This window comes from Oncorhynchus tshawytscha, linkage group LG02 (genome assembly GCF_018296145.1).
Source record: "Oncorhynchus tshawytscha isolate Ot180627B linkage group LG02, Otsh_v2.0, whole genome shotgun sequence".
Classification (NCBI taxonomy): domain Eukaryota; kingdom Metazoa; phylum Chordata; class Actinopteri; order Salmoniformes; family Salmonidae; genus Oncorhynchus; species Oncorhynchus tshawytscha.
Genome location: NC_056430.1, coordinates 14,225,371 through 14,297,459, shown reverse-complemented (window position 1 = coordinate 14,297,459; position 72,089 = coordinate 14,225,371). Strand labels below are relative to the sequence as shown.

General features: G+C 43.4%; 1 protein-coding gene across 4 annotated transcripts; it reads left to right on the top strand.

The window, feature by feature from the left end:
* The first annotated feature begins 33,049 nt into the window (after nt 1–33,049).
* LOC112221184 (monocarboxylate transporter 1) lies at nt 33,050–65,223 on the top strand. 4 transcript variants are annotated; one of them, XM_024383358.2, is made up of 5 exons: nt 33,050–34,095; nt 49,910–50,183; nt 60,139–60,282; nt 60,628–61,413; nt 61,558–65,223. In XM_024383358.2, the coding sequence occupies exons 2-5, from the start codon at nt 49,967–49,969 to the stop codon at nt 61,815–61,817; spliced, it is 1,407 nt and encodes a 468-aa protein (XP_024239126.1). In that variant the 5' UTR covers nt 33,050–34,095; nt 49,910–49,966; the 3' UTR covers nt 61,818–65,223. The 4 variants fall into 4 exon arrangements, with proteins under 4 accessions (XP_024239126.1, XP_042186771.1, XP_024239112.1 ...); XM_024383344.2 differs by lacking the exon at nt 33,050–34,095 and adding an exon at nt 44,922–45,959; XM_024383364.2 differs by lacking the exon at nt 33,050–34,095 and adding an exon at nt 48,278–49,186.
* The last annotated feature ends 6,866 nt before the right edge of the window (nt 65,224–72,089 follow it).

Genomic DNA, 72,089 nt, shown 5'->3' with positions numbered 1-72,089 from the left:
ACTGGCAGCCCAAGATGCTCTCTTTAAAACGGCATACACCGTAACAATCGATTCAGGACCATGGACAGAAGGCTATCGCCAGTCAACAAGATGAAAGGATAACTTTAGATGAGCTGCCAATTTCAGCACAGCGAAGTAGACAGCCAGGACACCTCACCACAGGGCTCACCTCAAAGCACAACCAATAGGCTACATTGGTCCCTATACTCATAAAATAATGCAAAGCTTTATATCTATCAATAGCAATTAGACCCACAAATGCAAGCAATGGCATTAAGAATGGTTGATAAATGTAACATGCGTTGCAGTAAAAAGCAAAGGCCTAAAGTAACTATACATTACACCCCAAAAAATCAGCCAAACAACCAGGTTTACAATGCATTCATAATTCTTGCACGGCGGACAGGGCCATAAAGGTTGTAGCTTACCATTTAGAAGAGCTGAAGCCTCCTCGATGATGTGTTGAACCTCATGAGAAGTTTCTGATTCCATTCTCCTTCCTGGCGAAATGTACTTGTCGGGTCCCTGTCAAATGCCAGCTGGAAAAGCTAGTCTTTTAGTTGATGCATCTGTGTTCACCGAATACGTTCTTCAGGGTGGAGAAGGAATTTACTGCTGTAGATGCCCCAAATGTTAGTCCGTATCAGTGGCAACAGCACAGTCGGTATTGCTGACAAAGACCCACCGTATCTTTGAAGAACACTGAGTGGGGTCCATTTGTTGTTGCTGGCTGTGGTTGTGATTTGACTTTGTAAGAATGTACCAGCCACAATAAACTCTTCCTCCACCAGTTTTGGTTCAATCCAACAATCACAGTTTTTCACCGCACCCTACGTACAGCAGACAAGTTTGACAGTAATAAGTTTGCCAGACAAGTTTGGCAGTAACTTGTTAAGAGGTCGAGGAGCCCCAGGATTTGTTGAGTCATGTTAGCAATAAACTTATTGCTAACTTATTGCCCCGCCCCATTCACTGACCCTCTAGCGCCTTAGTTTTATCACCTCTTCTCCCCTCTTTATCACCTCCATCCAGAGCAGAGCCCTGCAGGCATGTCCATCCAGAGCCCTGTACAGCATATGGGTTTGGGTCCATTCAGATAATCCCTCCCTTGTCTTTCACGCAGTGGCTAGTGCCTGTGGTGCTAGTTCTGGCTAATGTTTTGGGCTGTTGGCATGACAATACTGACATGGCTTATAGGGCTGGGAATTGCCAAGTACCTAACAAACCCAGCAGCATACCACCCTGCATCCCACTGCTGGCTTGCCTCTGAAGCTGAATAGGGTTGGTCCTGGTCGGTCACTGAATGGGCGACCAGATGCTGTTTGAAGTGTTGTTGGAGGGCCAGTAGGAGGCACTCTTTTCTCTGGTCTAAAATGAGATATCCCAGGGCAGTGATTGGGGACGTCACGCTGTGTAGGACGTCGTCTTTCAGATGGGACGTTAAATGGCTGTCCTGACTCTCTGTGGTCAATAAAGATCCCGTGGCACTTATTGTAAGAGTAGGGGTGTTAACCCCGGTGTCCTGGCCATATATCTAATCTGGCCACCTAATCATCCACAGCTTCCAGTTGGCTCATTTGTCCTCCCCCCTGTAACTATTCCCCAGGTCGTTGCTGTAAATGAGAATGTGTTCTCAGTCAACTTACCTGGTAAATTGGGGGTTAAATGAAATATTATATTATTACGATACTTAGGTGTCGATATGTACTATGATTCAATACTGTGATTTTATTGCAATTCAATGTTCCAAACGTATTGCTCAGCATATGTCTGCTACAGAGGGACAAGAGAGAGCCATGAGAAAAAAGAGTTTTGATCAGTCATGGAAATAAAAGTGCTGAAAAGTTTTGGTGCAGATGTAGCCAGCTGGCGCAAAAATAATATACCACTCACTGGAGTTACCCACCCACTGGAGACACCCACTCACTGGAGACACCCACTCACTGGAGTTACCCACTCACTGGAGTTACCCACTCACTGGAGATACCCACCCACTGGAGATACTCACCCACTGGAGTTACCCACTCACTGGAGATACCCACTCACTGGAGATACCCACCCACTGGAGATACCCACTCACTGGAGATATTCACCCACTGGAGTTACCCACTCACTGGAGATACCCACTCACTGGAGATACCCACTCACTGGAGATACCCACTCACTGGAGTTACCCACCCACTGGAGATACCCACCCACTGGAGATACCCACTCACTGGAGTTACCCACCCACTGGAGTTACTCTGACTTCAAGTGTTTAGGAGCTCTCCCATGGCCCCTGTGTAGTTTAATTTCAACATACCTCCGCCCCCACCCCACCTCATCTTCCTCCGCTCTCTCATCCCTTCATCCTCTGGGGGGCATTATGAGGCATGAGAGCAGCTCCTCTCAAACCATTTGACCTCCTGGGGAGGCATGCTGTGTTTTTACAAGTGGGGAGGATTTGTTGTTATTGTGTTTTTCGTTCCATCTAAATCCTGGAGGGTATAACCATTCATCTCTGCTGATGAATATTGTATGGAGCTGCAACTTGACTGGTCAGTCAGCAGCAGCCTGAGTGTTTAATAGAATCAGTGTGAAATGCTGGGGTAAATGACACCAAACCTGTGCTGCCACCAATTAATAATTCATTAGGAGCTGTTCGGGCTACACCTATATAAATACCTTTTCTGAATTACCATTTAAAGAATGCTCTGCAGGTAACAAAAAAACAAACAAATGACAAGTCCTTGAAACAGATATACAGTAAGATATGTAAATGGTATTGTGATCCACTGTGATTGTGATTCCTCTTCCTGGAACTCTCTCTCCTAATAACTCTCTCTCCCTCTCCTATTAACTCTCTCTCCTACTAACTCTCTCTCTCTCTACTACTAACCTCCTCTCTCTCTCCTACTAACCTCCTCTCTCTCTCCTATTAACTCTCTCTCCTACTAACTCTCTCTCTCTCCTACTAACCTCCTCTCTCTCTCCTACTAACTCTCTCTCCCTCTCCTATTAACTCTCTCTCCTACTAACACTCTCTCTCTCCTACTAACCTTCTCTCTCTCTCCTACTAACTCTCTCTCTCTCCTACTAACTCTCTCTCTATCTCCTACTAACTCTCTCTCTCGCTCGCTCTTATGATGTAAGGTACTGTACATGGGTAATGTATGTGAAAATATTCCCATATGTAATGTTTATTTTGTTTGAAATGATGGCCTCGTTCCCTTGGAAGAATTGACTAGATTCTGTATGTTGGCGCAGGTCTACCTTAACACGGATGTCATAAAACACATAGTATTCTACCTAACAAATCCTTGTTTGACGCTTCAATAATTCACATTTTCACAGTCCATTAATGACATTGTAGTTGGTATTTGCAGGGACTCCTGTGCTATGAGTTGGATCCAAGGATTTATGTCATGGAAAGAGCAGGTGTTCCTAATGTTTTGTACACTATGTGTATATACTGTATATAGACTAGATGACTGAAGCTACTGCACCTCCATTTTAGTACTCCCCCACCATTTTTGGATTTATTAATACAATTCGTTTTTGCCACATGTATTCTATTGCAGAAAACCCAACTTTAACATTATATTATATGAGCTAAACACACACACAAACACAAAAATAGATAAATACAAATTTTCCTTCATGTACATTTTTTTGAGAGTACTGATGTTACTGTCCCCACTACAGCAAAACATACCGTAGTTAAATATATGTAATTTTGTGAAAAATCTTGAAAAATTTCATCGAAATACTGTAGAATTCCATTCATTCCTATAGACAGACGGGTTAGCTAACAATGTCACTAAAATGATGTGCACTCTTCAATGGGACAGAAGTCCATGTGCTGTTGTGATTCTGGATTGGGCAGATAGCTAGCAACAATGACAGGAAGCTGCCATGTGGGGAATCGTCGGTGGCTCGTTTCAGCTCGTTTTATCTTGTCCTTGATACCATGTCTTGTTTTGATGTGTTTTGACTGATGTCAAGCTAGCTAACCAACAACTGTAATGATGTATTTAAGACAAGAAGTGCTCATTGTGCACATTTATTTATCTTTTCATTAAACATTTGGAGACTAAATATAGTTGACATGTTATCTACAATCTAAGTCAGCCTTGTCTGTTTTGCCATATAGTTGCGCATGCTTCGGTTTTGTTGCTAAACAACCAACCCGTCTATGGAGGAGGGCTTCTTCTGAGGAGTACCAATATGGCTGACCGGGGGCTTCAAAGCTCCTCGTTGGCCAATACATAGCATCAGCAATCTCCTGTTTTAAGGCTATACATTATTGGTTGGAACGTTGTTGAAAATCATACCTGTGCCACACTTTGACGACACCAGCTCCCAACCATATAAATGTAAATTGCAACCACTTTGCATGGAGCAATTCTAAGTCAATTTCCCCTAGTTCCTCATGTGGAAAATGAGGACTGTGTGAGATAGGATATGCATGAACATCACAGACTGCATAGAATATCTACTTTATGAGGACATGTCACAATGTAGAATCCCTGTGTTGCTGTGGCATAAGACGTAGCTTAACTCACTTCACATAACACATTCTCCCATACGAGCTCCCGGGTAATGCTCCCTGCTGCTTGCTCAATCAATCCATAACACAGAGTCCATGCATTCTAGTGCTTTTACTGGTCATTAACCCAGTCTGCTCTGCAAGGAGGGATATCCCTATAAAGTTATGAATGAATGGATCAAAAGGGTTTGCTAGCCTGAGAAGATGCATTTAGCTCCAGATATAATGCTGGACATGATGCATGGCCATAGATGGCAGGAACAGATTGCCAGGGAGGCCAAGTCATCACAGAGGATGAAGACTATACAAAAATGTTTATGTTTGTGCAAGTATGTGGTCTTATGGTGGAACGCTACAGACACCAGGAAATCAAGGATGTTGGAATAGTGTAGTAAATCCATTGCTCTCGTGCCTAGTGGTTAGAGCGTTGGACTAGTAGCCGGAAGGTTGCAAGTTCAAACCCCCGAGCAGACAAGGTACAAATCTGTCGTTCTGCCCCTGAACAGGCAGTTAACCCACTGTTCCTAGGCCGTCATTGAAAATAAGAATTTGTTCTTAACTGACTTGCCTAGTTGAATAAAGGTTAAATAAAAATGTTGTGTTCTGTTGATGCCATGTTCATGTTGTCATGGTGTGTTCTGTTTGATGCCGTTGTCATGTTGTGTTCTGTTTGAGGCCATGTTCATGTTGTCATGTTGTGTTCTGTTTGATACCATGTTCATGTTGTCATGGTGTGTTCTGTTTGATGCCATGTCTATGTTGTCATGTTGTGTTCTGTTTGATACCATGTTCATGTTGTCATGTTGTGTTCTGTTTGATACCATGTTCATGTTGTCATGTTGTGTTCTGTTTGATACCGTTGTCATGTTGTGTTCTGTTTGATACCATGTTCATGTTGTCATGTTGTGTTCTGTTTGAGACCATGTTCATGTTGTCATGGTGTGTTCTGTTTGATACCATGTTCATGTTGTCATGGTGTGTTCTGTTTGAGGCCATGTTCATGTTGTCATGGTGTGTTCTGTTTGATGCCATGTCTATGTTGTCATGGTGTGTTCTGTTGATGCCGTTGTCATGTTGTCATGTTGTGTTCTGTTTGAGGCCATGTTCATGTTGTCATGGTGTGTTCTGTTTGATGCCATGTCTATGTTGTCATGGTGTGTTCTGTTGATGCCGTTGTCATGTTGTCATGTTGTGTTCTGTTTGATACCATGTTTCCTGTTGTCATGGTGTGTTCTGTTTGAGGCCATGTTCATGTTGTCATGGTGTGTTCTGTTTGAGACCATGTTCATGTTGTCATGGTGTGTTCTGTTTGAGACCATGTTCATGTTGTCATGGTGTGTTCTGTTTGAGGCCATGTTCATGTTGTCATGGTGTGTTCTGTTTGATACCATGTTCATGTTGTCATGGTGTGTTCTGTTTGAGGCCATGTTCATGTTGTGTTCTGTTTGAGACCATGTTCATGTTGTCATGTTGTGTTCTGTTTGATACCATGTTCATGTTGTCATGTTGTGTTCTGTTTGATACCATGTTCATGTTGTCATGTTGTGTTCTGTTTGATGCCGTTGTCATGTTGTGTTCTGTTTGATACCATGTTCATGTTGTCATGTTGTGTTCTGTTTGATACCATGTTCATGTAGTCATGGTGTGTTCTGCTGATGCCGTTGTCATGTTGTCATGTTGTGTTCTGTTTGAGGCCATGTTCATGTTGTCATGGTGTGTTCTGTTTGATGCCATGTCTATGTTGTCATGGTGTGTTCTGTTGATGCCGTTGTCATGTTGTCATGTTGTGTTCTGTTTGAGGCCATGTTCATGTTGTCATGGTGTGTTCTGTTTGATGCCATGTCTATGTTGTCATGGTGTGTTCTGTTGATGCCGTTGTCATGTTGTCATGTTGTGTTCTGTTTGAGGCCATGTTCATGTTGTCATGGTGTTTTCTGTTTGATGCCATGTCTATGTTGTCATGGTGTGTTCTGTTGATGCCGTTGTCATGTTGTCATGTTGTGTTCTGTTTGATACCATGTTTCCTGTTGTCATGGTGTGTTCTGTTTGAGGCCATGTTCATGTTGTCATGGTGTGTTCTGTTTGAGACCATGTTCATGTTGTGTTCTGTTTGAGACCATGTTCATGTTGTCATGGTGTGTTCTGTTTGAGGCCATGTTCATGTTGTCATGGTGTGTTCTGTTTGAGACCATGTTCATGTTGTCATGGTGTGTTCTGTTTGAGGCCATGTTCATGTTGTCATGTTGTGTTCTGTTTGAGACCATGTTCATGTTGTCATGTTGTGTTCTGTTTGAGACCATGTTCATGTTGTCATGTTGTGTTCTGTTTGAGACCATGTTCATGTTGTCATGTTGTGTTCTGTTTGAGACCATGTTCATGTTGTCATGTTGTGTTCTGTTGATACCATGTTCATGTTGTCATGGTGTGTTCTGTTGAGGCCATGTTCATGTTGTCATGGTGTGTTCTGTTTGATGCCGTTGTCATGTTGTGTTCTGTTTGAGACCATGTTCATGTTGTCATGGTGTGTTCTGTTTGAGACCATGTTCATGTTGTCATGGTGTGTTCTGTTTGAGGCCATGTTCATGTTGTCATGGTGTGTTCTGTTTGAGACCATGTTCATGTTGTCATGTTGTGTTCTGTTTGATACCATGTTCATGTTGTCATGTTGTGTTCTGTTTGAGACCATGTTCATGTTGTCATGTTGTGTTCTGTTTGATACCATGTTCATGTTGTCATGGTGTGTTCTGTTTGATGCCATGTCTATGTTGTCATGGTGTGTTCTGTTGATGCCGTTGTCATGTTGTCATGTTGTGTTCTGTTTGAGGCCATGTTCATGTTGTCATGTTGTGTTCTGTTTGATACCATGTTCATGTTGTCATGGTGTGTTCTGTTTGATGCCATGTTCATGTTGTCATGATGTGTTCTGTTGATGCCGTTGTCATGTTGTCATGTTGTGTTCTGTTTGAGGCCATGTTCATGTTGTCATGGTGTGTTCTGTTTGAGACCATGTTCATGTTGTGTTCTGTTTGAGACCATGTTCATGTTGTCATGGTGTGTTCTGTTTGAGGCCATGTTCATGTTGTCATGTTGTGTTCTGTTTGATACCATGTTCATGTTGTCATGTTGTGTTCTGTTTGAGGCCATGTTCATGTTGTCATGGTGTGTTCTGTTTGAGACCATGTTCATGTTGTCATGGTGTGTTCTGTTTGAGACCATGTTCATGTTGTCATGGTGTGTTCTGTTTGAGGCCATGTTCATGTTGTCATGGTGTGTTCTGTTTGAGACCATGTTCATGTTGTCATGTTGTGTTCTGTTTGAGGCCATGTTCATGTTGTCATGTTGTGTTCTGTTTGATACCATGTTCATGTTGTCATGTTGTGTTCTGTTTGATACCATGTTCATGTTGTCATGTTGTGTTCTGTTTGATGCCATGTCTATGTTGTCATGGTGTGTTCTGTTGATGCCGTTGTCATGTTGTCATGTTGTGTTCTGTTTGAGGCCATGTTCATGTTGTCATGTTGTGTTCTGTTTGATACCATGTTCATGTTGTCATGGTGTGTTCTGTTTGATGCCATGTTCATGTTGTCATGGTGTGTTCTGTTGATGCCGTTGTCATGTTGTCATGTTGTGTTCTGTTTGAGGCCATGTTCATGTTGTCATGGTGTGTTCTGTTTGAGGCCATGTTCATGTTGTGTTCTGTTTGATACCATGTTCATGTTGTCATGGTGTGTTCTGTTTGATACCATGTTCATGTTGTGTTCTGTTTGATACCATGTTCATGTTGTCATGTTGTGTTCTGTTTGAGGCCATGTTCATGTTGTCATGGTGTGTTCTGTTTGAGGCCATGTTCATGTTGTCATGGTGTGTTCTGTTTGATACCATGTTCATGTTGTCATGTTGTGTTCTGTTTGAGGCCATGTTCATGTTGTCATGTTGTGTTCTGTTTGATACCATGTTCATGTTGTCATGGTGTGTTCTGTTTGAGGCCATGTTCATGTTGTGTTCTGTTTGAGACCATGTTCATGTTGTCATGTTGTGTTCTGTTTGATACCATGTTCATGTTGTCATGGTGTGTTCTGTTTGAGGCCATGTTCATGTTGTCATGGTGTGTTCTGTTTGAGACCATGTTCATATTGTCATGGTGTGTTCTGTTTGAGACCATGTTCATGTTGTCATGGTGTGTTCTGTTTGAGACCATGTTCATGTTGTCATGGTGTGTTCTGTTTGATACCATGTTCATGTTGTCATGGTGTGTTCTGTTTGAGGCCATGTTCATGTTGTCATGGTGTGTTCTGTTTGATGCCGTTGTCATGTTGTGTTCTGTTTGAGACCATGTTCATGTTGTCATGGTGTGTTCTGTTTGAGACCATGTTCATGTTGTCATGGTGTGTTCTGTTTGAGGCCATGTTCATGTTGTCATGGTGTGTTCTGTTTGAGACCATGTTCATGTTGTCATGTTGTGTTCTGTTTGATACCATGTTCATGTTGTCATGTTGTGTTCTGTTTGAGACCATGTTCATGTTGTCATGTTGTGTTCTGTTTGATACCATGTTCATGTTGTCATGGTGTGTTCTGTTTGATGCCATGTCTATGTTGTCATGGTGTGTTCTGTTGATGCCGTTGTCATGTTGTCATGTTGTGTTCTGTTTGAGGCCATGTTCATGTTGTCATGGTGTGTTCTGTTTGAGGCCATGTTCATGTTGTCATGGTGTGTTCTGTTTGAGACCATGTTCATGTTGTCATGGTGTGTTCTGTTTGAGGCCATGTTCATGTTGTCATGTTGTGTTCTGTTTGAGACCATGTTCATGTTGTCATGTTGTGTTCTGTTTGAGGCCATGTTCATGTTGTCATGGTGTGTTCTGTTTGAGGCCATGTTCATGTTGTCATGGTGTGTTCTGTTTGAGACCATGTTCATGTTGTCATGTTGTGTTCTGTTTGAGGCCATGTTCATGTTGTCATGGTGTGTTCTTTTTGATACCATGTTCATGTTGTCATGGTGTGTTCTGTTTGAGGCCATGTTCATGTTGTGTTCTGTTTGAGACCATGTTCATGTTGTCATGGTGTGTTCTGTTTGAGGCCATGTTCATGTTGTGTTCTGTTTGAGGCCATGTTCATGTTGTCATGGTGTGTTCTGTTTGAGACCATGTTCATGTTGTCATGGTGTGTTCTGTTTGAGGCCATGTTCATGTTGTCATGGTGGGTTCTGTTTGAGGCCATGTTCATGTTGTCATGTTGTGTTCTGTTTGATATCATGTTCATGGTGTGTTCTGTTTGAGGCCATGTTCATGTTGTCATGTTGTGTTCTGTTTGAGGCCATGTTCATGTTGTGTTCTGTTTGAGGCCATGTTCATGTTGTCATGTTGTGTTCTGTTTGAGACCATGTTCATGTTGTCATGGTGTGTTCTGTTTGAGGCCATGTTCATGTTGTCATGGTGTGTTCTGTTTGAGGCCATGTTCATGTTGTCATGGTGTGTTCTGTTTGAGGCCATGTTCATGTTGTGTTCTGTTTGAGACCATGTTCATGTTGTGTTCTGTTTGAGGCCATGTTCATGTTGTGTTCTGTTTGAGACCATGTTCATGTTGTCATGTTGTGTTCTGTTTGATACCATGTTCATGTTGTCATGTTGTGTTCTGTTTGATGCCATGTTCATGTTGTCATGTTGTGTTCTGTTTGATACCATGTTCATGTTGTCATGTTGTGTTCTGTTTGATACCATGTTCATGTTGTCATGGTGTGTTCTGTTTGATACCATGTTCATGTTGTCATGTTGTGTTCTGTTTGATACCATGTTCATGTTGTCATGTTGTGTTCTGTTTGAGGCCATGTTCATGTTGTCATGGTGTGTTCTGTTTGATACCATGTTCATGTTGTCATGGTGTGTTCTGTTTGATGCCATGTTCATGTTGTCATGGTGTGTTCTGTTTGATACCATGTTCATGTTGTCATGGTGTGTTCTGTTTGATACCATGTTCATGTTGTCATGGTGTGTTCTGTTTGATACCATGTTCATGTTGTCATGGTGTGTTCTGTTTGATACCATGTTCATGTTGTCATGGTGTGTTCTGTTTGATACCATGTTCATGTTGTCATGTTGTGTTCTGTTTGATACCATGTTCATGTTGTCATGGTGTGTTCTGTTTGATACCATGTTCATGTTGTCATGGTGTGTTCTGTTTGAGACCATGTTCATGTTGTCATGTTGTGTTCTGTTTGATACCATGTTCATGTTGTCATGGTGTGTTCTGTTTGAGGCCATGTTCATGTTGTGTTCTGTTTGAGACCATGTTCATGTTGTCATGTTGTGTTCTGTTTGATACCATGTTCATGTTGTCATGGTGTGTTCTGTTTGAGGCCATGTTCATGTTGTCATGGTGTGTTCTGTTTGAGGCCATGTTCATGTTGTGTTCTGTTTGATACCATGTTCATGTTGTCATGGTGTGTTCTGTTTGAGGCCATGTTCATGTTGTGTTCTGTTTGAGGCCATGTTCATGTTGTCATGTTGTGTTCTGTTTGAGGCCATGTTCATGTTGTGTTCTGTTTGAGGCCATGTTCATGTTGTCATGTTGTGTTCTGTTTGATACCATGTTCATGTTGTCATGTTGTGTTCTGTTTGATACCATGTTCATGTTGTCATGTTGTGTTCTGTTTGATACCATGTTCATGTTGTCATGTTGTGTTCTGTTTGATACCATGTTCATGTTGTCATGTTGTGTTCTGTTTGATACCATGTTCATGTTGTCATGTTGTGTTCTGTTTGATACCATGTTCATGTTGTCATGTTGTGTTCTGTTTGAGGCCATGTTCATGTTGTCATGGTGTGTTCTGTTTGATACCATGTTCATGTTGTCATGGTGTGTTCTGTTGATGCCATGTTCATGTTGTCATGGTGTGTTCTGTTTGAGGCCATGTTCATGTTGTCATGGTGTGTTCTGTTTGATACCATGTTCATGTTGTCATGGTGTGTTCTGTTTGATACCATGTTCATGTTGTCATGTTGTGTTCTGTTTGATACCATGTTCATGTTGTCATGGTGTGTTCTGTTTGAGACCATGTTCATGTTGTCATGTTGTGTTCTGTTTGATACCATGTTCATGTTGTCATGTTGTGTTCTGTTTGATACCATGTTCATGTTGTCATGGTGTGTTCTGTTTGATACCATGTTCATGTTGTCATGTTGTGTTCTGTTTGATACCATGTTCATGTTGTCATGGTGTGTTCTGTTTGAGACCATGTTCATGTTGTCATGGTGTGTTCTGTTTGTTACCATGTTCATGTTGTCATGGTGTGTTCTGTTTGATACCATGTTCATGTTGTGTTCTGTTTGAGACCATGTTCATGTTGTCATGGTGTGTTCTGTTTGATACCATGTTCATGTTGTCATGGTGTGTTCTGTTTGATACCATGTTCATGTTGTCATGGTGTGTTCTGTTTGAGGCCATGTTCATGTTGTGTTCTGTTTGAGACCATGTTCATGTTGTCATGTTGTGTTCTGTTTGAGGCCATGTTCATGTTGTGTTCTGTTTGAGGCCATGTTCATGTTGTCATGGTGTGTTCTGTTTGAGGCCATGTTCATGTTGTCATGTTGTGTTCTGTTTGAGGCCATGTTCATGTTGTGTTCTGTTTGAGACCATGTTCATGTTGTCATGTTGTGTTCTGTTTGATACCATGTTCATGTTGTCATGGTGTGTTCTGTTTGAGGCCATGTTCATGTTGTCATGTTGTGTTCTGTTTGATACCATGTTCATGTTGTCATGGTGTGTTCTGTTTGATATGGTGTGTTCTGTTTGATACCATGTTCATGTTGTCATGGTGTGTTCTGTTTGAGGCCATGTTCATGTTGTCATGGTATGTTCTGTTTGAGGCCATGTTCATGTTGTCATGTTGTGTTCTGTTTGAGGCCATGTTCATGTTGTGTTCTGTTTGAGGCCATGTTCATGTTGTCATGTTGTGTTCTGTTTGAGACCATGTTCATGTTGTCATGGTGTGTTCTGTTTGAGGCCATGTTCATGTTGTCATGGTGTGTTCTGTTTGAGACCATGTTCATGTTGTCATGGTGTGTTCTGTTTGAGGCCATGTTCATGTTGTGTTCTGTTTGAGACCATGTTCATGTTGTGTTCTGTTTGAGACCATGTTCATGTTGTGTTCTGTTTGAGACCATGTTCATGTTGTGTTCTGTTTGAGACCATGTTCATGTTGTGTTCTGTTTGAGGCCATGTTCATGTTGTCATGTTGTGTTCTGTTTGATACCATGTTCATGTTGTCATGTTGTGTTCTGTTTGATACCATGTTCATGTTGTCATGTTGTGTTCTGTTTGAGACCATGTTCATGTTGTCATGTTGTGTTCTGTTTGATACCATGTTCATGTTGTCATGTTGTGTTCTGTTTGAGGCCATGTTCATGTTGTCATGGTGTGTTCTGTTTGATGCCATGTTCATGTTGTCATGTTGTGTTCTGTTTGAGGCCATGTTCATGTTGTCATGTTGTGTTCTGTTTGATACCATGTTCATGTTGTCATGGTGTGTTCTGTTTGATACCATGTTCATGTTGTCATGGTGTGTTCTGTTTGATACCATGTTCATGTTGTCATGGTGTGTTCTGTTTGATACCATGTTCATGTTGTCATGGTGTGTTCTGTTTGATACCATGTTCATGTTGTCATGGTGTGTTCTGTTTGATACCATGTTCATGTTGTCATGTTGTGTTCTGTTTGATACCATGTTCATGTTGTCATGGTGTGTTCTGTTTGAGACCATGTTCATGTTGTCATGTTGTGTTCTGTTTGATACCATGTTCATGTTGTCATGTTGTGTTCTGTTTGATACCATGTTCATGTTGTCATGGTGTGTTCTGTTTGATACCATGTTCATGTTGTCATGGTGTGTTCTGTTTGATGCCATGTTCATGTTGTCATGTTGTGTTTTGTTTGATGCCATGTTCATGTTGTCATGTTGTGTTCTGTTTGATGCCATGTTCATGTTGTGTTCTGTTTGAGACCATGTTCATGTTGTCATGTTGTGTTCTGTTTGAGACCATGTTCATGTTGTCGTGTTGTGTTCTGTTTGAGGCCATGTTCATGTTGTGTTCTGTTTGAGACCATGTTCATGTTGTCATGTTGTGTTCTGTTTGATACCATGTTCATGTTGTCATGTTGTGTTCTGTTTGATACCATGTTCATGTTGTCATGGTGTGTTCTGTTGATGCCATGTTCATGTTGTCATGGTGTGTTCTGTTGATGCCATGTTCATGTTGTCATGTTGTGTTCTCTTTGAGGCCATGTTTATGTTGTCATGTTGTGTTGTGTTTGAGGCCATGTTCAGTGTTACTTATAGTAGATGCACTGTTAGAATCCTTTCCTCAAGGTTGAATTCGTAGGTGGCTGAATAGTCCAATAGTCCACAACCTTTCCTCACACATTAATCGGCGCAGGTCCTAATTCAGGCACTTGTCATCTCTGGTCTGGACTACTACAACTCTCTGTTAGCTGGGCTCCCCATTTGTGCAACTTGTCCAGAATGCCGCATCCTGCCTGGTGTTCAACCTTCAAAAATGGTCCCATGTCACTCCGCTCCTCTGCACATTCCACTGGCTTCCAGTCGAAGCTCGCATTATCTTCAAAACCCTGGTGCTTGCCTACGGAGCAGCAAGGGTAACTGCCCCCCCTTACCTTCAGGCTCAAACCCTACATCCCAGGCCTGGCACGCCATTCCACTACCTCTGGTCTCTTGGCCCTCCCACTCTTACAGAGAGGGCAGCTCTCGCTCAGCCCAATCAAAGCTCTTCTCTGTCCTGACACCCCAATGGTGGAACAAGCTTCCCCCTAAAGTTAGGACAGTGTTATCCCCTCCCATCTTTTTCGAATCATCTAAAACCCTACCTCTTTGAATAGCATCTTAATGAACTCTCACGGCTCCTCCGAACCCCCCTCCCCCTAAAAAGTAGATCTAGTGGAAAAAGTGTGCAATATTTATTTTGTCCACAGGTGGTTACTACTAAATAATACATGAAAGTTCAAACGACGTCACTGAAGGATTGCTTTTTTGGTTCCAAATTCCAAATTGTATGGAGCTTCAGTATTGAGACATATTGCATGCCTCAAAACAATGAGTGGTCTCATTGACCGGACTGTAATTTCATCCTTTAAAGATGTCCAGTTTATTTTCAGCTGACAAGTGGTGGCATGAACTCATACTGAACTCATCGCCTGAATACCAATGGTCACGTTTCATTGCTAGAATTTTTCAGGGTCACATTCTGGACGTTGCATAGAAATGTCATGTATAGAGCTAACATAATTCTTTACTCTAAATGGCAAAGACACATGTTTGTTCTACACAATACATTTCTATGTGACCTTTCCATAACATTGTGCCTTACTGTCAAGTGGGAAGTGCTGGGAAGTGCTGGGAAGTTACACCATGAAGGGGACAGTCAATGCCATGGTGGAGCTTGTTTTGTATGTGGCCAATAGCCATTACCTCCTACACTAGACTACAGATGTAGGGTCTTAATATGAGCCAGTTTGTTACAGCAGGAAAATAATCCCGCAGCAACAGGAAATGTCAATTATTTATGTGGATTATAATGAATTACGTTTTTGTAGGGGTTAATACATTTTTCGTTAGAGCAAATCAAGTCTGACATTTTAAAGTGGAAATTACAAACCTTTTACAAACCTTTTAAAACCTTGAAGCAAAATCAAATCAAATCAAATTGTATTTGCACACGCGTCGAATACAACAGTGAAATGCTTACTTACTAGCCCTTAACCAACAATGCTTTAAGAAGTTAAGAAGAAATAAGAATAACAAATAATTAAACAGCAACAGTAAAATAACAATAGCGAGTGCATACCAGTACAGAGTCAATGTGCAGGGGCACCGGTTAGTCGAGGTAATTGAGGTAATATGTAAATGTAGGTAGATTTAAAGTGACCATGCAGAGATAATAAACAGAGAATAGCAGCAGCATAAAAGTGCACGAATACACTACAAGTTTGCATTTCCTGCCGTGCAGAAAATCTCTCTGCAACAAAAGAGTGATCAAATTACGATCGTACATCTGTAGACTGAGTGTTTGGGCTTCAGCCAACAGTCTGTGGTGGTGGAACACTGCTCTTGTCTTGCAGATTCTGTTACTCAATAGGCCAGCCATCTGGCCTGTCTCAGAGGTGCAGTGAGACTCTGAGAACCAAAGCAGAAGCAGTAGTAGAAAAGGTCACGCAGCCGGGAAGAAAGGCTATTCATTTGAAATCATTAAATGTTTAGCCAGCGCAATAACTGCAAAAGAGCAACATTGAAAGGCGATGTGATGCTACGTTTTAGTCTGTTCATCCAAAATATTTTTGGGTGCATAAATGCTGTTTAATTTGCTTAGAAAATTGAGTGTGTGTCTGTTGTCTGTTGTATTCATCAATGTGGGTATTCATACGTTCCATTGACATACATGGGCAACATCATCTGTATGCTATGGTTCATAACACGTTTAATTTCCTTGATGCTCAAAATGATTGAACCGGTCATTGTGATGGAGCCTCCTTAAAACACGTGTTCTGAACTGAAACCAAAAGCTGATGATACAGGGGCGTCAGGTAGCCTAGAGGTCAGAGGGCGGCAGGTAGCCTAGAGGTCAGAGGGCGGCAGGTAGCCTAGAGGTCAGAGGGCGGCAGGTAGCCTAGAGGTCAGAGGGCGGCAGGTAGCCTAGAGGTCAGAGGGCGGTAGGTAGCCTGGTGGTCAGAGGGCGGCAGGTAGCCTAGAGGTCAGAGGGCGGTAGGTAGCCTGGTGATCAGAGGGCTGCAGGTAGCCTGGTGGTCAGAGGGCTGCAGGTAACCTGGTGGTCAGAGGGCTGCAGGTAGCCTGGTGGTCAGAGGGCTGCAGGTAACCTGGTAGTCAGAGGGCTGCAGGTAGCCTGGTGGTCAGGGGGCTTCAGGTAGCCTGGTGGTCAGGGGGCGTCAGGTAACCTAGTGGTCAGAGGGCGGCAGGTAGCCTAGTGGTCAGAGGGCGGCAGGTAGCCTGGCGGGTAGAGGGTTGGGCCAGTCACCGAACGGTTGCTGGATCGAATCCCCATTCTGACAAGGAAAAAATCTGTCGTTTTCCCCCTGAACAATGCAGTTAACCCCTGTTCCCACGTAGGCTGTCATTGTAAATAACTCCTATAGCTCCACAAACTCCTCTAGCTCCACATTGAAATAGGGTGCAGGCCAGGCAGCAGGCTGTTAGCCAGCCTGCCAGCTTAGTGGAGTCTGCCACTAGCACAGTCAGTGTAGTCAGCTCAGCTGTCCCCATTGAGACCGTGTCTGTGCCTCGACCTAGGTTGGGCAAAACTAAACATGGCGGTGTTCGCCTTAGCAATCTCGCTAGAATAAAGGCCTCCTCCATTCCTGCCATTATTGAAAGAGATTGTGATACCTCACATCTCAAAATAGGGCTTACTTAATGTTAGATCCCTCACTTCAAAGGCAGTTATAGTGAACTAATCACTGATCATAATCTTGATGTGATTGGCCTGACTGAAACATGGCTTAAGCCTGATGAATTTACTGTGTTAAATGAGGCCTCACCTCCTGGTTACACTAGTGACCATATCCCCTGTGCATCCTGCAAAGGCGGAGGTGTTGCTAACATTTACGATAGCAAATATAAATGTACAAAAAAGGGAAAAAAACGTGTTCGTCTTTTGAACTTCTCGTCATGAAATCTATGCAGCCATCACTTTGTATAGCTACTGTTTACAGGCCTCCGGGGCCATATACAGCGTTCCTCACTGAGTTCCCTGAATTCCTATCGGACCTTGTCGTCTGTTGCTGTGGATCTTAATGTTTTTCCTCATAATCCTGGACTATCAGACCACCATTTTATTATGTTTGCAATCGCAACAAATAATCTGCTCAGACCCCAACCAAGGAGCATCAAAAGTCATGCTATAAATTCTCAGACAACCCAAAGATTCCTTGATGCCCTTCCAGACTCCCTCTGGCTACCCAAGGACATCAGAGGACAAAAATCAGTTAACCACCTAACTCAGGAACTCAATTTAACCTTGCACAATACCCTAGAGGCAGTTGCACCCCTAAAAACTAAAAACATTTGTTAAAAGAAACTAGCTCCCTGGTACACAGAAAATACCCAAGCTCTGAAGCAAGCTTCCAGAAAATTGGAACGGAAATGGCGCCACACCAAACTGGAAGACAGTACCGTGCAGTATCGAAGAGCCCTCACTGCTGCTCGTCCTATTTTTCCAACTTAATTGAGGAAAATAAGAACAATCCGAAATTTATTTTTGATACTGTCGCAAAGCTAACTAAAAAGCAGCATTCTGAAAGAGCTGCTTCCTGTGCTTGACCCTCCTATGTTGAACATAATAAACGGCTCTCTATCCACCGGATGTGTACCAAACTCACTAAAAGTGGCAGTAATAAAGCCTCTTTTGAAAAAGCCAAACCTTGACCCAGAAAATATAAAAAACTATTGGCCTATATTGAATCTTCGATTCCTCTCAAAAAGAAAATGAAAAAGCTGTTGCGTGGCAACTCACTGCCTTTCTGAAGACAAACAATGTATACGAAATGCTTCAGTCTGGTTTTAATCCCCATCATAACACTGAGACTGCACTTGTGAAGGTGGTAAATGACCTTTTAATGGTGTCAGACCGAGGCTCTGCATCTGTCCTCGTGCTCCTATACTTTAGTGCTGCTTTTGATACCATCGATCACCACATTCTTTGGGAGAGATTGGAAACCCAAATTGGTCTACACTGACAAGTTCTGGCCTGGTTTAGATCTTATCTGTCGGAAAGATATCAGTTTGTCTCTGTGAATGGTTTGTCCACTCACTATATATTTTACCTCTTGGGGATCTCATTCGAAAACATAATGTTAACCTTCACTGCTATGCGGATGACACACAGCTGTACATTTCAATGAAACATGGTGAAGCCCCAAAATTGCCCTCACTAGAAGCCTGTGTTTCAGACATAAGGATGGCTGCAAACGTTCTACTTTTAAACTCGGACAAAACAGAGATGCTTGTTCTAGGTCCCAAGAAACAAAGAGATCTTCTGTTGAATCCGAGAATTAATCCTGATTTTATTTTAATTTTTATTTCACCTTTATTTAACCAGGTAGGCAAGTTGAGAACAAGTTCTCATTTACAATTGCGACCTGGCCAAGATAAAGCAAAGCAGTTCGACACATACAACAACACAGAGTTACACATGGAGTAAAACAAACATACAGTCAATGATACAGTAGAAACAAGTCTATATACGATGTTAGCAAATGAGGTGAGATAAGGGAGGTAAAGGCAAAAGAAGGCCATGGTGGCAAAGTAAATACAACATAGAGAGTAAAACACTGGAATGGTAGATTTGCAGTGGAAGAATGTGTAAAGTAGAAATTCAAATAATGGGGTGCAAAGGAGCTAAATAAATAAATAAAATAAATACAGTAGGGAAAGAGGTAGTTGATTGGGCTAAATTATAGGTGGGTTATGTACAGGTGCAGTAATCTGTGAGCTGCTCCGACAGCTGGTGCTTAAAGCTAGTGAGGGAGATAAGTGTTTCCAGTTTCAGAGATTTTTGTAGTTTGTTCCAGTCATTGGCAGCAGAGAACTGGAAGGAGAGGCGGCCAAAGAAAGAATTGGTTTTGGGGGTGACCAGAGAGATATACCTGCTGGAGCGCATGCTACAGGTGGGTGATGCTATGGTGACCAGCGAGCTGAGATAAGGGGGGACTTTACCTAGCAGGGTCTTGTAGATGACATGGAGCCAGTGGGTTTGGCGACGAGTATGAAGCGAGGGCCAGCGAACGAGAGAGTACAGGTCGCAATGGTGGGTAGTATATGGTGCTTTGGTGACAAAACGGATGGCACCGTGATAGACTGCATCCAATTTGTTGAGTAGGGTTTGTAAATGACATCGCCGAAGTCGAGGATTGGTAGGATGATCAGTTTTACAAGGGTATGTTTGGCAGCATGAGTGAAGGATGCTTTGTTGCGAAATAGAATGCCAATTCTAGATTTAACTTTGGATTGGAGATGTTTGATGTGGGTCTGGAAGGAGAGTCTAACCAGACACCTAGGTATTTGTAGTTGTCCACGTATTCTAAGTCAGAGCCGTCCAGAGTAGTGATGTTGGACAGGCGGGCAGGTGCAGGCAGCGATCGGTTGAAGAGCATGCATTTAGTTTTACTTGTATTTAAGAGCAATTGGAGGCCACGGAAGGAGAGTTGTATGGCATTGAAGCTTCCCTGGAGGGTTGTTAACACAGTGTCCAAAGAAGAGCCAGAAGTATACAGAATGGTGTCGTCTGCGTAGAGGTGGATCAGAGACTCACCAGCAGCAAGAGCGACATCATTGATGTATACAGAGAAGAGAGTCGGTCCAAGAATTGAACCCTGTGGCACCCTCATAGAGACTGCCAGAGGTCCAGACAGCAGGCCCTTCGATTTGACACACTGAACTCTATCAGGGAAGTAGTTGGTAAACCAGGCAAGGTAATCATTTGAGAAACCAAGGCTGTCGAGTCTGCCGATGAGGATGTGGTGATTGACAGAGTCGAAATCCTTGTCCAGATCAATGAATACGGCTGCACAGTAATGTTTCTTATCGATGGCGGTTAACATGCATGAAACCAAGGCTATGGATGGTTGTACAGTCGTCTCAAATAAAACCTTGGCGTTACTCTGGACCCTGATCTCTCTTTTGACGAACATATCAAGACTGTTTCAAGGACAGCTTTTTTCAATCTCCGTAACATTGCAAAAATCAGAAACGTTTTGTCCAAAAATGATGCTATGATGTTACTTCTAGGTTAGACTACTGCAATGCTTTACTTTCCGGCTTCCCAGATAAAGCACTAAATAAACTTCAGCTAGTGCTAAATACGGCTGCTGGAATCCTGACTAGAACCAAAAAATGTGATCATATTACTCCAGTGCTAGCCTCCCTACACTGGCTTCCTGTTAAGGCAAGGGCTGATTTCATTGTTTTACTGCTAATCTACAAAGCATTGCATGGGCTTGCTCCTACCTATCTTTCCGATTTGGTCCTGCCGTACATACCTACACGTACGCTATGGTCACAAGACCCAGGCCTCCTAATTGTCCCTGGAATTTCTAAGCAAACAGCTGGAGGCAGGTTTTTCTCCTATAGAAATCAATTTTTATGGAATGGTCTGCCAACCCATGTAAGAGACGCAGACTCTGTCTCAACCTTTAAGTCTTTACTGAAGACTCATCTCTTCAGTGGGTCATATGATTGAGTGTAGTCTGGTCCAGGAGTGTGAAGGTGAACGGAAAGGCTCTGGAGCAACAAACCGCCCTTGCTGTCTCTGCCTGGCCAGTTCCCCTCTCTCCACTGGGATTCTCTGCCTCTAACCCTATTACAGGGGCTGAGTCACTGGCTTACTGGTGCTCTTCCATGCCGTCCCTAGGCGTCACTTGAGTGGGTTGAGTCGCTGACGTGGTCTTCCTGTCTGGGTTGGTGCCCCCCCTTGGGTTGAGCCGTGGCGGAGATCTTTGTGGGCTATACTCGGCCTTGTCTCAGGATGGTAAGTTGATGGTTGAAAATATCCCTCTGGTGTTGTGGGGGCTGTGCTTTGGCAAAGTGGGTGGGGTTGTTTGGCCCTGTCCGGGGGTATCATCGGATGGGTCCACAGTGTCTCCTGACCCCTCCTGTCTCAGCCTCCAGTATTTATGCTGCAGTAGTTTAGTAGTGTCTGGGGGCTAGGGTGCAGTACTGCAGTAGTGTCTGGGGGCTAGGGTCAGTTTGTTATATCTGGAGTACTTATCCTGTCTTATCCAGTGTCCTGTGTGAATTTAAGTATGCTCTTTCTAATTCTCTCTTTCTCTCTTTTTTCTCTCTCTCAGAGGACCTGAGCCCTAGGACCATGCCTCAGGACTACCTGGCATGATGACTCCTTGCTGTCCCCAGTCCACGTGGCCGTGCTGCTGCTCCAGTTTCAACTGTTCTGCCTGCAGCTATGGAACCCTGACCTGTTCACCGGATGTGCTATCTGTCCCAGACCTGCTGTTTTCAACTCTCTAGAGACAGCAGGAGCTGTAGAGATACTCTCAATGATCGGTTATGAAAAGCCAACTGACATTTACTCCTGAGGTGCTGACTTGCTGCACCCTCGACAACTACTGTGATTATTATTATTTGACCATGCTGGTCATTTATGAACATTTGAACATCTTGGCCATGCTCTGTTATAATCTCCACCCGGCACAGCCAGAAGAGGACTAGTCACACCTCATAGCCTGGTTCCTCTCTAGGTTTTCTTTTGGCCTTTCTAGGGAGTTTTTCCTAGCCACCGTGCTTCTACACCTGCATTGCTTGCTGTTTGGGGTTTTAGGCTGGGTTTCTGTACAGCACTTTGAGATATCAGCTGATGTACAAAGGGCTATATAAATACATTTGATTTGATTTTATTTGAATTTGTTCCTATCTAACTTGCCTGGTTAATAAAAATAAACACAGCAAGGCTACATATAGAGTTACATTCAGAGCTAAATTCAGAGCTACATACAGTGTGACATATACAGTTACACATAGAGCTACATACAGAGGTACATACAGAGGTACGTACAGAGCTACATATAGAGTTAGATATAGAATTACACAAAGAGGTACACATAGAGGTACACATAGAGGTACATATAGTACAGACATCTGTTGTTGCTCTCCTTGCATCACAAATCCATATGAATACTCTGCACTCTATGTTGTGTATGAATGATTTGCTGGGATTTGATCGGTGGCCCAGTCATTCAGAAATGGATCGATCTAACCTATCCTTTTGAGCACGTGTTGAAGTCTGAAAACTGATCTACGTCGCTGCTGCAGGAATTGACCCACCTTCGGATAAAGTGCTCCAGATTGCCTGCCTGATATATTGCTGGCCCTTTGTTACCGCTCTGCCCCCTGTCAATTTTCTCCGTTCCCCTCGAGGTCAGCTCGCCAGCGTGTTCTTGGACAGAGTAGTAGCAACAGCAGCAGTAGTTCTTCCTTCACTGCTATCTATTCTGCTGCCTGCTGCCTGTAGCCTGCCTAGAACTCAGCTCTGCACTACTCTCAACCACCTCTCCACTTGTACTCCTCTCCACCTCTCCTCCTCTCCTCCTCTCCCCCTCTCCACTTGTACTCCTCTCCACTTGTACTACTCTCCACCTCTCCTCCTCTCCACCTCTCCTCCTCTCCACTTGTACTCTTCTCCACTTGTACTCCTCTCCTCCTCTCCCCCTCTCCACCTCTCCACCTCTCCACTTGTACTCCTCTCCACCTCTTCTCCTCTCCACTTGTACTACTCTCCACCTCTCCTCCTCTCCACCTGTACTACTCTCCACCTCTCCTCCTTTCCATCTCTCCACCTCTCCACTTGTACTACTCTCCACCTCTCCTCCTCTCCACCTCTCCTCCTCTACACCTCTCCTCCTCTCCTCCTCTCCACTTGTACTACTCTCCACCTCTCCTCTTCTCCACCTCTCCACCTCTAGTCATCTCCACTTGTACTCCTCTCCACCTCTCCTCCTTTCCATCTCTCCACCTCTCCACTTGTACTACTCTCCACCTCTCCTCCTCTCCACCTCTCCTCCTCTCCACCTCTCCTCCTCTCCTCCTCTCCACTTGTACTCCTCTCCACCTCTCCTCCTCTCCACCTCTCCTCCTCTCCACCTCTCCACTTGTACTCCTCTCCACTTGTACTACTCGCAACCTCTCCTCCTCTCCACCTCTCCATCTCTACTCTTCTCCACTTGTACTCCTCTCCACCTCTCCTCCTTTCCAACTCTCCACCTCTCAACTTGCATTCCTCTCCTCCTCTTCTCCTCTCCATCTCTACTCCATCTCTACTCCCTCTCCTCCTCATCTCCTCCTCCTCTCCAACTCTCCTTCTAACCTCCTCTCATCCTCTCCTCCTCTCCTCCTCTCCGCCTCTCCCCCTATACTCCTCCTCCTCCTCTCACCTTCTCTCCAACTCTCCTTCTCTCCTCCTCTCCTACTCTCCACCTCTCCACCTCTCCACCTCTCATCCTCTCCACCTCACGTCATCTCCACCTCCCCACATTTCCCCCTCCACTCCTCTCCTCCTCTCCTCCTCCTCTCCACCTCTCTTCCTCTCCAATTGTATTCCTATCCACCTCTACTCCTCCACCTCTCCACCTCTCTTCCTCTCCCCCTCTACTCCTTTCCACCTCTCCTCAGCATCCCCTCCTCCTCCTCCTCCTCCTCCTCCTCCTCTCCACCTTTCCCCCTCTCCACCTGTGCTCCTCTCCACTTGTACTCCTCTCCACCTGTACTCCTCTCCAATTCTTCTCCTCTACTCCTCCTCTCACCATCTACCGCTTTACTACTCTTCTCCCCCTCTACTCCTCTCCTTCTCTCCACCTCTTCACTTGTACTCCTCTCCATCTATCCCCCTCTCAACCTGTACTCCTCTCCACTTGTACTCCTCTCCACCTGTTCTCCACCTCTCCTACTCTCCCCCTCTCCTCCTCATCATCACCACCTAATGCTCCACTCCTATCCGACTACTCTCCTCTTCTCCTCCTCTACCCCTCCTTCTCCCCTCGACATTTCCTCCTCTCCTCCTCTCTTCCTTTCCACTTGTACTTCTGTCCACCTTGCCCCCTCTTCACCTCTCCCCCTCCTCCTCCTTCTCTCCACGTCTCCTCCACTTCACCTCTATTTTTCTCCACTTGCACTCCTCACCTCCTCTCCACCTATCCACCTCTCCTCCTCCTCTTCTCCTCCTTTCCTCCTCTATTCCTCTCCACCTCTCCACCTCTCCTCCTCTCCTCATCTCCACTTGTACTCCTCAACACCAGTTCTCCATCTCTCCTCCTCTCCCCCTCTCCCCTTCTACTCCTCTTCTCCTCTCCATCTCTCTTCCTCTCTTCCTCCTCCTCTCCATCCTCTCCCTCTAATATCCTCTCTACCTCTCCTCCTCTCCACCTCTCTTCCTCTCCACTTGTACTCCTCTCCTTCTCTCTTCCCCTCCTCTCCTCATCTCTCTCTAAAATCCTCTACACCTGTTCCACCCTCCTCCTCCTCTACTCCTCCTCCTCCTCTCCCCCTCTCCTCCTCTCCTCCTCTTCTCTTCTCCCCCTCTCCTCTTCCTCCTCATCCTTCTCTCCTCCTCTCGTCTACTCCAACTCTGTTTTTCTCCACTTGTACTCCTCTCTCCCTCTCCTCCTCCTCCTCCTCCTCCTCCTCCTCCTCTCCACCTTTCCTCTTCTCCACCTCTCTTACTTTCCACTTGTACTCCTCTCCACCTCTCCTCCTCTCCTTCACTACACCTCTCCCCCTCCTCCTCCTTTTCTTCACCTCTCCTCTACTCCACCTCAATTTTTCTCCACTTAATCTCCTCTCCACCTCTCCCCCTACCTCTCCTCCTCCACTTCTCCTCTACTCCTCTCCACCTCCTCTTCACCTGTACTCTTCTCCACCTGTTCTCCTTTCCAGTTCTTCTCTTCTACTCCATCTCTCCCCTTCTCCTCCTTTACCCCTCTTCTCCCCCTCCACCCTTCTCCTCCTCAACTCTTCTCCCCCTCTACTCCTCTCCTCCTCTCAACGTGTACTCCTCTCCTCCTCTCTACATGTACTCCTCTCCTCCTCTCTACATGTACTCCTCTCTACATGTACTCCTCTCCTCTTCTCTACATTTACTCCTACCCTCCTCTCTACATGTATTCCTCTCCTCCTCTCTACATGTACTCCTCTACTCCACTCTACATGTACTCCTCTCCTCCTCTCTACATGTACTCCTCTACTCCACTCTACATGTACTCCTCTCCTCCTCTCTACATGTACTCCTCTCCTCCTCTCTACATGTACTCCTCTACTCCTTTATCCTTGCCCTCTCCACCTCTCCCCCTCTACTTCTCTCCTCCTCCTACTCCTCTCCACATCTCCTCCTCGCCACCTCTCCTCCTCTCCACTTGTACTCCTCCCCACCTCTTCTCCTCTACTCCTCCTCTCCCCCTTTACTCCTCTTCACCCCCTCTTCTCCTCTCCACCTGCACTCCTCTCTTCTTCTCCCCCTGTCCACCTCTTGTCTTCTCCCCCTGTCCCTCTCTCCTCCTACTCCTCTCCAACTGTACTCCTCTCCCCTTCTCCCTCCTTATTCCTCCTCCTCTCCTCCTCTTCTCCTCCTCTCCCCCTCTCCCCTCCTGCTCTCTCCTCCTGCTCCTCTCCACCTATACTCCTATCCACTTATACTCCTCTCCACCTCTCCCCATCTACTCCTCTCCTCATCCTCTCCACCTCTGCTCCTCACCACCTCTCCTCTTCACCTCTCCTCTTCTCCTCTTGTACTCCTCTCCCCTTCTTCCCCTCTACTCCTCATCTCCACTTCTCCACCTCTCTTCCTCTCCACCTCTCCTCCTCTCCATTTGTACTCCTCTCCACCTCTCCTCCTCTCCTCCTCTCCACTTGTAATCTTCTCCCCCTTCTCCTTCTCCTCCTCTCCCCCACCCCCTCTCTGCTCCTACTCTCCTTTCCTGCTCCTCTCCACCTCTCCCCCTCTACTCCCCTCCTCCTCCTCTCCACCTCTCCTCTCCTCCTCCATCCTCCTTGCCCTCTCCACCTCTCTTCCTCTCCACTTATACTCCTCTCCAACTCTCCCCCTCTACTCCTCCTCTCCACCTCTCCTCCTCTCTACCTCTCCTCTCCTCCTCCTCCTTGCCCTCTCCACCTCTCCTCCTCTCTACCTCTCCTCTCCTCCTCCTCCTTGCCCTCTCCACCTCTCTTCCTCTCCACTTATACTCCTCTCCTCTCCACTTTTACTCCTCTCCACCTCTCCCCCTACTTCTCTCCTCCTCCTACTCCTCTCCACCTCTCCTCCTCCCGTCCTCTCCATTTGTACTCCTCTCCACCTGTACTCCTCTCCACTTGTACTCCTCTCCCCCTTCTCTTCCTCTCCTCTCCCCTCCCCCTCTCTCCTCCTGCTCTCCTTTCCTGCTCCTCTCCATCTGTACTCCTCTCCACTTATACTCTTCTCCACCTCTCCCCCTCTACTCCCCTCCTCCTCCTCTCCACCTCTCCTCCTCTCCACCTCTCCTCTCCTCCTCCTTGCCCTCTCCACCTCTCTTCCTATCCACTTATACTCCTCTCCTCCTCTCCAGTTGTACTCCTCTCCACCTGTACTCCTCTACTCCTCCTCTCCCCCTCTCCCCTTTACTCCTCTTCTCCCCCTCACTCCTCTCATTCTCTCCACCTCTCCTCTTCTCCTATTGTACTCCTCTCCATCTGTACTCCTCTCACCCTTTCCCTCTTTACTCCTCCTCCTCTCCCATTCTCCCTCTTTACTCCTCCCCTCCTCTCCCCCTCTACTCCTCCTCTCCCCTTCTCCCTCTTTACACTGCCTCCTCTTCCCCTCTACTCCTCCTCTCCCCTTCTCCCTCTTTACTCTGCCTCCTCTCCCCCTCTCCTCCTCCTCTCCCCTTCTCCCTCTTTACTCTGCCTCCTCTCCCCCCTCTACTCCTCTCCCCTTTCCCTCTTTACTCCTCCTCCTCTCTCCTTCTTCTCCTCCTCTCCCTCTCTCCCCCTGCTCTCTCCTCCTGCTCCTCTCCACCTGTACTCCTCTCCGCTTTCCCTCTTTACTCCTCCCCTCCTCTCCCCCTCCACTCCTCCTCTCCCCTTCTACCTCTTTACTCTGCCTCCTCTCCCCCTCTACTCATCCTCTCCACCTCTCCCTCTTTTTTCCTGCTCCTCTGCAGCTCTACTCCTATCACGTTTCAGCACTGTTAATGAGTACAACCACCTCCCTGGAGCACCAGAAAGGCTGGAAGGCCTGAAAGGGAGAAAACAATGTGTTGATGACTGAGGAATTGCTCCTAAACAGGGATAGGATGGTTTATAAATAAACACTGTATGTTTGAGCAGCGTGGCATACTGCTCCTGCTGCTTCTTACTGACATACACTGAGTGGACAGTTTATTAGGTACACCTATCTAGTACCGGTTGGACCCCCCTTTGCCTCCAGAATGTCCTTAATTCATCAGGGCATGGAAACGTTGCTCAATTGGTATCAAGGGACCTAATGTGTGCCAGGAAAACCTCCCCAACACCATTACACCACCACCACCACCAGACTGTACCATTGACACCAGGCAGGATGTGGCCATGGACTCATGCTGCTAATGCCAAATCCTGACTCTGCCATCAGCATGATGCAACAGGAAGTGGAATTCGTCAGACCAGGCAATGTCTTTCCACTCCTCAATTGTGCAGTGATGGTGTTCACGTTCCCACTGGACTCGTGTAACATTATAACTTTAGACGGTCCCCTCGCCCATACCCGGGCGCGAACCAGGGACCCTCTGCACACATCAACAAGAGTCACCCACGAAGCATCGTTACCCATCACTCCACAAAAGCTGCGGCCCTTGCAGAGCAAGGGGAACCACTACTTCAAGGTCTCAGAGCAAGTGACGTCACCGATTGAAACGCTATTTAGCGCGCACCACTAACTAAGCTAGCCGTTTCACATCCGTTACACTCGCTTCTCCTTGTTTTTAGCTGTTAGGAGAGGAAGTGGAACCTGGTGTGGTATCTACTATAGCCCATCCGTGACAAGGACCGACGAGTTGTGCCTTCTAAGATGTCTTTCTGCACACCACTGTCGTATTGCGCCTTTATTTTCCTGTTTGTGTTCCGCCTCTTAGCTTCCACAATTCTTGCCATTCTCCCTCAACCTCTCATCAACGAGCTGTTTTTGCCCACAGGACTGCCGCTGACTGGATGTGTTTGTTTGTCGCTATATTCTCTGTAAACCCTAGACACTCATGTGTGAAAAGCACAGGAGGTCAACCGGATCTGAGATACCGGAACCGGGGGCCTGGCACCGATGATCATACCATGCTAAACGTCACAAGGTCACTCGCTTTGTCCATATTAACGTTCAATTGAACAGTAACTGAATGCCTCAATGCCTGTCTGCCTGCTTTATATAGGAAGCCACGTGTCTCACTGTCTATAGCAGTGAACCATTTCCGTGAATGGGGTGGTGCACCTAATTAACTGTGCAGTGAGTGTACATCACATGTCTCTTCAGTATGACATGCATGTGATATTTATGTTTGGCATGAAGAATTTGAATACCTTTCGGCTTTCACAAACAATCCTGTAGGAAGAAATACCTTCAGAGTAGTATGAGCTAAAACCAACATTGTTCTTTATAAACATATATATATATATTTCAATACTATCGTTATACCTCGCAAGAGATCAAGGAAATTGGATAAACCAGATAAATGAAGTCTTGTAAGATTTTGGTCAGGTGAGGTGAAGGCATTATCGGTCAATGACCAAAGGCATTGTTATCATTCACATGAAAAGGAAATAGGAGGATCCCTCATTGCGTAAGCACATACTCTGTGAAGTGCTCAACCTGCTTCCTTACCTCACTGTTGTTCCCTTTGGCTTACAATGGAGCTCCCATGGTGAAGCTACATGCCACAACACCATGCAAACACAACTTCATACATGTACAGCAACACGTCTTGTTTTCACAGTTCTCCTAAACACAAAGCTATATACATTCCTTAGAAGTTGTTTGAATTGAATTGAATTGAATTGTTGGTGGTGAAACAAAACGTTTCATTGTATGTTTGTATAACTTTTGTCTAGTTGACGAGATGGGGTAAAAGGAAGTTCGGGCTCAAGAGAAGAGGTCTACTTTTCATAAACATTTTGAAACAAAACCTCTGACTACTTAACTTGTTTTGATCCTTGGAAGCTGAAACCCATTCATACCAACTGATGTTCTACAGCTCAATGTGCTCTGCTGTAGGCTATTGTTTGTATATTAATGCATTACGATCTGAATCATAAATGTTGTGAACTTTCCATCAAAAAGGAATGTTGATAGCATTTTGCTCTAGCTGAAAGGATATTTGACGAGCTGTAATGAATTCATAGTCCACCCTTGAAGCACTGATAACTATTTCAAAAAGGTAATTTTGGGGTCATGCTCATACCATTGGCAAACAAAGTGGAGGTAAATATATAAATGTATTCATTGCTAGCACGAGAGCATGCTGTAGAACTACACAATAGATATCTCACCGTTCAAGTAGTTCTTTTGGAGACTAATTATTTCAGACTCAGAGGGGTAAAAGCGTTCTATGAATAGCTTCTATTGTTATCCTTAGACTGTCTAACCTGCACATCAGGAACCCTGAACATCACTGAGCCAAGACCAATACTGTGTGAGAACAGAGGAAGGAAGAGGGGAAATCACTTTTCCCCTCTGGCTCATATAAAAATGATGATTGGGCGGAAAGCAGTCTCACCTGTCATTAAAATTCACATCCAATAACTATTATTTTTCCTTGAGGGAATATTCTCTGTGGGATGGCTAGTACAGAATGTACGAAGATTTGAAAAGCAACCCAATCAATCTTATAAAACAAATGTGAAAATAGCAATGGATGCTCTCTTCAAGAGTGCTGATGATTGTACTTATCTACTATTTATACACTGAGTACAGAAACATTAAGAACACCTGCTCTCAACATGACAGACTGATCAGGTGAATCCAGGTGAAAGCTATGATCTCTTATTAATGTCACTTGTTAAAGAAGGATTTTAAAGCCATGAGACAATTAAAAAGTCATATTTAAAGGGTTAAAATGTTGTATTTAAAGGGGCAGTGTTGTATTTTGAGACAGGCTTGAATATGCAATAAGCCAATATGCAGAGGGGTAGTCTACGTTGTCTAATTATCTGTATGGTAGTAATAACTTTTATTTTGTGAAGGTTTTTTTGTATCATATAACACAATACAATGCAATTTACAGTCACCTATTTGGCCCATGGTGTTACAGGCTAAGTAAAAATTAATTAATTGACGTCAAGCTCTTCATGATGTAAAAAAAAGTCTCATGCAATGTAGGCCTGCATTGAACACCACATATAGGCTACTGTAGGTTATATCATAGAAATCAAAAGCTATTTCCTTGTGAAAATCTTATGGGTTTGCACCATTGGTTTTGTTGGTGGGCTTATATTATGCTCAAATAGCCACAATAGCCTATTGGCTACTGTCTGAAACTGTAAGGGTGCTCAGTGGTCACGCGAGCCGGAAGTTGCACCTCACAATGTTCAAGTTTCTGCTCACAAGACCTCAAATTTGCTCAGTGCCCCAAAATGTTTGAGGGAACATTGCTTATATGCTTTCTAAATATAATAGAATCATATTATAAAACGGCTAACTCTAAGATGTCACCTTCCTTATAACTGTAAAATACATGTTTGTATGTTTAGTGTTAGAGAAAATGTTTCTAAAGATCTCTCTTGATCAAAACGTCTGCCCCCACCGCTGCGAACGCTCCAGCTTGGTAGCTCCATCTTGGCAGCTCCATCTTGGCAGCTCCAGCTTGGCAGCTCCAGCTTGGCAGCTCCAGCTTGGCAGCTCCAGCTTGGCAGCTCCAGCTTGGCAGCTCCAGCTTGGCAGCTCCATCTTGGCAGCTCCAGCTTGGCAGCTCCAGCTTGGCAGCTCCAGCTTGGCAGCTCCAGCTTGGCAGCTCCAGCTTGGCTTGGTAGCTCCAGCTTGGCAGCTCCAGCTTGGCTTCCTGAACTTGTAAGGAACTCGCCTTTCATCTCATATTTATCCAGAAATATTTTGGAGGTTTAAAATCAATGATTTTTTTTTGTGGTTACTTTGGTAAAGTTGGCTATAAATGGATCTCTGAATGTGCTACAGTGATGTGCTACACTCTCTCCTTCTGCACTGTGTGTAAGGATTGCAGGCATCTGCTTTGTCAGTGGCTGTGATGTCGGGGTCAGCCAGGAGTTGGACAGTCAAGAGCGAATGTGAGTAGGGGGGGACATCCCAGATTCAAGTGGTGTCAGGTTTCACATCTACTGTATGTCACACAGGCGGAAACTGTATTCTCATGTGTCCGTGAGAACCAGCACTACCGCTCAATGCAAGCCATTTCAATCTATGGTATATATAGATAGATTTATAAGCTAAAATGTCAGTCGGAACCGGCAGCAGAGCATGCATGTCCCCTAAACAGGGGACTTTGTCCAGTATTGCACCACAATGAGAAATGGGACCAAGTCAAGAGGAAGAGATGGGTGGAAGATCTCCTGGTGATGGGTGTGTCTCTGTGTATTCAATCATTTCACCATCACTTATCATAGTATTCATGAGGTCCTTCACAGAACAGCTCAAACACAGTGGAGTATTTTTCCTGTTTATGCTCCTTTAGAACTGTAGATGCGTGTTCATCCAGTTAATATTCTAAAATCCACAAAAACACAATCCTAATTATCCCACCAGAGGCGTGTTTCCATCACATTGGCAACATTCGAGAGCATCAAATCCATGATGCATTGTGGGTAAATGGTAACTGACTGACTGATCTACAAATGTAGAAAGTGTTGTACAGGCAGCCCCACTGTCAGCTACTCCTGTGAGAGTCTAAGCACTCCCCCAGGTCCCCCCAAGGGCACCAGACCCATTTGTCCCCTTATATTCCTGCCCTTTGAATCAGGCTACAATGCCTATGGACATTGCTCAGGACAGTCCCTGCAGAGCACTTGTTGCTGCACCTTTCAGGACCCGTACTATACAGAAGGGGGCTGATGGACTACGAATGCTAAATGGACAATTGAAAGAAAAAAAGGAGAGAAAAATGGCAGAAAAACATGAGCGACGAAAATACAAACAAACCCCCTGTCTGGTCAAAAGTATATATATACATAATAAGGGAAAGGAGATTGTGAAAACATGTTCTATTCTGTTTATCTGATTTATCTGAAAGTGTTCTGTGTTTACATATTCTAGTCACAGTCTAGTAACAATGTGTATTACTGTCGTGTGTTATCCCCTAACAACTAACTGTGCTAAGATAACATGTTGTTCTCATGCATGGTGTTCTCATTCTCGTGCTTTACGGTTCTTTTACTTCTCATTCTCATGCTTTACGGTTCTTTTACTTCTCATTCTCGTGCTTTACGGTTCTTTTTACTTCTCATTCTCGTGCTTTACGGTTCTTTTACTTCTCATTCTCGTGCTTTACGGTTCTTTTACTTCTCATTCTCGTGCTTTACGGTTCTTTTACTTCTCATTCTCGTGCTTTACGGTTCTTTTACTTCTCATTCTCATGCTTTACGGTTCTTTTACTTTTCATTCTCGTGCTTTACGGTTCTTTTTACTTCTCATTCTCGTGCTTTACGGTTCTTTTACTTCTCATTCTCGTGCTTTACGGTTCTTTTACTTCTCATTCTCATGCTTTACGGTTCTTTTACTTCTCATTCTCGTGCTTTACGGTTCTTTTACTTCTCATTCTCGTGCTTTACGGTTCTTTTACTTCTCATTCTCGTGCTTTACGGTTCTTTTACTTCTCATTCTCGTGCTTTACGGTTCTTTTACTTCTCATTCTCGTGCTTTACGGTTCTTTTACTTCTCATTCTCGTGCTTTACGGTTCTTTTACTTCTCATTCTCGTGCTTTACGGTTCTTTTACTTCTACATTTAAAAGTAACTGTAAAACGGGGACGTTTCATTGAGCGGGATGGTCTGTAGGAAGTGATGTACTGTGACTGTCTCCTTGCCAGGAGAGGGCGTAGTCACTCTATGGAACACTGGACCTGATTGGGGTTCGTGCATGTTCCCGGGTGGGCTTTTGAACTAGCCTTTGATGTATGAGATGTTCTATGTGAAGCTAACAGTTGGATATTACATATGAATCATCTAAAAGATAAGTATTTGCCTCATCTTTATATCCATGCTTTGCATCATAAATAACTACTCATTATTATTTGTGTAAGTTGATTTGTAGATCAGTCAGTCCGCAGTTGCCTGCACTGTCGGCTGCCATGTTGAACAAGCCCACTGACTTGCTGCGGATAAAAGCCTGTGCTTGATTATGTAGTGCACATACAATTATTTTTGCGGTTAAGTTCACATGTACCGAATAAAAAACACAAGTTAAATGGGTTCTCATCGCAATTTCAACTCTACCAATCGGTTTGTCACAAAAAATGAAAAATACTCTACTTGTGCATGCTCTCTAGATAAGACTTCACTGATAAAGTGGGTTATATGATGAGATATGGAGAAGAGGAAGAGTATCGATCATCATGTCATTAGCATTCAAATAATAGCATACCCTCAATATTTAGCCTATTGGAAATGTGACTGATCACTGTGCACTTAACCACCATGGAAAGTTCATCGTAACTTATCTAATCTGCCTAAAAACTTTTCATGCCTTTCCACGTTGGCCCATATCATCGCATGACTCCAAGTTTATTTAGGTACGATGGTTAATATATCAATATTTGCGCAAAAGGCATTTCCACCACAATTTTTCACGTAATACTTTTTACAGGCACAAAAATAATGCATCATGTCGAACTAATTGCCTGTCAGCATTTCTGAAATTGTACCGACATTTCCTGTTCCCATAAGCCCTGTCGTTCCTTTTCATGTGTCAGGTAGGTCTTCCGCATGACCGTCTAGGTTGCCAAAGGGAAGAGGAGGACGGAGAGGCCGGATCAGCTCCTATTTCACCTAAGATGACCTAACTAGAAAGACACAGCTACAAGGCATGGAGGTCTGTGACCATCTCAAAACCTCTTTTAAACAGTCATTTTAGTAGTAGCAAGTTGACTTTGAAAAGATAAAGGAGATTTTACGTCCAGGATCCAGTCAAAGTCAAATTTGTAATACAAGTCATCATGTGAAAATGCAAAGACTAATAGCACCAGACTAAAAAAAGCCAAGGCCAATAGTATGGTGGTAGAGCATGGCCAAAAAGCATAGCTCAAAGGAATAAAGGCTCAAAAGGCTAATTCTACTTCTATGGTCGCAAGATTGTATAGTGATTCTGAATTACGAATACATGCGTCATTACAGACGTTGGTTGATAAGAAACTGATACAACTTTCAATTGAACAATGAGACATCTGCTACTTTGGGAACATAGACAATATGTAAAACTTATATCAGAGCGTTTTAAATTGCGTTGCAATTAAGCAGGCTAGTCATATGAGTATAAGCAAAAATATTTGGGGATGTTGTTGATCTTGATCGGAGTATTGGCATTAATCTGAACATGTGTAAAACATCTGAATTCATCCCAAGAAATAAGATAAATCGACAAGAGTAGCTAGGTTTCCATCCAATAGGCGACAGATTTTCGTACAAATATTCTCAAATCTGCATAAAACAATATGTACATTTTCCCACCAGAGATGGGTTTTCATCAAACGGACGTATTTCTGGTAAAAGACTGTGCGTGATTACAAAGTGCACAGTAAAATAACTTTTGCAGTGAAATTCCCATGTACTGAATAAGAAATACATGTTAAATTGGGTTTTCATCGCATTTTCACGGAAACTGTTGCGTTAAATAGCAAATGTGCCCACTAGTCTTGGCACATGAGCTTTAGCCAACAACTCACAGATACAGTGGCTACCTACACCCATGCAGGTAGCCTACAGGTAGGCTACCTACACCCATGCATACCCCACAAGACATGCCACCAGAGGGTTCTTCACAGTCCCCGAGTCCAGAACAGACTAAAGGAGGCGCACAGTACTACATAGAGCCACAACTACATGGAACTCTATTCCACACCAAGTAACTAATGCAAGCAGTAGAATCAGATTTCTTTTTAAACTGATAAAAATACACCTTATGGAACAGTGGGGACTGTGAAGCAACACAAACATCTAATGTCTTTACGATAAAGATACAATTGTACAGGCATTTCCTGTTTCCATCAGCCCGGTCGTGACTTTTGTGATTCGTCAGGTAAACAATCCGCATGAAATGGTAGGATGGGAATACTGGTTAATGTCGCTAATTCCGTTCCAGATCATTTAACCCTAGGAATGTGTTACACATGTCAACACCCACATGTTGCAATGATAGGGAAGAGCCCATGTAGACTTCAACTAGGACCAAAACATCAAGTTTATTACAATGTTATTACAGTTTCAATGGAAGGAAGCTTTAAAGGTGCTACATATAGGAGTTTTGCATTGTAATTTCAGAAAAGAATATATCTGCAGTAATAGAGGAATGAGTGTTTCACGGTATTACTTACCCGCCAGTGTTGTGATTGGCTGTGATATTCGCCTATTGATTTCTCCCGCCGGAGCTCAATGACCTTGTTAACCTCGATGTAACCAGACAAACATAATCAATTACTGAGCATATTCAGCACACATACTCAAAATGACTAGTACTTGTGACAGGGAAAAATCTTGACCCTATTACACATGTTTAGGAAATGTCTCGTCACAGCAAACCTCTGGAAGTGTGTGTCCTCCACTGACCTGATCAAACACATTAAGCATTGTGTTTGTTGATTCACTTTCACACTAAACCAACGTAGAATGTTATGGGTTTACTGACGCAAAATAATTTAGAGTTCTGGTTCATAGCTGATTTCAATATGTAGAGCTTTTGGATTTTAGCGTTTGGAATGATTGAGGTCATGAAACCTGTAACTGCTATAGTAAACGAGGCCTGTTAGTTTCATGCTTATTCATGAAATATCATAAAGTGTTACCAGCATTGGTCCATAGCTGCATTACAGGTTGTCATGCTCCAGTCCAGTGACTGAAATGGTAGTGAGACCTGAGACCTGTCACTGGGGTCCAGACCGAGAGCTTTTAAAACAACACTCTCTTTTATTCATTTAGTGCAGCAGCAGGTTGGTGGAGCAAGTCCAGTGCCGTGGTAATAACCCCAGAGCCGATCATTGTGGAGCTTATCATTCTATAGGGAACTTGTCAAATCCAGACCTGGGAAATCAAAGGCTAAAGCAGGGTCTGTTTTTACCATGTCTGGACCAGTCAGACGTCATCTAAACAGAGCAAACCTTGTACATTATTATGACAGTGTTGGGTCGAGGTTGCTGACCACCTGTCTGACACATCAGTTAGAGAGCCATGTCTGGACTAGGATGAATAGGCTGCATTTGAAGAGGTAGAGTAATGACATGTGAGAGATGAAGTGTGAAGCACCTCACAACGTAATTCAGCAACACCTGTACATCTGTACAGTAGGAACACCTGTACAGTAGGAACAGCTGTACACCTGTACAGTAGGAACACCTGTACAGTAGGGACACCTGTACACTTGTACAGTAGGAACACCTGTTCAGTAGGAACACCTGTACACCGGTACACTAGTGACACCTGTACACCTGTACAGTAGGAACACCTGTACACCTGTACAGTAGGAAAACCTGTGCACCTGTACAGTAGGAACACATGTATACCTGTACAGTAGGTACACCTGTACAGTAGGAACACCTGTACACCTGTACAATAGGAACACCTGTACACCTGTACAGTAGGAACACCTGTACACTTGTACAGTAGGAACACCTGTACAGTAGGGACACCTGTACACTTGTACAGTAGGAACACCTGTACAGTAGGAACACCTGTATACCTGTACAGTAGGAACACCTGTACACCGGTACACTAGCAACACCTGTACACCTGTACACCTGTACAGTAGGAACACCTGTACACCTGGACAGTAGGAAAACCTGTGCACCTGTACAGTAGGAACACATGTATACCTGTACAGTAGGAACACCTGTACACCTGTACAGTAGGAACACCTGTACACTTGTACAGTAGGAACACCTGTACAGTAGGAACACCTGTACACCTGTACAGTAGGAACACCTGTACACCTGTACAGTAGCAACACCTGTGCACCTGTACAGTAGCAACACCTGTGCACCTGTACAGTAGCAACACCTGTGCACCTGTACGGTAGCAACACCTGTACACCTGTGCTGTAGCAGCATCTGTGCACCTGTACAGGAGCAACACCTGTTTACCTGTAGAGTAGGAACACCTTTACACCTTTACACCTGTACAGTAGCAACACCTGTGCACCTGTACAGTAGCAACACCTGTGCACCTGTACAGTAGCAACACATCTGCACCTGTACAGTAGCAACACCTGTACACCTGTACAGTAGCAACACCTGTGCACCTGTACAGTAGCAACACCTGTGCACCTGTACAGTAGCAACACCTGTATACCTGTACAGTAGGAACACCTGCACACCTGTACACCTGTACAGTAGCAACACCTGTACGCCTGTACACCTGTACAGTAACAACACCTGTACACCTGTACAGTAGCAACACCTGTATACCTGTACAGTAGGAACACCTGCACACCTGTACACCTGTACAGTAGCAACACCTGTACGCCTGTACACCTGTACTGTAGCAACACCTGTACACCTGTACACCTGTACAGTAGCAAGACCTGTACAGCTGTACAGTAGGAACACCTGCACACCTGTTCACCTGTACAGTAGCAACACCTGTACGCCTGTACACCTGTACAGTAGCTACACCTGTACACCTGTACACCTGTACAGTAGCAACACCTGTACACCTGTACTGTAGCAACACCTGTACAGTAGCAAGACCTGTGCACCTGTACAGTAGGAACACCTTTACACCTGTACACCTGTACAGTAGCAACACCTGCACACCTGTACACCTGTACAGTAGCAACACCTGTACACCTGTACAGTAGCAACACCTGTACACCTGTATAGTAGGAACACCTGTACAGTAGCAACACCTGTACAGTAGGAACACCTGTACACCTGTACAGTAGCAACACCTGTACACTTGTACAGTAGCAACACATGTACAGTAGGAACACCTTTACAGTCGGAACACCTGTACACCTGTACACCTGTACAGTAGCAACACCTGTACACCTTTACAGTAGGAACACCTGTACAGTCGGAACACCTGTACACCTGTACACCTGTACAGTAGGAACAGCAATGTACAGTGGGGTACTGTACAGTAACAATATAGTACTATCTCGATCATGAGAGATCATTGAAAAGTAATGGACTTTGTAACTTAAAATCACAAGTGTAATACATCAAAATAAAGCTTAACTTCTTGTTAATCCAGCCGCTTGTCAGATTTCAAAAAGGCTTTATGGCGAAAGCAGACCATGCGATTATCTGAGGACAGCGCCCCGCATACAAAAGCATGAAAAACATATTTCAACCAGGCAAGTGCGACACAAAAGTCAGAAACAGCGATATAGTAAATGCCTTACCTTTGAGGATCTTCTTCTGGTGGCACTCCAAAAGGTCCCAGTTACATCACAAATGGTCCTGTTGTTCGATAATGTCCTTCTTAATATCCATAAAGACTCAGTTTAGCTGGCGCGCTTCAGTCGATAATCCACCAAGTTTCCCTCCATCAAAATGCATACAAAATGAATCCCAAACATTACTGATAAACTTTTCCAAACAAGTCAAACAATGTTTATAATCAAACCTTAGGTACCCTAATACGTACATAAACTATCAAATTGAAGACAGAGAATTGTTATTGTCTTTACCGGAGAAAAATACCAAGAATGCGCTCTCTTCCACGCGCTTGGAAACACTACAGCCAAAATGGGAGCAACCTAGAAAAACTACAATTTCAGGATAATTTTTCCAAAAGACTGTTGACATCTAGTGGAAGCCCTAGGAACTGCAATCTGGGAGGACTTCGCCTTATAATATAAGTGACAGCCATTGAAAACAGTGGTAGGCTGAACATTTTTGTTGGGGGGGGTGGTTTGTCTTCTGGGTTTCACCTGCCATATCAGTTCTGTTATACTCACAGACATTGTTTTAACAGTTATAGAAGCTTTAGCGTGTTTTCTATCCAAATCTACCAATTCTATGCATATTCTAGCTTCTGGGCCTAAGTAACAGGTAGTTTACTTTGGGCAGGCTTTTCATCCAGATGTGAAAATACTGCTCCCTACCCAAGAGAGGTTTTCAGGATTACTCCTCTAGAACTTCACAACATACATTGTAGAATCCAATGTAAGGAATATCATTCAGCCCTATCACTCCTCTAAAGTAGACTAATTGCCTTCCTCATTCCTACACTCACAGAAAGAAGTTGCTAAGTAGAACCATACAGGGTTCTTCAGTTTGGTGCTGGTTAGAACCCTTTGCAGAGGCTTCAAAGAACCACATGTACATGGTTCTACCTAGAACCCTCTATGAACATTTCTGCATAGAACCCTTTATGAAGGGTTGTACCAAGGACCATTCTATCGTCAAGGTTCTTCCAAGAACTGTCTATGAAGGGTTCTACCGAGAACCCTTTTCTTTTTGGAGAGTTCTTAGAACCCTGACAATACATTAAATATATCATAAAGCCTGGTTTTGAAGGCCTAGATATACCCTAACACTGTGGTGTTAGGAATCTCCTGGTTTACAGGCCTCATCAGGCCTGCAAGTCACATTAATCGCTTTTCAAATCAAATTTTATTGGTCACATACACATGGTTAGCAGATGTTAATGCACGTGTAGCGAAATGCTTGTGCTTATAGTTCCACCAGTGCAGGAATATCTAACAAGTAATCCAACAATTTCACAACTACCTTATACACACAAGTGTAAAGGAATGAATAAGAATATGTGCATATGAATATATGGATGAGCGATGGCCGTGCGGCATAGGCAAGATGCAGTAGATGGTATAGAGTACAGTATATACATATGAGACTAGTAACGTAGGGTATGTAAACATTACGTAAAGTGGCACTGTTTGAAGTGACTAGTGATACATGTATTACATCCAATTATTAATTATTAAAGTGGCTAGAGATTTGAGTCTGTATGTTGGTAGCAGACACTCTGTCACGTCCTGACCTTAGTTCCTTTGTTATGTTTCTTGTTTAGGTTGGTCAGGGCGTGAGTTGGGGTGGACATTCTATGTTTTGTTCTAGTTTTGGGTTTCTATGTGTTTGGCCTGGTATGGTTCTCAATCAGAGGCAGCTGTCAATCGTTGTCTTTGATTGAGAACCATATTTAGGTAGCCTGTTTTTCCCACTTGATTTGTGGGTAGTTGTTTTCTGTTTAGTGTATGTCACCTTACAGAACTGTTTTGTTTCATTCGCCATTGTTATTTTGTTCACCGTGCTTCTACACCTGCATTGCTTGCTGTTTGGGGTTTTAGGCTGGGTTTCTGTACAGCACTTTGAGATATCAGCTGATGTACGAAGGGCTATATAAATAAATTTGATTTGATTTGATTTGTTTAGTGTTCTCTGTTTAATAAGTATGAACATGGACACGTACCACGCTGCATATTGGTCCGATCTCTCCTACTCCTCCTCAGATGAGGACGACGAACATTACACACTCATTGTTAGTGATGGCTGGGTAACAGCTGTTTAACAACTGTTTGTCCTTGATGATCTTTTTGGCCTTCCTGTGACATCGGGTGATGTAGGTATCCTGGAAGGCAGGTAGTTTGCCCCTGGTGATGTGTTGTGCAGACCTCACTATTCACTGGAGAGCCCTACGGTTGCGGGCGGTGCAGTTGCCATACCAGGCTGTGACACAGCACGACAGGATGCTTTCGATTGTGCATCTGTAAATATGAGTGTTCTTGGTGACAAGACACATTGTCACCAAGGCGCTATTGCGCCTTCTTAACCGTGCTGTCTGTGTGGGTGGACCATTTCCGTTTGTCTGTGATGTGTGCGCCGAGGAACTTAAAACTTTCCACCTTCTCCACTACTGTCCCTTTGATGTGGATAGAGGGGTGCTCCCTCTGCTGTTTCCTGAAGTCCACGATCATCTGCTTTGTTTTGTTGATGTTGAGTGTAAGGTTTTTTTTCTGACACCATACTCTGAGGGCCCTCACCTCCTCCCTGTAGGCTGTCTCGTCATTGTTGGTAATCAAGCCTACCACTGTAGTGTCGAACACACCCTTGTGGGGCCCCAGTGTTGAGGATCAGCGGGGTGGAGATGTTGTTTCCTACCCTCACCACCTGGGGACGGCCCGTCAGAAAGTCCAGGACCCAGTTGCACAGGGCCGGGTCGAGACCCAGCGTCTCGAGCTTAATAACGAGTTTGGAGGGTACTATGTTATTAAATGCTAAGTTGTAATCGATGAACAGCATTCTTATATAAATATTCCTCTTGTCCAGTTGGGTTAGGACAGTGTGCAATGTGATTGCGTCGTCTGTGGACCTATTGGGGCGGTTAGCAAATTTGAGTGGGTCTAGGGTATCAGGTATTGTGGAGGTGATTTGATCCTTGACTAGTCTTTCAAAGCACTTCATGATGAGAGAAGTGAGTGCTACAGGGCGATAGTCTTTTCCTCAGAGTGAGCAAAGAAGTTGTTTAATTTGTCTGGGAGCAAAACTTTGATGATTAATTGATTGATTGTAGACCTTGCCACATACGTCTCGTGTTTGAGCCGCTGAATTGTGACTCTACTTTGTCTCTATACTGACAATTCGCTTGTTTGATTGCCTTCCGGAGGGAATAGCTACACTGTTTGTATTCAGTCATGTTTCCTGTCGCCTTGCCATGATTAAAAGCAGTGGTTCGTGCTTTCAGTTTTGCGCGAATTCTGCCATCAATCCACTGTTTCTGGTTGGGGAAGGTTTTAATAGTTACCGTGGGTACAACATCACCGATGCACTTGCTAATAAACTCACTCACCGAATCAGCGTATACATCAATGTTATTGTCCGATGCTATCCGGAACGTATCCCAGTCCACGTGATCGAAGCAATCTCGAATCGTGGAATCAGATTGGTTGGACCAGCGTTGAACAGATGTGAGCACGGGCGTTTCCTGTTCCATTTCTGTATATAGGCTGGGAGCAACAAAATGGAGTCGTGGTCAGATTTGCCAAACGGAGGGCGAGGGAGGGCTTTGTATGCGTCGCGGAAGATAGAGTAACAATGATCCAGGATTTTGCCAGCCTGGGTCGTGCATTCGATATGCTGATACGATTTAGGGAGCCTTGTTTCCAGATTAGCCTTGTTTAAATCCCCAGCTACAATAAATGCAGCCTCAGGATATGTGGTTTCCAGTTTACATAGAGTCCAATTAAGTTCATTCAGGGCCATTGAGGTGTCTGCTTGGGGGGGATATACACAGCTGTGATTATCATCGAAGAGAATTCTCTTGGTATATAATCCGGTCGGCATTTGATTGTAAGGAATTCTAGGTCAGGTGAACAAAAGGACTTGAGTTCCTGTATGTTGTTATGATTACACCACGACTCATTAATCATAAGGTATACACGCCCGCCCTTCTTCTTACTAGAGAGATGTTTGTTTCTGTCAGTGCGATGCGTGAAGAAACCGGGTGACTGTACCGACTCTGATAACATATCCCGAGTGAGCCATGTTTATGTGAAACAGAGTATATTACAATCTCTGATGTCTCTCTGGAAGGCAACCCTTGCTCGAATTTCATCTACCTTGTTGTTCAAGAGACTGGACATTGGCGAGTAGTATACTCGGGAGCAGTGAGCGATGTGCACATCTGACCTGGAGGCAGCTCCGTCTGCCCCTTCTGCGGCGCCGTTGTTTTGGATCGACTACTGGGATTCAATCTATTGTCCTGGGTGGTGGTCTAAACAGAGGACCCGCTTCGGGAAAGTCGTATTCCTGGTTGTAATGTTGGTAAGTTGAGTTTGCTCTTATATCCAATAGTTCTTCCCGGGTGTATCTGATAAGACTTAAGATTTACTGGGGTAACAATGTAAGAAATAATACATAAAAAACTAAATACTTGTCACGCCCTGACCTTAGAGAGCCTATTAATGTCTCTAGTTGGTTTAGTTAGGGTGTGATTTGGGGTGGCATTCTATGTGTTGTATTTCTTTGTGTTTGGCCGAGTGTGGTTCCCAATAAGAGGCAGCTGTCTATCGTTGTCTCTGATTCCCAATCATACTTAGGTATCCTTTTTTCCCATCTATGTTGTGGGATCTTGTCCTTGTATTGTTGCTGTTGAGCCCTACAAGGCTGTACATTTCGTTGGTTCTCTCTTTCTTGTTGTTTCTGGCTATCATTAAAGAATATGATTAACCTACCCCACGCTGCATCTTGGTCTCCTTCTTCATCCGACGACAGCCGTTACAATACTGCATAGTTTACAAAGAACACGAAGCGAGGCGACCATCTCTGTCAGTGATGCATAATTCCTATTGGAATCCAGCCAGGATATCCACCAAGTGCAATTGTTAATTACCCACAACCTGCATTCAGAATGACTGCCAGGGTAGGAAAGATTGAGACTACCTCAATCAACTGGAACAAACATCCACCGGTAACTGGTGCAATACATGCAATTACTAACAGTTTAGTTTAGAAAACTGTATTCTATGTATCTTTGTGTAGCATAAAATGTATCAACCAATCAATGTACATGCAAAAACACAGATATTACAGTAAAACAAAGAATTCTGAAAATCTCCATGCAAAAGAGCATGCTGGGAAATGTTATATACGGTTCTATGTAGAAAACTTCTCGTTTCCAAAGGATCATCAAAGAACCCTTTCTTCCAAAACACTGTTCTTGGGATGTTAAAGGTTCTAGGTAGACCATTTGCCTTACAAAGAACCCTTTTCTTCCTAAAAGGGTTCTTCTGATCAAAATGATTTTTGGTAGAACCCTATGCGATGCAAAGAACCCTTTTGGAACCCTTTTTCTAGGAGTGTAACTAAATCATTGTATTCTAATAATTATCACCTTTGACAAGGAAAAACACCATGTAGCCAACAGACATTCAGATATCATGAACTGGGAGGGATGATGTCATTATCTCTTGTGTGTAGACCTGTGATTGGAAAAACACTGATTCTGATGTGAGTAAACTGATAAGCAGCATCAACAAGGCTCACTGTGATCCACACGTACTGCAGGTGTTGCATGTACGATAGCAGTCTGAAATAATGTATCTACTCTTCAGAGAGCGAGCAATTGGAGGGCACGCTGTGATGATGTGGTGCTTTAATATATTATGCCAAGTTGGCTATGGTAAAGGATTTATTTTCAAATAGAGAGTGGAGCAGACAGGAAGAAATGACCCTGACTGCTGAATGAAAGTGAAGAGAGGATTAGAGGCAGGATACATCCAAAGGTGGAATAATTGTCTTAAGCTGTTTAATTATGCATGCACAGAATGTCACGTATTCCGGAGGTGTTACCTGAATGGCTTAGTAAAAAAAATGTGTCCCAAAGCCATGATATGCAAAACTGTGCTGCACACTGAAATTAAAGGAGCAATCTGCAATTGCTACATCCATTTTTGGATATATAAGTTAATGATATGGACCCATTGATTCATGAAGAACGTAACTTGAATGCCACAAGTTTATTTAAACTGTCGTACACCCTCAGAACCCTAAATATAAGCTTTTTTGTTTTGTTTTAATTTGTTTGTAAACAAATGAAATGTAAACAAACACCATATAGCCTCAAAACATGGTTTAAACAATAATTTTTATATCATGGATGGTCAGTCCTCCATAGATCTGTGAATTTGAGAGTGGTTACATTTCTCCAGCCCCATCCCTCAGCTTGTTACTGAAACAGGGATTATTGTTTCAAATATGGATTATCCCTTTAATGTAATTGAGCTGATAACCTGGCTGCTAGTTGTTGTGTGATTGGGGTGTAATCGGTGGAGCAGACAGTCACAATCACCCTCCACCATGTGGAATGCCCTTATTAGGTTTCTAATAAAGGGAGGGACACTTAACAAACAAACAAAACAAGGACTGTGTTGTTCAAAAGCCATCAGTGTTATGTCACTTGGTAGTCCCCTACAAGGAATGCATGTTTGATTTGCAATACAGTAGTGCTCTATGTTTGTTAACCTCCAGCAGCGCTCAGGGATGTTTCCTTTCCCAAGCCCTGACCATTGAGCACAGTGACAGCGGGGGGAGTTGAACTAAGGCCTCGCCTAAAGTTAACCTCTGAAGTGATCAGAACGATCTCTGCTAATGTTTCCCAGGAGACCAGAGGGGAACAACAAAAGCTGCTTAAGAGGAAGCCAGTTGTTTGATTGCTGTGACTACCAATATCCTGTAATCTATTGTCTATACAATTATGAAAGAAATCAATGGCCAACAGGCATGTTATCTCTTAGGCCCAGACATTAGTGTGTATCCTACTGTTTGAAGTTTCACATAGGGCCAATAGTGCAGTACATGTGAGCTGGAGACACAAGGCAAAAGGAGGTGGGGAAAACATTTTAGGGGCACGGCTCTAATCCTCAAACAGCCAATAAGAGGCAGACTGGACTGACCTCATCAGTTAGCACTCTAGTATCTTGGCCGGTCCAGTTGTTTGAACTGGCCACTGAATAAACCAAACTTTGTCAACTTCTTTTCCATTTTACAGACCAGCACTTATTCAGACTCCGAAGTGTTCATTTCCCCAGCACAGGGACACTGCTTGTAGTAGTGGAGGCAGAGGTTCTATTCTATGGGAGAATTTCAGACATCCTAGACTTAGACTTCTGTAGAGGTCTTTTGCTTCTTACACAGAGAAGCCCTGTTCTGAAGTGCCTCATTGAGAGGAGAGCTCCCCATCTCAGCCTGTAGAGCTCATCTGGAACTAGGAGGAGCTGCTGGCAAGGTAAGATGCGACCAACCCACACATCCATATGTACATGTGGTTACTCTGCATAAGCTCTGAGATGTCAATTTGCTCTTGGAGAAGCATTCTCATTCGCATGTAAAAAAAAAAAATAATAATAATTAAAAGATGTGTGAAAGGAGATGAGTATTTTCTTTAAAGTCTCTCACTGATATGTTTAATGTGACACATGTCAAGTCATTATGTGAGTGCATATTCTCTTTATTGTTCATGCCCTGAAAACAAAAATAGTATTCTCTTTATAGTTCATGCCCTGAAAAAAATAGTATTCTCTTAATTGTTCATGCCCTGAAAATAAAAAAATAGTATTCTCTTAATTGTTCATGCCCTGAAAAAAAATAGTATTCTCTTAATTGTTCAAGCCCTGAAAAGAAAAAAATAGTATTTTGTTTATTGTTCTGAAAAGCGTTGACAGAAGTGGTCATGATCATGGCGGCTCACCTTGGGATCATGATGGTATTGAGCAAAATGCTTGAGGCATGTCTGCAATGGAAATCAATGGGGATAGCCTACTACAAAACCACAATACCTGTACTATCACTCTCATTCCTACCAAGCCTTCAACCTGAATCCCACTGCTGCTATTGTAAGGCTTTAGAAGACAATACTGAAATAACCTAATATTAGTCTAACAACCCAGCTTCTGTCCTGTGCTGTGATCCCCATCCATTTATGTCAGTCACATATCCATTTAGAGGGCCATGTTAGCTTAGCAGCCAAAGTCCTGGGGATTCTGAACACGACGTTTGCTCGCCTATCTGAAGATGTCTGCGAGGGATTTAACCTTGAAGAAGTTAAGACATAGACCTTGTTGTGACACAGCCAATGTTCTACAGTGCCAAGAACGTGCCGCTGGGGCGTTTGAAGCAGCGTGTTCCGTCTCGAGTGGCACGGTCAGGCTGCCCACTTTGGCTGCTTATTATAGACCTTTAGCCAATGTGGGGTCCATTGTTCATCTTGACTCATATTTCATCCTTCATGCAGGCAGCTGTCTGCATATGATAAACCTAGAAACCAGGTTAAAGTGGAGTCTTTGACTCACAGATTACTGGCCACTTACTTTGCAAAGTTTACAGTATTCTTGAGTGGATGAAATGGCCCCCCTTATTTATTTCAATATTATTAACCTTGATGTGTTGATTAGTCATTAATACACATTACTGTATGTCCTGACTTTCTCCTCCATTCATAAATTAAAACAGACAATCACTACTCAGCCTTGTCCGTGTGGGACTCAACGACCTATGTAAGCTCATGCACAGAATGTACGCCGCGCATGTGCCCTGGCTTGTGCCCTGTGCCCTGGTTTGTACCCTAGATTGTACCCTGGCTTATGCTCTGTACCCTGGCTTGTACCCTGGATTGTACCCTGTGCCCTGGCAAATACATGTGCTGATTGAAAGACTGTTGAAAGACAAGTAAACAATACTATTTTCAGACAGACATATCTTTGAGCTGACCTTTGTTCCCAGGACAGGAGGTAAAGCCGATAGCTGTAAGAGGACACCCAGCACATTGTATTCTCAACACCCATTTAACTGAACAGCCCACTCCCATTAAGTGCACTTTGGATATGTGAAAACTCCTGTGCAATACAGTTTTCAAGTCCCAATTCAATAACATGTTATTTTATTCATGCTTATAACTGCATGATGTGGTTTAGTTCACTCTGTCACTACAGTCCCAAGCCATTATATTTCCTGTATCAGGAGTGGACTGAAACGTTCCATTTCCACAGCATCACAGCAGTATGCTAAGTTATTCTTCACATTCATCTGCATCTCACTTCTATGAAACTTCTCACAATATAGAAAGTTGACTTACCTGCTCTCATTTATCATAGCTGTTCCGGTGAGAAATTGATTTGCACCATGCCATGTTTGTACTGCGTACTGCATAGTTAAAAGAGCATGCTGAAGTACCCAGAAGTCAGATAATCAGATAATGTCTGAAATTTAAGTCGATAGGGAACACATTCTTCTTTTTCCTCTCTCTCTCTACAGAGTACATCCGCTAACAGGGGAAGATTGTAAACCAGCATAAGGATACACATTTGGTCGAATTAGTCTTTCATCTTTACCTGGAGTGTGAATTACTTTAAGAGATTTCAATGGCAGCCTTGCCTATATTTAGGTGAAATTTGAGGGGAATCTTGGGATACCCATATCCAACATGAATGGATCTGCAATATAAACTGGGTGGTTCGAGCCCTGAAGGCTGATTGGCTGACAGCCGTGATATATCAGACCGTATACCACGGGTATAACAAAACATTTATTTTTACTACTCTAATTACATTGGTAGCCAGTTTATAATAGCAATAAGGCACCTCGGGGTTAGCGGTATATGGTCAATATAGCACGGCTATGGGCTGTGTCCAGGCTCTCGGCGTTGCGTCGTGCTTAAGAACAGCCCTTAGCTGTGGTATATTCGCCATATACCACACCCCCTCAGGCCTTATTGCTTAAGTATAACACATAGGGACATCCTGAAAATGTTTTGTAAATCAACTGAGAAACACAGAGGCTGTCATACAGAAAGAAGCCTGCTGTATGTCATTGACTCATTATATTACCTTTGCATCAAAGCTCTGTCTGGAGGACTGTATTAGGAGGAAATAATGGGCTTTTGAAAAAGACACCCCACTTTCCTCCAGATCTTCCGTATTTAATCAATGCAATCACATCACCCCAGCTCAACTAGCTTAGCGTCACTATTTCTCAAATACTGGAAAGATACAGTACATGCCGAGGTTCCACTGTGCAATGCAACACACAAACTGCTAATCCTATGCTGTTTCCACTACCACAGAGGGCCATTACTTCCCTTAGATCAAGAGTCCTCTCCACAGAACATGCAGAAACTCTAAATCATTACCCTCTTTATGAGAGCATAGCCCCAAGCTTCCTAGGAAGCTGAATTCAACCTGTATTCATGGTTTGATAAATGTGCACTGTGGATGGGTTCCTCGGTGTAAACAATATAGTAAGCCATTTGACTCTGCAGATGGGCCTGTATTCACAAGCTCAGAAGTGAGGGGGGAGTATAGTGGAGGGCTGGATTTACAGTAAAAAGAAGCTCCAGAAATGCCTCCCACACAGTGAATATTGGGCTTTTTAGGATGAATCTTCTTGGCAAATCAAATTGATCCATTTACTTCTGAAACACTGAGGATGAAGTCATGGATTCGGCGTTTCATACCACTGGTAAGAAATAATCATGCAAATGTGCTAAAGGTGAAACTATTTAAGTCAACATTTATCTCATATGATCAAGCCATTGAAGTTAACAGGACATGTGCTTGCATTTCCGCTCTCTCTGATTGATATTTAGTTAGTGCTATAGCATTGCCTTTCAGGACATTACCATGACACACCTGTGATACGTACCAGAGGTAGCTATTCGGGGAGGAAATGGGTCCACCCTGTAAATAAACACAGGCTTATCTTGTGAAAGCAGCATGTGAAATCCTGCTGACATGAACCATACAGCATTGGCTCCAGTCATGCACAGTCCACATACAGTGTAGTATTCAAATCATTTTCCAAAGGAAATTACATGAATCTGAATAGATAAGATACATTTTGCTTCTCAAAGGAGGCAAAATGCACTGTGTCTGACCTTTAAAAAAAAAAATTTTTACCCTGTTTTCTCCCCAATTTCATGGTATCCAATTGGTAGTTACAGTCTTGTCTCATCGCTGCAACTCCCGTACGGGGGACACCTTTACAGTGAGGAAACACCCAGATTTAACTTTATGATTAAATGTTTCTTTTCACATCGTGAAAGATTGTTAACATAGTTCAATTACCACCCAAAAACTATATTTGCATAGTGCAGGATGAACAATACCATTTTCAAAAGATTCTCGGTTAACTGAATTCTAGCTTTGAAAGTTTCTGAAAACTTGATTCATCTTTCTCCAACAGGTGCCCATTGCTGTGTAGGTTCCTGCGTGCAGGATCTTGGTGAGCAGAACAGCAGCCATGCCGCCTGCCATGGGAGGACCCCAGGGATACACCCCTCCAGAGGGGGGCTGGGGCTGGGCAGTAGTGGTGGGAGCCTTCATCTCCATCGGCTTCTCCTATGCCTTTCCCAAGTCCATAACCGTCTTCTTCAAGGAGATTGAGGTCATTTTCGACTGCACCAGCAGCCAGGTGTCATGGATCTCCTCCATCATGCTGGCAGTGATGTATGCCGGAGGTGAGCTGGAGAATAGATTTGGGCTAGCCTGGTAATTACTAGACTGATATTTGTGTACCAAACATTCATGTAAGCTCGTAAGATATGGCGGCTAGCAAGGCTAGAATAGTGCACCCCTACCGGAAATGTACATAACAATAACATATTTTATTGTAACACCTATTCAATTGTAACACATTACAAATGTACTCAAACTGTCTTCGCTTTCAGAAACAACAAAGCCAGTATGGAGTGCATAAATACATTACCAATGTATTGGAAACAGGTTAACAAGTGATTTCACAATTTTGTGTGAAGTTTCTGGGAGGGAGAGTCAGAGTGATAAGATATTGTACCAGAAGTGACTTGTACGATGCTCAGTCAGAGTGATGAGATATTGTACCAGAAGTGACCTGTACGATACTCAGTCAATGATAAGATAGCGTACCAGTAGGGACCTGTACGATGTTCAGTTAGAGTGATGAGATATTGTACCAGAAGTGACCTGTACGATGCTCAGTCAGGGTGATGAGATATTGTACCAGAAGTGACCTGTACGATGCTCAGTCAGAGTGATGAGATATTGTAACAGAAGTGACCTTTACGATGCTCAGTTAGAGTGATGAGATATTGTACCAGAAGTGACCTGTACGATGCTCAGTCAGGGTGATGAGATATTGTACCAGAAGTGACCTGTACGATGCTCAGTTAGAGTGATGAGATATTGTACCAGAAGTGACCTGTACGATGCTCAGTCAGAGTTTTAATTATTATATATTTTTTTTCATTTTACCTTTATTTATCCAGGCAAGTCAGTTAAGAACACATTCTTATTTTCAATGACGGCCTGGGAACAGTGGGTTAACTGCCTGTTCAGGGGCAGAACGACAGATTTGCACCTTGTCAGCTCGGGGGTTTGAACTCGCAACCTTCCGTGATGAGATATTGTACCAGAAGTGACCTGTACGATGCTCAGTCAGAGTAAGTAGGGGATCATTGTGTAACAAATCAAATTACATTTTATTGGTCACATACACATGGTGATGTTAATGCGAGTGTAGCGAAATGCTTGTGCTTCTAGTTCCGACCATGCAGGAATATCTAACAAGTAATCTAACAATTTCACAACAACTACCTTATAGACACAAGTGTAAAGGAATGAATAAGAAATATGTACATATAAATATATGGATGAGCGATGGCCGAAAGGCATAGGCAAGATGCAGTAGATGGTATAAAGTACAGTATATACATATGAGATGAGTAATGTAGGGTATGTAAACATTATATAAAGTGGCATTGTTTAAAGTGACTAGTGATACATTTATTACATCCAGTTATTAATTATTAAAGTGGCTAGAGATTTGAGTAAGTATGTTGGCAGCAGCCACTTAACGTTAATTATCTTGACGCTACCCATCCCTGTCGCGGGATCCCTGCCGCGGGATCATTTTCATCAGCAAAAATCAGAAAAGCAATCAAATGAACTGTTTACCTTTGATGATCTTCGGATGTTTTCACTCACGAGACTCCCAGTTACACAACAAATGTTCCTTTTGTTCCATGAAGATTATTTTTATACCCAAAATACTGACGTTTGTTTGTCGCGTTATGTTCAGAAATCCACAGGAAAGAGTGGTCACGACAACGCAGACGGAAATTCCAAATAGTCTTCATAATGTCCACAGAAACATGTCAAACGTTTTTTATAATCATTCCTCAGGTAGTTTTTAAAATATATATTCGATAATATATCAACGGAGTGTGTAGGTTTTTCAATAACAGCGGGAGGAACAATGGCGGCTTTACTCTGTTGCGCAAAAACTCACTCTGAGAGCCCCCACCTATCCACTTACGCAATGTGATCTTTCACGCTCATTTTTCAAGATAAAAGCCAGCAACAATGTCTAAAGACTGTTGACGCCTTAGGGAAGCCAGAGAAAACGGAATCTGGTTGATATCCCTTTAAATGGGGGGCGGCAGGGTTAGAGCGTTAGAGCGTTGGACTAGTAACCGAAAGGTTGCAAGTTCGAATCCCCGAGCTGACAAGGTACAAATCTGTCGTTCTGCCCCTGAACAGGCAGTTAACCCACTGTTCCTAGGCCGTCATTGAAAATAAGAATTTGTTCTTAACTGACTTGCCTAGTAAAATAAAGGTAAAATTAAAAAATGGAGGATAGGCATGCATAGGAACAGAAGGGTTTCAAAATAAGAGGCACTTCCTGATTGGATTTTCCTCAGGGTTCTGCCTGCAATATCAGTTCTGTTATACTCACAGACAATATTTTGACAGTTTTGGAAACTTTAGAGTGTTTTCTATCTTAATCTGTCAATTATATGCATATTCTAGCTCTTGGTCCTGAGAAATAGGCCGTTTACTTTGGGAACGTTATTTTTCCAAACATAAAAATAGTGCCCCCTAGCTTCCAGAGGTTAACAGTCTGATGGCCTTGAGATAGAAGCTGTTTTTCATTCTCTCAGTCCACGCTTTCATCCACCTGTACTGACCTCACCTTCTGGATGATAGCATGGTGAACAGGCAGTGGCTCGGGAGGTTGTTGTCTTTGATGATCTTTTTGGCCTTCCTGTGACATCGGGTGATGTAGGTGTCCTGGAGGGCAGGTAGTTTGCCCCCGGTGATGCGTTGTGCAGACCTCACTACTCTCTGGAGAGCCTTACATTTGTGGGTGGAGCAGTTGCCTACCAGGCGGTGATACAGTCCGACAGGATGCTCTCGATTGTGCATCTGTAAAGGTTTGTGAGTGTTTCTGGTGACAAGCCAAATTTCTTCAGCCTCCTGAGGTTGAAGAGGCGCAGTTACCATGCTGTCTGTGTGGGTGGACCAATTCAGTTTGTCCATGATGTATACGCAGAGGAACTTAAAACTTTACACCTTCTCCACTACTGTCCCATCGATGTGGATAGAGGGGTGCTCCCTCTGCTGTTTCCTGAAGTCCACGATCATCTCCTATGTTTTGTCGACGTTGAGTGTGAGGTTGTTTCCTGACACAACACTCCGAGGGCCCTCACCTCCTCCCTGTAGGCCGTCTTGTCGTTGTTGGTAATCAAGCCTACCACTGTAGTATCGTCTGCAATCTTGATGATTGAGTTGGAGCCGTGCATGCCACGCAGTCATGGGTGAACAGGGAGTACAGGAAAGGGCTGAAAATGCAGGGTCAGCGGGGTGGAGATGTTGTTTCCTTCCCTCCCCACCTGGGAGCGGCCCGTCAGAAAGTCCAGGACGCAGTTGTACAGTCGAGACCCAGGGCGATAGTAGTTTAGCTCAGTTACCTTAGCTTTCTTGGGAACAGGAACAATGGTGGCCCTCTTGAACATGTGGGAACAGCAGACTGGGATAGGGATTGATTAAATATGTCCGTAAACACACCAGCCAGCTGGTCTGCGCATGCTCTGAGGACGCGGCTGGGAAGCTGTTTGGGCCAGCAGCCTTGTGAGGGTTAACACGTTTAAATGTTTTACTCACGTTGGCTGTGGTGAAGTAGAGCCCGCAGGTGCTGGTAGCGGGCTGTGTCAGTGGCACTGTATTGTCCACAAAGTGAGCAAAGAAGTGGTTTAGTTTGTCTGGGAGCAAGACATCGGTGTCCACGACGGGGCTGGTTGTCTTTTTGTAATCCGTGATTGACTGTAGACCCTGCCACATACGTCTCGTGTCTGAGCCGTTGAATTGCAACTCTACTTTGTCTCTATACTGACGCTTAGCTTGTTTGATTGCCTTGCGGAGGGAATAGCTACACTGTTTGCATTCGGTCATGTTTCCTGTCGCCTTGCCATGATTAAAAGCAGTGGTTTGTGCTTTCAGTTTTGTGTGAATCCTGCCATCAATCCACGGTTTCTGGTTGGGGAAGGTTTTAGTAGTCACCATGGGTACAACATCACTGAGGCACTTGCTAATAAACTCGCTCACAGAATACTTTGTATACATCATTGTTGTTGTCTGAGGCTATCCTCAGGGCATATGCTCCGGGTATGTGCTGACCAACTGGCAGGTGTCTTCACTGACATTATCAACATGTCCCTGATTGAGTCTGTAATACCAACATGTTTCAAGTAGACCACCATAGTCCCTGTGCCCAAGAACACAAAAGCAACCTGCCTAAATGACTACAGAACCATAGCACTCACGTCCGTAGCCATGAAGTGCTTTGAAAGGTTGGTAATGGCTCAAATCAACACCATTATCCCAGAAACCCTAGACCCACTCCAATTTGCATACTGCCCAAACAGATCCACAGATGATTAAGTCTCTATTGCACTCCACACTGCCCTTTCTCAGCTGGACAAAAGGAACACTTATGTGAGAATGCTATTCATTGACGACAGCTCAGAGTTCTACACCATAGTTCCCTCAAAGCTCATCACTAAGCTAAGGATTCTGGGACTAAACACCTCCCTCTGCAACTCGATCCTGGACTTCCTGACGTGCCGCCCCCAGGTGGTGAGGGTAGATAGCAACACATCTGCCATGCTGATCCTCAAGACTGGAGCTCCACAGGGATGTGTGCTCAGTCCCCACCTGTACTCCCTGTTCACCCACGACTGCATGGCCAGGCACAACTCCAACACCATCATTAAGTTTGCAGACGATACAACAGTGGTAGGCCTGATCACCGACAACGACGAGACAGTATATAGGGAGGAGGTCAGAGACCTGGCCGGGTGGTACCAGAATAACAACCTATCCCTCGACGTAATCAAGACTAAGGAGATGATTGTGGACTACAGGAAAAGGAGGACTGAGCACGCCCCCATTCTCATCGATGGGACTGTAGTGGAGCAGGTTGAGAGCTTCAAGTTCCTTGGTGTCCACATCAACAACAAACTAGATTGGTCCAAACACACCAAGACAGTCGTGAAGAGGACACGAAAAAGCCTATTCCTAATCAGGAAACTAAAAAGAATTGGCATGGGTCCTGAAATCCTCAAAAGGTTCTACAGCTGCAACATCGAGAGTCTCCTGACTGGTTGCATCACTGCCTGGTACGGCAATTGCTCGGCCTCAGACCCCAAGGCACTACAGGGGGTAGTGCGTACGGCCCAGTACATCACTGGGGCAAAGCTGCCTGCCATCCAGTACTTCTACACCAGGCGGTGTCAGAGGAAGGCCCTAAAAATTGTCAAAGACCCCAGCCACCCCAGTCATAGACTGTTCTCTCTTCTACCGCCTGGCAAGCGGTACCGGAGTGCCAAGTCTAGGACAAAAAGGCTTCTCAACAGTGTTTACCCCCAAACCATAAGACTCCTGAACAGGTAATCGAATGGCTACCTGGACTATCTGTATTGTGTCCCGCCACCCACCACCCGCCAACCCCTCTTTTACGCTACTGCTACTCTCTGTTCATCATATATGCATAGTCACTTTAACCATATCTACATGTACATACTACCTCAATCAGCCTGACTAACCGGTGTCTGTATGTAGCCTCACTACTTTTATTGCCTCGCTGCTGTATATAGCCTGTCTTGTTACTGTTGTTTTATTTCTTTACTTACCTATTGTTTACCTAACACCGTTTTTTGCACTATTGGTTAGAGCCTGTAAGTAAGCATTTCACTGTAAGGTCTACACCTGTTGTATTTGGAGCACGTGACAAATAAACTTTGATTTTGATTTTATTTACCCGGAACGTATCCCAGTCCGCGTGATCGAAACAATCTTGAAGCGTGGAATCCAATTGGTCGGACCAGCATTGAACAGGCCTGAGCACGGGCGTTTCCTGTTTTAGTTTCTGTCTATAGGCTGGGAGCAACAAAATGGAGTCGTGGTCAGATTTGCCGAAAGGAGGGCGAGGGAGGGCTTTGTATGCCTCACGAAAATTAGAGTAGAAATGATCCAGAATTTTGCCAGCCCGGGTCGCGCATTCAATATCCTGATAAAATTTAGGGAGCCTTGTTTCAAGATTAGCCTTGTTAAAATCCCCAGCTACAATAAATCCAGCCTCAGGATATGTGGTTTCCAGTTTACATAGAGTCCAATTAAGTTCGTTCAGGGCCGCCGAGGTGTCTGCTCTGGGGGGATATACACGGCTATGATAAAAGTCGAAGAGAATTCTCTTGTTAGATAATTTCGGTCGGCATTTGATTGTAAGGCATTCTAGGTCAGGTGAACAAAAGGACTTGAGTTCCTGTATGTTGTTATGATCACACCACCACTCGTTAATCATAAGGCATACACCCCCGCCCTTCTTATTACCAGAGAGATATTGGTTTAAAAAGTATTTGTTTTCTTTCAAATACTTTGAGTGTTTGATTGAGCCTATAGGTTTAGATCAAGGGACCATTCCATTGGTTCCATTGAGACCAGGCAAGCTAAATTATTAATAGAAAAGAAATACTACTTGAACCCAGACCTGGTACTTGCAGTGTGTAACAGCTGCCTAACAACACATGCGTTACATTGTAATTGTTACTGGTAACAGCTGTGCAACCACATCTTGGTAATCCCATGAAGTGAATTGTCATTGTCCTTTTTAAGTACCACTTAGACCTTATGGCTAAATAGTTAAGCATGTATCCCAAAACGTGTCCCACCATATCCTCCTACACTTACTGAGACAAGCTGATGTGTGAGACTTCGGAAACATCAACTTGGGTTCCTTTAAAAATTATATATTTGATGCAAAAATGAAGAATAATGATAGCTATGATGAAAAATTAGACAATGTCTACCATCATCCTTCTTTAAACAGACACTGTACAGCACCTTTTAACATGCCTGGATCTGGAGGCCTCTATTAGGCATCCGTATTCACAGTGTACCTTTCATTGAGAATGCGTACACTCTTTATTTTGCACAGTGGATCGTTCATGCACGTCCTATTCTTCAAGTACAAACAGCTCCTGTAGTTTCCCACCCATTGACTGTGTGGAGTAAGGTCACTTGGCACCAGATCAAGATGAAGTGTTTTGTCCAAAAGGAGACGGCGATGCCTGAATCAAACCACTGTCATTGAAATGATACAAATGGGTCTCTAGAATGCTTTTACTCTTCCATCCATTGAAGCATAGTTATTAACAGTGCAACAGTATCTGTCTCTACAGTCCGTGGATGGGGTTCCTCTCTTCCTCATTGTACTTGTTAATGCTCTGATCAGATGAATGTTGTCCCAGGTGTCTTCTGAGGCTGAGGAGATTAAATGATTTACATGAGAGTGGCAGGTGAGGCAGACTGTGTCAGCTGGTCTAGCTTCCTGTACTGACTGGGTTGAATCAAACGCTAGGTGTCAGACAGGTCTTCCCAGTGGAGCGTTGATACGCCTCTTTTCATCTGCATGACTTTCAACACGAACAGACAGAACAGTAATCAGAGGGACTCTTGTACTCAATACTCGTAGTCCCACAAGAAGAGGTCTGAGGCTGGATTTTTTTTAAAGCACTGTCAAATAGTGAACAGGTTTGTTTTCTCTCAAGAAGGTGGAGATAAACTGAATAAATATATCCCCGGGGTATGATGCTGTTTTAGAAAATGTCCTCTTTTTTGCATATTGATGTTGTCCTGTATACATTGTTATTAGCTGCCCACTTCTACAGCATTTTCAGTTAGCTTAGTAGTAGTGCCTATTTACAATAACATGTGGAAGAAAAACTACTGAAGGAATAATTACCAAAACACTGAAGTCTTGTAAGGATTAGTGCTGATATGTTCCAAGTGTAGTACCACATATTGTATACGGTACAGTAGGTCAAGCTTCAGCAATAGCAGCACTTTATGAAGAACTCTTTAATGATTTCTGAACCATTTGCCTATTTCAGTATAGAGGGGACCAGCACCATGTGTACATATGGTCCACTCAGAGAGATAAGCCACCATTTCCCTACTCGAGTACATAGCTGCCCCCCACCAGACCAGTGAATGAATGCTATATACTGTTCAGCAGCCCATTCCCTCAAAAGGTAGCACTTAGCTCAGGCGCACATTCAGGACCTGCATGGGCGAAAGCCAGGTCATTGGTTCATGCAGTAGCTTTGTCTCAGATGGTTCCCAGTTCTCCCACTCTGAATGTTGCCTATTAGTTGGGCTGTGGACACATGACTGCCTGGCTGGCTATGCATGATGAGGAGCTGTGTGGGGGCTGACCTCTGACCTTTCTACTGGACCGGAACACACAGGCCCTGTCAGACTCAGACCCTAATGACGTCTATGACCCAATCCTGGCAGGCCTGAAAGCGGGGGTTTACAGCCAACAGTGCACAGCACACAATGTGTTCTTCTAGATTGTAGTTAAAGTAATCAATGAGTAATTGAATCAAATGGCTTTAGAAAGCCATTCTTTACATTAACAGCTGTCGCAAAGTAAACAACAGGAACCTGGCCTAGACCCCTAAAAGAGCAAGCAGCAGTACAGGGACAATCCATGCTTAATTTTGCATGTACGCTTACTGGTGCTACAGAAAATGGGTTGTGTTTCTTGGCTTATTCAAGAAACACAGTTGCCATAAAGATTGATTGTAGAGTGTTCATGTGTCATCCATGAACGCTACAAAAAAATCATGTTACGGAAAATGTATACATTGACTAAATAATGGGGCATAATCCTCTTGTCTTGACCTCTCTTTAATTTCTTTCCTATCCTTCTCATAATGTCTTATATCGTCAGGGTTGGTCTCAGGCTGCCTCCACAGACTTTTCACCCCCTCACCAGCTCATCTTCAGAGAGAGAGGGGACAGGCTCTTTGTTGGTGTTTAGCCTCGCCTGTATTAGAATGTAAAAAGCCTTTGTCGTGTTCCGAGCTGGCAAATGAGTCTGGACAACCTCTAAACAAAAACTGTCACATTCCATTTAGGTTCCTTCAGTGGTGCCGGGATTTGGCAGGGAGGCTGAAGCGTCTTCCACATGGATCTTCGCTCCCAGTTAGGCCTTGTTGGTATAGGCCAGACAGATGGTGGGCATGCAGCCAGCAGAACTCTGCATGCCATCTAATCATATATGTTTTCAAGTTGTAGTGAGCTAGAGGTTGTAAGGCTCATTTTATGGCCCATAGTTACCTTAAATTTGTGTTGCCAAACTCTGAGATTTAGCCAAACCTAAATGGAATTAATATGTTTCAGTCTAAGACTATAACAAAGTGGAGCTATTGTGAATGTAGCCTCCACAGCTTCCAGTAGGGAAGGTGATAGGGTATGTAGAAGTAGAACATTGACTAGAAAAACTATGAGTAGGCTATGTTTACCAAGTCATATCAGTAGACAAACTGTCTATTTCAACAGCAGTAGGAGGCTGAGTGGGACAAAGGTAGTTTCCCTCTCAATGTGAAGCTCTCATCTTTCAAAATGAAGGGATATTATTTACTATTACATGGGAACTATGGTAGATTACCCATAGGACATGAGTGACTATGTGTAACCTGCTCTACTGTGGAGTACTTTAAATGTATTTTTTCTATACCCAACCTCTCTAGCACAAACACACATAAAATCCTGCACAGGATTTTACAGTAGCCTAGTTAGAATTGCTCTTTAGCGACAGAGCCCTCTTCTTTTGTCATTCTCCGCACATACGTTAGGAATACACAAACTGTAGCCACACCTCACAATATCTTGTTTCACCGCGATTGTCTTGTTTTCTGTGCGATTGCATTGCCAACAGTGGCTAGACCAGAGAAATTGCTGCAGTGCAGCAGTGAGACAAATCATTGCAGAAGTTGTGTGGAAGCTCTGGCTGCACCAGCGTTTCTCAGAGTTGGGGCTTTAGGGACCTCTAGTGGCGAAATATAAAATTTCTCTAAAATAGACTTCTTACGGTAGTCTAATTCGCATTTTCACCTATTAAAGATTTAAAATCACGTTAATCAAGGAAATTAATTCAAGATGCGAATTTACAATCCTCTAAAGTTTTTCAAATGAAATTTAGATAGTCATTATGGTATAGTCAGTTATGCTTGGGCATATTTGCCTAAAGTGAATTTTCCCAACATATGAATCATCTTGATTGTTTGATTTGTATTTGTCACCTTTCAGGTCCTATCAGCAGTATCCTGGTTAATAAGTATGGGAGTCGTCCCGTCATGATGTGTGGAGGATTCCTGTCCGGCTGTGGACTGATTGCTGCCTCCTTCTGCAACTCAGTGGAAGGACTTTACTTCTGTGTGGGAGTGGTCGGAGGTAGGCCTCTTTCCTGGATAGTGCTATCTGGGATTCTCGGGACGTCCCTAGCTTAAACCTTAACCCCTACCTTAACCCTTACCTTAACCATTTTACATTTCAACTTCAATGGAGAGTAGGGACATCCCAAGGAACCCGAATAGCAAGGATATGTTCATTAGTTTACTGTTCATTAGTTGCTGTTGTTGAAGAAATGTATTGCCCTCTGGGGCCCTCTTCAGGAACTCTATTATCACTTTCTACTCTCCTGAATTTCCTTTCCGTCTGGTTTCATGTGTTATGTATAATGAATAACTATGCAGTCTGATATTGGACTGAATGAATGTATTTAATATATTTCAACAGGTTTGGGACTGGCATTCAATCTGAACCCAGCCCTTACTATGATTGGGAAGTACTTCTACCATAAGCGGCCCATCGCCAATGGAATCGCCATGGCAGGAAGCCCAGTGTTCCTATCCACCCTGGCCCCTCTCAACAGCTGGTTCTATGACCAGTTTGGTTGGAGGGGCAGCTTCCTGATACTGGGAGGCCTGCTGTTCAACTGCTGCGTCGCTGGTTCTCTCATGAGACCCATCGGACCAAAACCACAGCCTGCAGTGAAAAGTGAAGATGCTGCCAAGGAGAGTACGACATGTGGGCAGAAGTGTAACAGTTTTATCGACCTCTCGCTGTTCAAACACCGGGGCTTCGTGCTCTACCTCATGGGTAACGTCATCATGTTCTTTGGCCTCTTCTCCCCACTAGTGTTCCTTAGTAACTTTGCCAAGAGCAGGGACATCCCCAAAGAGAAGGCAGCCTTCCTGCTGTCTGTTCTGGCCTTTGTGGACATGGTGGCCCGGCCCTCCATGGGCATTGTGGCCAATACAAAGTGGATACGACCCAGGGTGCAGTACTTCTTTGCCTGCTCTGTGCTGTTGAACGGTGTGTGCCACGTCCTGGCGCCCATCTCCGTGGACTACACAGGCTTCGTTATCTATGCCATCTTCTTTGGCTTTGCCTTTGGCTGGCTGAGTGCAGTGCTGTTTGAGACGCTCATGGACCTGGTGGGAACGCAGCGCTTCTCCAGTGCAGTGGGACTGGTCACCATTGTGGAGTGTGGGCCTGTCTTGTTAGGTCCCCCTATGTTAGGTGAGTGCACACATGTATTTGTAGCTTACTTAAGCTCCTTGTTTCTATTTAAAGAAGTTCAATCATTTAACTGGTTTATTTTTTATGAAAAGCAAAAACTTAACTTATGATACAAGTTAGAATTAATATTTTGTTCGGTCACAGGGAAATTCAAAGACATCTACAATGACTACCAATACACCTACCAGAGCTGTGGGGTGATCCTTATCATTGCTAGTGTGTTCCTGTTCGTGGGGATGGGTACCAACTACCGGTTGTTGGACAAAGAGAAAAAGGAGGAGGAAAGGAAGGCTAAACTGGAGGGAAAAGAAGAAGAGTCCAACAAGGACAATGCTTCCAAAGAAGCCACCAATGACAGGGTGAGAGCAGTTGACGAGACAAAAACTGCAGAAGACATAATCTAACTGTCCTTGACATCAAATTCACGCATTCACATGGTACCTCAATACAGTCAATGAGATAATGTAGACATCAAATTCATTTGGTTTAAGTCTTTGACAGATAGCAATGTTCATGTAAACATATTTCTTCACCAGTTCCACTTCTGTCATTGAATAATGTATTATCAGCATAATATGACTATGTCAAGATACACGTATGTATGCAACTTTTTACCGAAATGTACAACTGCCCTACCAAAAAATACTATATTTTACTGGAGTCCAAATAGTACATCTTCTGCATAAGTGTTGTGATATATTTTAGAATATTATTATATACAGGTAATTCCTATGTGTATAGTGTATTTGGAATTTCAGAAGTCCACCTCAAATAACTACAATGTACAGTATTATTCTGTGAAAGCACTAGTGCTTTTAGAAGGTTTAATGAATCACTGTAACATTTTGTTCACACTGTCATGATGATTGGTAGGTTTCTTTAATCTCCGAAAGCATTGTTACATGAATAATCAGGCATAGTCTCTTGATATTCACAGTTCTTCAATTCATCTTCAAAACAATTATATTCCCGTGTTGACTGCACAGCTAAAAAGCTAGAGAGGCCGATAACAACACCAAAGATAATCCAGTTTGAAGACCTGCAGAAACTGCTTCTGCAATATGATTCCCCGATCACACTTGTGGATTTGTCACTATTTACAAAAATTGGCTATATCCAGGGGCGCAACTTTGGTTTTAGAAGTGGGGGGGGACATAACCATAGTTAGTTTTTTAATCCAGTCGGATAAACACTCCAAACAGCCTACTCCAAACAGCCTACCCTTCCGCATGGTCCTAAAGCACACCGTTGCCTCGTTTTGTATCATATTCAAATGATAAAATTAGGGAGGGACAAAAATGCCATTTCTAAATGTGGGGGGGGGGGGCATGTCCCCCTCATCCCCAGTGAAAGTTGCGGCCCTGGCTATATCGTTAAAATTATGTAAACAAAAATGGGCTTTTTGGTATTCATTTAAGTTTAGGCATAAGGTTTGCTTTTTGGTTAAGGTTTGGGTTAAGGTTAGGTTTATAATCAGATTTAAAAAATAGAAATTGCAGAAAAAGGCTGGGTTTAGCCATATTTATCACTATATGCCTCTGGTAACTAGTGATGACCAAATTTTTAGCTAGCTAAACTCATGAATAGAAACACATCATCGGGTCTAACGGTTGTCTTGCACCAAAATGGGAATGTGTGGGCCCTAAAATCAATGGCACTAATTCAATATAAATTAGTTTTTTACAAAATAATATGTACGTGTCAGTTTGTCACTTTCACGAGGTTGGAATAATAACTACTTTAGCCATTGGCTCGAATCTGGGTTGTGCCTTTAGATTTTGAGAACATTTACAGAATTTTGCACTTCTATCACTGACATCTCATTCCGGGCCTGGTCTTCTTGGTCTGTTTCGCAAGCGTTTCCAGAAGTCCCCCCAACAAGATGCCCAAGTTTCCGACTTGAAATTTTGAGAACATTTAGATTTTGAGAACATTTACAGAATTTTGCACTTCTATCACTGACATATCATTCCGGGCCTGGTCTTCTTGGTCTGTTGCGCAAGCATTTCCAGAAGTACCCCCCCCCCCAATAAAATGCCCAAGTTCTCCCAAGTTGGATGACCATTCAAACAAAAAAAATCCCAGTCTGAGCTAATTTTTTCACCATTTCCCAGTTGTCATGACTGCACTGAAGTTGCACTTCCAGTTGTTTTGAATGCAGTATCTGTGACAACACCAAAGACAACACAACACTCTTGAACTATGAAGAGTGCAATTGGGGGTGTTCCTGCATGTGGGCATTTCTGCATCTGTAGGAACCCCTCTTTATGTGTAAATTTGTCTTTTTTTTTGCTAGGACTCCGGTCCGCAGGCAGGAGCACTCCAGTACAGTATGTGGTAGTTATGCATGCCGAAGAGGCAGGGGGACAACGGCAACTAGTTAGCTAGTAATGTTAGACAGTGTCCTTCGCCCCAAGCCTGTTGGGCATTCATTTCCCGCTATTCTGTTAACAAGGTTGAGGGCAGTTGTTCGGCAGGCATTTAGGACACTGGGTAATAGCTAGCCAGTTAGTAGGCTAGGACTACGGTACACAGTAGGTGGGATAGGTAGCTAGCTAGCACACCGGTACACAGTGTACTTTCCCCTGCCTGTCGGGCACTTTTTCCCGAAGTACTGTTAACGACAGTAAGGGCAGGTTTTCGGCAGGTGTTTAGGACAATGGGTGCTAACTAGTTAGCTAGCTAAGATTCCAGCAGGTGTTCGGCAAGCCGGAGCAAAACACACTGTGTGATAGCTAGCTAGTTAGCTAGGACTCCGGTACACAGCAGCAGAAGAAAGGTTGCTAGTTAACGATAGCTAGGACACCGGTAGACAGTGTACTTCGCCCATGCCTGTCATGCACTAGTTTCCCGCAGTTCTGGTAATAATGGCGAGGGCAGGTGTTTAGCAGGTGGGAATGAAGGACACTCTGTGGTAGCTTGTTAGCTTACTAGCTAGGACGCCGGAACACAGCTAGCGGGGACGACTCCTGCAGATAGCTGTCGGGTGCAGTTCCTGCGGATGATTGGAATATCCAGCTACTACATTTCTTGCCTTAACCCATTAGCTATTTATCTCCATTAGGTGGCAGTATTTACTCTTACGTTAATGACTCTTGAGCTCCTGAAAGTTTATCCTCATCCCGGAGGAAATTGTTTGCACGTTATATTGGAAAATGACACTGTATATCACTGTTACTGATTGATTTAATTTTAAGTAACTTAAAAAATATTCCAGACACAACTACCTTGAGGTTGCACTAATGTCGCCTACTTGATGAGACTAAAGTCATAATTGTGAATGCAGAAATCAAGGGTTTGATCCAATGAAAGTTGATAGGCATTGATTGTCATGTGATGGTACCCTGATCCATGAGGGAACAGACAATCTTTGGTCATCTTCATCATTTTCATATGTCCAAGGGCACTTGGAGGGTCTTGAAGGGATCCAGCTTTTTGTCAGAATTGACTTTTCATATCAGGGCTAGGAGAAATTACGCAGCAGGTTAGGAGAATTAGGTTAAGATTAGGAAAAGGGTTAGGGTTATCTAAAATGCGCAAAAAAGTGTCTACTTTAACGTACATTTTTCAAAAGCTGGGTCCAATCTAGACATTACCGACTTGAAGGGAGGCACTTTGACGTCAACACACGAAGACACTTTTAATCATGTGTGTCATACATGGATGATGACCATGATGTGAATAGTTTTGTGAAATTTCAATGAATGTCTTTTTTTCTTTCAACAAAAAAATAAAACTGAAATGGGATGTTGTGTTCATTAAGAGTTATTTACTTTGGCCTAAGTATAAAATAAAATATCCCCACAGCTATTGGACTGTTTGAATTAATTGGCTAACCTGGATTACAATGTTTCGATGTTTCCATTGATTAGTGTAATGCAGAGCAATATATTAAGAAAATATAAATGTATGACTGGTATAATGTACATTTATTTCACATATGTAGTCTATCTATTTGAGACATTCTGCACACCTTCACTTCAACAACTAAACCATCTGCCATTTGAACAAAACAAACATTGGCTGTCTTCACTTCCAGGTAGGGATCTACTAGCTAACAGTTGCTCATATTTCACAATTAGATATTAATTATTTAGCTTGCTAGCTAAGTATGTTATTGCAAAATATTTTGTTTTTCTGTAAATGTGTCCAGTCTCTAGCTAGGTTAGCTAGCTAGCTAACTTTTTGCTGGCTAGCTGTTGTTGTGCCACTAACACACTTGCTCACTAACATTATCTACAAAAAAATAGCTATAGCCAAAATACCTTGCTTGCTAGTTTACTAACTGTCAATAAAGTGCTATTGTCAATTAATATTAATGTTACCAATTCGTTGTCAGGATAGAGAGAGAGAGAGGATTCAACTTCAAGCTGTTGGTTCCTCCTACAGAGTCAAACCCACTCCCAGGCACAGTATGTTCAGCTGTTGGAAAGCCGCTCATGGAGCCGCTCCTACCGCTGTCCTTCCTACCACTCACGAAAGTGCTCAAAATCGCTCCACACTCACAAATTCCAAAACCCATCTATTTTTGTGACTACCTGGACCTACCAATTGGTTTTAAAGTATTGAAACCAAACCATATGGATTTCAATGAAAAGTATTTGAATAAACATGAAATGGTGAATGTAAAAAGCGAACATCATTTCAAATAGGCTACATGTCCTACTAAACAGCATATAAACACTCTAAATAGGTCAGGCGCCAGACAGGGAGCCTAAGAAGGAACGAAAATGAATTATTTAGGCTATTTTATTTCTATTATTTCAAGGCTATAGCCTACAAAGGAATTGCCTTGTGAGGCATTTACTAGTGTGACACTAGGCTGGCAGGGATATAAAGCGCTCAGCATTTTAACAACATTTCATTGCATTAAATAATTATAGTCTATTCATTGTGCATATAGGCTGTGACTTACTTAGAATTAAGCACAAATTAAACAAAAACATGAATTATTACTGCCTTTGAATTCATTTTTAGAAAACACGAGTTTGGCCAGTCTGGGGCTAATACTCATGCGATCGTCCCTGGAGAGCCCGCAAGCAGCGGAGAATGTCCTCTCCACACTTGCAGACACTGGGGATTCTAAACACACTTTTGGCTACTCTTGCCAGGCTGGGCAGAGATTCAATTGTGTTTTTAATTTATCTATAGGTAAGACTAAGGTTTTTAGGCAAAATAACCCAATCAAAATGGAAAGCCCCTTGAACGTGGGTATATGCCAGGCCACTTAGGCCAAAATCGATTATGGCTTATTGTATAGATAATCGTATGACAATTAACGAAACGTTTAAGATATCAGATGTTTAGTTGATAAACACTAAGCTACAATGACACACTTAGTTATCGACCCACCTTGTTCCTTTCTTTTAGCATGTGCACGTAGTCAGTACACCATCATACTTTTGGGATTACGTGTCTTTTCAGATTCCACAATGATTCTTTAGTTGTTTCATGTAGCCAGCGTGTAACAACTGCCATATCTCGCCGGTGGCATCCGATCTGTAACATAACAGTTTAGCACCATACCAGCAGGTGGTAGCCAAGCTTTACACATAACAGTGGCCACTACACCGCACTCCCTCTCTTGCTCTTCGTCCTCATCTTTGTAAGTCACCTTGATTTAGCACCTGTGTGTTTTATCAGTTTCTTATGATATTCAACGGATATTCATGCTTTCAAACCTCAATAGCTTCCAAGATGTTGGAAAAATTGCGCACAACCATGCACAGTTCTTATTTTCAAGATTTGGACATTAATTTGCTTTCCAACACTAATAAACACGTAGAAATGTGAGCAGCATTTTGTATTCCTAGTTGAATTTGTTATGGAGCATAAAAAAAGTACACTTTTTTTTAAAATTCGAATTTCAATAGCTCCTTGGTCATGTGACCTACTGACCTCGAACAAGGTTCAGAATGTACACTTAGTGGGCCTACACATTGCACACAATTTAGTTTGTCCATTTTCATCTCACACATTTTTTCAAAAGTTCTAACTTCAATAGCTCCTTGGTCATGTGACCTACTGGACTCAAACATGGTGCAGAATGTCCACTGACTACCCTTCTATATTGCACACCCTCTAGCTTGTCAATTTTCATCTCACACGATTTTACATTAATTTTGTCATCTTTAGAATTCCAATAGCTCCTTGACCGATTCCGGAGAAGCTGGTTGGAACTTTTCTCTGTGAAGGGCAGGGCGCCCTGGAATGGGTTCACCCCGAGAGAGGGACCCAAGCCCTGGAAAGCGTTGTGGTTCCGGCAGTGTACGGTGATCTCTCGCTGGCCCTTGAAAATCCGGGGGCCATACACATATCAGCAGCAGGTCTCCAAAGTGAACAGCCTCTGGCATGTTATAACAATGTTGGTAAGGGAAGTTGGCAAGTCAGATATGTAACTTTAGAATAAGAATTGGCTGTAAGGACTGGGTCGGTCGGGCTGGGGTGTGAAGCAGGGCTGGGATCGAGCCGCGGCTGGGCGAGCAGTCGTTCCTTCGCCCTCCTCTCGCAACCTTTGGAAGTTCGCTTTGCGGCCCATCTCGCGGTGTGTGGTGTCGCAAGGGGCTGCATGCGGGGGTTTGTAGGGGTGGTGTCTGTCGGCGGGCCGAAGGCGGACCGGTGGGTAGTTGGGGTATTGGAGATGGCATGTACCTTACCATTAGCTGACACAACCAGGCCTCAGGCTTGCCTGAGTGCGGGACACCACGCATTGTAGGTGGGTAGGTATCCTCTACGCTCACTAGACTCGTGGCGGAGAGACTAAACCCAGTGATAGGTCATTGTATAGGTCTGGCTCATGCCCTACAAAGTGGGGAGAGGTATCTCCAGCTTGTCTGGAGCGGGGGGCCTACATCTGATGTGGGTATTACCATCCACGCCCACTGATTTTCTGTGGAGCCATAAAACGGACGGAATAAGCATAGATTCTCACTGGGCATGGATCACTGAATGTCAACTTGATGAAATTCAAAGGAGCATGCCCACCTGTAGTAATCCTGCTTAGAAGGAGAGGAACCGCAGGTTCAAACATTTGGTGTATGTGCTTGGCTGAGGAGACAATGGTGCGAAGCTACCATCTGTGAGACTATGACTGAACGCCTCTAAGTCAGAATCCCCCCTAAAGGTAACGATACCGTAGCGCAGCAGATCTTCGGGTGGCCCGGGATAGCCTGTCTCTTTTGGGAGGTGAGTAGAGCCATTCGTGAGGGGGTTGGGGTGCAGCCGGATGAGTTGCCGCCCTTCTACTGATACGTACCGCATGTTTGTGGGGAACCTGGTGCTAAATCACTCGTAGAAGACCTGATTCTGTGTGTGCAATGTGTGTCTATGCCATTGGGTTAGCTAGAACCAGTTTTGAAAGTTTTAGGAGTAATAGTTAAAGAGCTATTGACATTTGAAAAAGTAGATTTGTCACTATGTTGACAGTCCCTAACTGCTGTTGTTGGACTTAAGGAAAACTACAGGCGAATATCCATTGAATATCCAACCTGAATCTGTTTTTACCTCGGTCTAAAGCAAGGGGCTATTAGCAGCACACAAGTTGACTATAATGAGCATGCCCTGAGCTTGTGAAGTGAGTGCTACTGGAGTGCAACTGGAGCGAAATTGGAGCAGGCGAGAAAGCCGATGCTCCAGCCTTTGGCTCCACACTCCAGTCAAATTAGGGCATGCTCAGCTCCAGCTCTGCTCACATACTCTGTTCACCAGACAGGTTTCTACCGTCAACCCACATGAAATAGTGGAGGATAGTAGATGTATCATGCACACTTTGCAGCAGGTAGTATATGTTTTGTTTTAAATAAAATAGTTTGGTATTTTCTCAATATGAATGACCTCGCATCAATGTTCTACTTCATTTCTTACAGGCTGATTACAGGGCTCGCGTCGCGTGCGCGAGTGTTGCAAAATAAATTTAGAAATCTATGTTATTCGAGCGTCTGCATTTCCAAGGGCTAAAATATAATTCAGTTCTATTTATGACGCAGATCACGCTGCAAGTCCTGCCTCTCTCATCTCCCATTGGTTTATAGAAGCAGGTACCCACGTGCCATCTCCTCATTGGTTATACCCACGTGGGTGACTGAAAGATGAATGAAGTCAGTGGCGGTAATGCACCTAATTTATGAAAGTTGCCAAGAGAAGAAAAGGCCTGGAAGGAGGAGAGATTACTAGAAACGATTCGGTTGACCATTTTATGTGTGGATTAATTGGCGGAGAGGACCTTGTGCATTTCAGGTCAAATAACAACTCAATGTTTATATCCCAGGACAAATTAGCTAGCAACAGCAAGCTAACTAGCTAAATTGCCATAAATGTTTAATGCTTTTCGACCTGATCTCAAATTAATATATTTGGTTCAGAGTTTGTTTTGATATTTTAACCTGCATGTCGTGATCACGTTTGGTGTGGGTGGACAAAATACATTGATGCACGATGGCGCACAATGGCGCACACACGCAGCCGGTTTGGGTTCCGTGTTAGTGTTATAATAAATGTTTAGACAAAGAGTTTTCCCTCGACGAATATGAAACCCACCAGATCAGGTATTTTTTCATATGGAACATTAATTGCAGAATGCTGACTCTTTTTTTTAAATGTAGTGCTGTTTTTTCAGACCCAGATGCTACGTTGATAGTGATTTTCAGTCAAGGAATTAGGTTTAGGCTAAACCGGCTCCTAGAATTTTGGGCAAAGTTGATTTATCCAAAGGCATGAGTTGCACATGCATCTCAAGGTAGAATAAATTCATAATATATTTTCTCTCAAAAGATGCATTCAAGATGAAAGTTGTGCCACCAATCAAAAATAAAGAAGTGAGTAAACTTAGTTTGGTGTGACACTGATAAAAACAATACTATGTAATGTGACATGGAGCTGGTGGGTCGTAGGGGAATAAAACTGCTATAGAGATCAGAGAGGGGATGTTTCCTGGATTCCCTTAAATTGTTGTGTACATTCACCTGTATTTGTTACACTTAGTGAGTATCAGTCAGAAGAGGGGTGTGATGTCCAATTGGGTCTTTAGAAAACTACTGGGCATGTTCCAAACCTTTGCTTCTTTAAACCACAATGGTCACGTCAACTTTGGCATGCCACAATATAGGCCTAGATACAGTGGTGCAAAGTACTTAAGTAAAAATACTTTAAAGTACTACTTAAATCAGTTTTTTTTTGGTATCTGTACTTTGCTTTACTATTTATATTTTTGAGTACTTTTACTTTTACTTCACTACATTCCTAAAGAACATTATGTATTTTTTACTCCATTCATTTCCCTGTCACTCAAAAGTACTAGTTACACTTTGAATGCTTAACAGGACAGCAAATGGTCCAATTCACACACTTCTCAAGAGAACATCCCTGGTCATCCCTACTGCCTCTGATCTGGCAGAATCACTAAACATGTGCTTTGTTTTTAAATTATGTCTGAGTGTTGGAGTGTGACCCTGGCTATCCGTCAATAAATTAAAAATACAATTGTAAAGTTAATATAAGGACTTTTTATTAATTTGTACTTTTACTTTTGATACTTAAGTATATTTTAGCAACTACATTTAATTGTGATATTTAAGTATATTTAAAACCAAATACTTTTAGAGTTTTACTCAAGTAATATTTTACTGGGTGACACACTTTCACTTTACTTTTACTCAAGTATGAGTTTTAGTACTTTTCCCACCACTACCTAGATACAGAAGATACCACACTTTACAACTCACCAGTGAGCCAATATTAGTTGATTATGAGCAAATTAGTCTTTATTTCAATTTATCTCAATTCTTAGTTTTAAATAACAGGCTATATGGTTAAGGTCTAGGCCTATATTGAAATGACAGAGTGAAAATGCTACAGTCCTATAATCCTTTTTGGGATAGGGGGCAGCATTTACACTTTTGGATGAATAGCGTGTCCAGAGTGAACTGCCTCCTACTCTCTTCCAGATGCTAATATATTATTATTATTATTATTATTATTATATTATTATATATTATTATTAGTATTGGATAGAAAATACTCTGAAGTTTCTAAAACTGTTTGAATGATGTCTGTGAGTATAACCGAACTCATATGGCTGGCAAAAACCTGAGAAAAATCCAACCAGGATTGGCCTACTGAATACACAGTGTCTATGGAGTCAAGTTGCACTTCCTACGGCTTCCACTAGATGTCAACCGTCTTTAGAAACTGATTTGAGGATTCTGCTATAAAGGAGGGGCTCATGAGACCTGTTTTAGTCAGTGGTCTGGCAGAGTGTCTCAGGCTCGTGACGCGCTCTCCCGACAGAGTAAGCTCTTGTTCCAGTGCTTTTCTTCAGACATAGGAATTCTCCGGTTGGAAGCTTATTGATGTTTTATGTGAAAAACATCCTAAAGATTGATTCCATACATCGTTTGACTTGTTTCTACGACCTGTAACGGAACTTTTTGAGTTTTTGTCTGGACGAAGTGCTTGCGCCTCATGAAGATGGATTACTGGGCTGAACACGTTAACAACAAGTGGCTATTTGGACATAAATGATGGACTTTATGGAACAAATCAGTCATTTGTTGTTGAACTGGGATTCCTGGGAGTGCCTTCTGATGAAGATCATCAAAGGTAAGTGAATATTTATAGTGTTATTTCTAACTTCTGTTGTCTCCAAAATGGCGGATATTTCTCGGGCTGGATTGGGCTCT

Excerpts from the sequence above, each read along its gene's own strand:
- LOC112221184 (XM_024383358.2), top strand. The coding sequence starts at position 49,967 with ATGCCGCCTGCCATGGGAGGACCCCAGGGATACACCCCTCCAGAGGGG. Across the intron at positions 50,184-60,138 it reads GGCAGTGATGTATGCCGGAG|GTCCTATCAGCAGTATCCTG; the intron begins GTGAGCTGGAGA and ends GTCACCTTTCAG. Across the intron at positions 60,283-60,627 it reads CTGTGTGGGAGTGGTCGGAG|GTTTGGGACTGGCATTCAAT; the intron begins GTAGGCCTCTTT and ends ATATTTCAACAG.